This window comes from Prionailurus bengalensis, chromosome A2, assembly GCF_016509475.1.
Source record: "Prionailurus bengalensis isolate Pbe53 chromosome A2, Fcat_Pben_1.1_paternal_pri, whole genome shotgun sequence".
In the NCBI taxonomy this organism is placed as follows: domain Eukaryota; kingdom Metazoa; phylum Chordata; class Mammalia; order Carnivora; family Felidae; genus Prionailurus; species Prionailurus bengalensis.
In genome coordinates this window covers 46,984,594-47,056,682 of record NC_057348.1, presented here as the reverse complement: position 1 = coordinate 47,056,682, position 72,089 = coordinate 46,984,594, and the positions used below count along the sequence as shown (strand labels likewise).

The following is a 72,089-nucleotide window of genomic DNA, read 5'->3' as shown; positions in this document are numbered from 1 at the left end:
TTAAAAAGCTGTTTTTAAAAAGCAGGGAAGAAGAAGAATATTCAACAGTTAATGTATATGTTCAACAAAGTCTAAAATAGTTAGCATCTAGTGCTTTCCAGAAGTTTTCTGACCCCTGGCCTTGTCAACAGGCTACACCCTTGTAGGCTTAGATAATCCCTGGAGGATTTGCTAGCCAATGTTTGTGTTGTGGTGAAAGAAAACCATCTTCCCTTTTGCCTATTTTCAAGTTTTGGATAATTTCCTTGACACTATCTTCTATGCCGACCTACAAGACTGTTATGAGCTCAGCTTAGCTAATGAAGAAAACTCTAGAATGTCATACGTGTATAAAGGGGTGCTGTCCCTTAAGTGAAGGGTTCGTGGTTTTCAGAAGTAAACCTTCAGGGTATGACAAGTTCATAATGGCATCCACCCAAGGTGGCCTCTCCAAAGATATTTGGAAACCCTGAACTAAGATGTGTTTGCCTCCATGAATTCTTCTCCACTGTGTCATCTGCAAAACCACTAGGTTTTATAAGAAAATCTGCACTTTTGTCCTCTAGCATTGACTCCTAAGTCATTAAGAATACTGGGCCTTTTACTGAGTTTGTATTTTTTTTTAACTACTCAACTGCTTTCATAATGACAGCACTGTCCTCTCTCCCCCACAGCCCAGTCACATGCCATCATGACCACCGTGGTATATTAAACTTTTTCCCATGCCAACCAAGGCTTCCTGAAGCTATTAATATGCTTTTTAATAAATGAGGGTGATTAACAAAATCAAGCAACTCTCTCTGCTTGCCCACTCCAAAATAAAACTCCTACTGATAATATATGAAAATCCATTCCAGCTTTACGAAATATACCATTTATCTCCATTAGTTGGTTTACTAGTATCTATTGACCTCCCACTGCATCTGAAACATTCTGTCATATATTTTAGCACATAGAAAAACAGGAAGATCCCATCCATGCCCCTAAGAAGCTCAAGATCTATTTTGAGAAATGCAAAACATAGATCAACAAGGGCAAACCCATGAAATGCAAAATCCAAAGTATGGTGAAGTCAGCAAGGGTGATATCCTACCATTTGGAATCAAATAGTTCATGTACGTAATGCCACGAAATAGTCAAAGAGACGTTTTCCATTTTGTAAGTATCTTTGCAAACATTAGTTGCCACCATGAAAAATCAGGATATTTCAGATCAAACAGAATTACTGTTTTTCTTAAAAAGGTCCAATGAGCTGACAAATCCAGACAGACATGGTCATATGGCAACAATCAACTAGATTCTTTTTTTTCTTTTTTTTTTTAATCAACTAGTTTCTTATTTCTCAGAGGATGGAAGAGGGAATCAGCAGCATAGCATCACCTAGGAGTTTGTTAGAAATACAGAATCTCAGACTGGACAGCTACATTCAAAAGAATGAAACTAGACCACTTTCTTACACCATACACAACAATAAACTCAAAATGGATCAAGGACCTAAATGTGAGACCTGAAAACATAAAAATCCTAGAAGAGAGCACGGGCAGTGATGCCTGTGACATCGGCTGTAGCAACATTTTTTTAGATATCCAAAGGCAAGTGATATGATAGCAAAAATAAAGTATTAGGACTTCATTAAAATTTTAAAAACTTCTGCACAGCAAAAGTAAAAGGAAACCTACAGAATGCTAGACATATCTGATAAAGGGCTAGTATCCAAAATATATAAAGAATTTATACAACTCAACACCCAAAAAACAAATAATGAACATAGAAAATGGGCAGAACAAATGAACAGACATTTCTCCAAAGACATCCAGATGGCCAACAGACACAGGAGAAGATATTCAATATCACTCACCATCAGGGAAATGCAAATCAAAACAATAATGAGATATCACCACACCCTGTCAGAAGGGCTAAAATCAACAACACAAGACACAAGTGTTGGCAAAAATGTGGAGAAAAGGAACCCTCATGCTCTGTTGGTGGGAATGCAAATCCATGCATCCACTGTGGAAAATGGTATGGGGGTTCTTCAAAAGTTAAAAATAGAACTAACCTACAATCCAGTAAGTGCATTACTAGGTATCTACCCAAAAAATACAAAAACACTAATTCAAAGATGTGTGTATGTGTGTGTATATATATATACATATGTATATATATATATATATATATATATATTTAAATAAATGAAATAATCATATATAAATACATATATTATATAATTGAATAAAATATTCCATTATATATACACATATATAGAATGTACATATATGTATATATATAATGGAATATTTTATTCCATACATTATATATATGTATATATATATATGGAATATTTTATTCACCCATAAAAAGAATGAATTCTTGCCATTTACAACAACATGGATGGAGCTAGAGAGTATAATGCTAAGTGAAATAAGTGAATCAGAGGAAGACAAATATCATATGATTTCACTCATGTGGAATTTAAGAAACAAAACAAATAAGCAAAGGAAAAAAGACAGAGAGAGAGAGAGAGAGAGAGAGAGAGAGAGAAAGCAAGAAAGACTCTTGACTATAGAGAACAAGCTGATGGTTACCAGAAGGGATGTAGGTAAGGGGATGGGTGAAATGGGTGAAAAGGATTAAGAGTACACTTATGTTGATGAGCACTGAGTAATGTGTAGAACTGTTGAATCACTATATTATACACCTGAAACTAAATAGAACACTGTACGTTAACTGGAATCAAAATTAATTCCAGCCTCCCTCCTCCAGTGCAAAATTATAGCCCCAAAGACAAGGTGCCCAGGTACATTGTAGGCATTCAATAATGAGAGCATGGATGTAATAACAAGTAAACCAATGAGTGGAGGAATGTCCTATTAAAGCCAGAACTTCAAGTGACAAATATATATTTGCCACCAGGTACTGTGCTAGGCCACGGGGACACAAGGGAAATAAGACATCATTCTTACTCTCAAGGAGTTCCCAATACATCTGGCGACCCTGAGAGATAAGCCATAATTGCAACACAAGAGAATGTGGGCTACAACAGAAGTGTAACTGTTATCTATGGCTTTAATAATGCTGCATACCAAACAACCACAAAACCTCAGTGGCATGCTATAGTTATTACTTATTGATCACGAATCCAGGGTGGTCTGCCAAGGGACTGTTTTTCTTGGCTTGGCTTGATTACATACCTGGGAGCCAATGATCTTAGCTGTACTGACTGGCTCACCTCCATGTGGCTCTCATTCTCCAGCAGACTGGCCTGGGCATTTTCATGGTAATGGCAGATATGCACGTTTTTATAACTACAAAATGCTTAAATTTTATTTTTTCTTTAGACAAGGCAAAAACATTTTCCCAAGAAAATAATGCAATTTTGCACAAAGACCAAAGGAACTATATCTGTCTTGTAATTTTGGTTTGTTTTCCAATATATGAACTGCCAACATTGCTTCTTCACCTGGCAGCGCTTCTCGGTGATGCCCTTGGCTTTGAAGCCCAGAGCAGGCCGCAGGCATGGCATGAGACAATTTGAAAGAAATGACTCACTGCTGTGCCAGACTATGGGAACTGACCAACTGGAACTGACCTTCAAAATCCTACCAGGAATGTGGAGAATACTTGGAGTTTCATTGTGGAATGACTCAGAACCAGCAGAGACACTCAGTGGCTTCGTCAAGTCTTTCTATTATGTCCACTACCATCTCATTGGCCAAAGGAAATGGCATGATACATTCAGAAACAAAGGACAAGCAAACATAGCCCCTTCTCAATGGGAAGGGCTTCAAAGTCACATGGCAGAGGGTGTGGACAGAGGAAGAGAAAGAACTGGCCCATTTTTGTAACCCACCATAAGAGGTATGAAAAAAAGGGCTGCAAACAAAAGCACAGGAAAATAATTTTGGAAGCTTTTCCATTCCACAATTCCAAGATCATTTTTTCTAAATACTATCTAAACCAGAAAGCACACTGCCATTCAGAGCCATAGAAAAATAACAAATAGAACTTACTGAGCCCTTTCAGTGTATCAGGCCCTGTGCTAGGCTCTGCACATGGGCCAACTTATCTCTTCCTCCCCGACGACTCTAAGATGTGTATGATTACTCCAGTTATACATGAAGAAACTAAGGTTCAGCAAAGTTTGATAACTTGCTCAAGGCTGCACACCCAGGATTCAAACACTCTGGAGCCCTGGTTCTCCTCAGCTACCACACAGAAATTAAAGTTATGCCCATCACTTTGTCCTTCTTTTTCTTTCTGAGAGAGGCTATGTAATGGTTTTCAAATATAGATCATTTCTGGCCAAATGTAGAGTCCCAAGAATTAAAATTTCAATAAGTGAACCACCGGGAGTAAATTATAGTACAGGTCAGCCATGAAATTGCAGTGTGTATATTTAGGGCTGTTGTATACAAACAGACAAAGCCTATTTGTTTTCTTTTTCTGCAATATTGAATTTTTAAATTGCTTCCTTGGTTCAAAATGTTCTGATGCCATTTGTGGTGTGTCAGTTGCAAAACAAATTCAAGTAATCCTGAAGAATGTAATGATCATGTGTCAACCAAAGATGAGGGCTGTGGTTTTGCATGGTATGAATAATGCATTTTTAATGAAAACATTTCACTTCTCAAGTTTGAAAACTGGAGCCTAAGTATTCCCTCCTATCAAATTATTTTGTTCTGGGCAGGCATTTGCCTGACTTTGCTTGTAACTTCAAGACACAGGAAAGGAAGAAATCGAGTCCGTAGACATGAGCATTCGGGGTCACTTGGTGTTGAGTTGCCATCAGAGAAAACTTTCTCACTCTAAGGAATTAGATTCTCACATGGTGTGACCCATTTGCTGTCTCTCCTGAAATACACAATTTTCCATCTGTTCCAGAAGTTGGCTTCTATCAATGTCTGGTGTGGAGTAAAAAGCTCAAAAAATCAAATGAAGCCTTGCCTCAGCAATCCTGTCAAATTCCCTAGTGGAACTTCTAAAGTGGCCCACTTTTCAAAGTGACATAACAAGCAATGAGCCATTTAGTGATTCAGCTGGAAATACAAAGGCCAGGCTGTTTATCCTTAAGCATTTTCATAAAGAAAGGAAAAGAAAAAACAAACGGCAAGGAGAGAAGAGAAATACAACTTTTTCGTATGATCTACATCAGGAATGGAAAAGGCTTCATTTCAAATGACAGCTCCGGTCAAGCAGTGGTTCTGCCTCGAGTGCTATGTTGAAAAGAATTTTGAGGTCACATAGGGACCTAACGGGATCTGTGTAGCAATCAATTAGTAATGTCTCTCTCCTTGCGCAAAGAGACATGGCAGCCCGTGTGCCATCTGGGCTTCGTTCCTCCAAAAGTCATAGTTGCTTCAACATTCATTCATCTAGAGTTATCCAGTGTGTTTTATTATATACAGACAACAGAGTAACTATTTTAATGCTCAGCATAACTGATGGCATTAAGGAAATGAGTTGATATCAGCATCTTTCCACAATGGGCCACTGCCTAGAAAAGTGATCTAGGGTTTTTCTCTACATAACAACGTAAGAAACCTATAATATGCTTAAGTTTTTTTAATTCATTTATTTTTAAGAGAGAGAGACAGAGCACGAGTTGGGGAGGGGCAGAGAGAGAAGGACACAGAATCCGAAGCAGACTCCAGGCTCTGAGCTGTCAGCACAGAGAGCAACGCGAGGCTCAAACTCATGAGCCATGAGATCATGACCTGAGCAGAAGTTGGATGCCTAACCGACAGAGCCACCCAGGTGCCCCAATATGCTTACATTTTTATTCTTCACATTCCAGCTCCATAAAGTAGGCTTCACCTAATAGGATTTCTCTTTAGAAATAAAGAGTTGCTCTTTCCTATTCTTTCCCCATAGTTTAGAAATCGAGGGTTAAAAAATGACTATGTGGCTACGTCTTTTCTGCAGTCCCTGAATCAGATCAGCGGCTTTCTGCTGGACACGTGGTCAGACAATACTGAGAGCTTTGTTCAATAAAAGCAATGTAACCCCAGAGCATGACTCCAAGGACCACAACAGATCGTTAAGTAGAAATTAACTGCTTTTTCTTGTCTGGTACCTCATTAAAGTTCAAAAATAATTGTTGTTCGTACTAGTTAGTGCTTATTGTACATCTTTCCTTATCACCTTGTAGTACCTGGGTGAGAGAAACAGCCTTATTGATTGATGTCAGCAGACATGTGGGAACAAATGATACTTTGTTCATTACATAAAGGTTGGCCCACACAATGGTGCGCCTGCCATGGCAGAACAGGGCAGCCCTTGGCTTAGCCCACATCTAAGCAGGAAAGGATAGGAAACGCATTTCTCTTTTCTCTCTTCTTTTCATATCTTTCTTTTCTTTCCATTCTTGTTGTGTGTTCTTCGCTTGCATTTTCATTTTCAACTTTCCTCACCCTTTGTTTCTGTTCAACTTTTCTTTCTGCCTTCTTTTTCTTTACTTTTTGCTTTGACTCTTACCTTCCTCTTCTCCTTTTTCTGTCTACACCATTACTTATTTCTAGCCATTGAGACTGTGAGTTCAACATCCATCGAGAGTGCTTTTTCACATGGTGGCACATTTCATGTGGTCATGGTAAAGCTCCTATCAGGTCCTTTGAAGAGAAGGGATTTGTGGCGTGTTGGGGGGGCAGGGCATGGGGACTAAAGTGGATGCAGCCAACCGCTGAGCTGGTGCTGCTATTGCTTAAAGACAGTAAAAGAAAATTCTGCTCCTAACAGTCCTAAATGTTCATGCAAAATAATGTGATAAACTGTGGCACTGGGAAGATTTAGATGGCAAATAATTTTAATCCATATTCTAGTTCTTTTTTATTATTAGATTCATAGGATTTGGGGGGAAACGTGCCATTCCTTGGTTGCAGCCAATTTTGCCCTGATTCTCAGCTTGCCCCGCACCCTGGGATGCTCACCTCAGATAGGCAGCGGAGGGAAGGCTCAGTGGGTTCCGTGGGCCTGCGGTTTAAATCAGTGGTTGGTCGTGGCTAAGAGCCTCAGAGCTGAAACTTCAGTGGAGCCCTCAAAGTACTTCAGCCCTGCTCTGTGATAGACGCTTCTTTCTTGTTTTCCCACTGAGTCCTCAGTCCCTATATACCCCATCTGACTTTCCTGAGAGAAAGATTTAGTATAAAACCTGGATCTGTGTTTCATTTATTATTTAAAAAGTCGCCTTTCTCAAGGGCTTACAGATATCAAGATTTTTCCATAAACTAATCCTGTTTAACTTTCACAACAACCTTCTGAGGTGAGAACCGTTGTTGTTTCCATTTAACAGATATGGAAACTGAAGCCTGGATATGGAACTTATTTGGCCACGGTCACATAGCCAATCCGTCGTGCAGCCGTGACTGAAATTTCGCACAGCAGTTAGCTGCAAAGCCCTCGTTCTTTGTGTCTACACTCCACTGCCTCCTTCAAAAGACTATTGTACAATGACTAACCTCAAGCCCACAGAACACCACAGACTGGGTACCCAACCTCCAAGGTCCCGCTCAAGTTTCATTTTCTCTATGAAGCCTTTTCTAACGCCCCAGCCTGCCAGGGTCGATCTCCCCACAGACAACTGGTCAGCATGCGTTCACTATTTTGTACTGAAATGTCACTTCCTTTTTCCCATTCTCTCTGTCTCTCCACCTAGACTTTGACCTCCTAGAGGGTCAAAACACTTACTTCCACTTCTTATTTTTGTCCAAAAAGGAGAGAGTTTGGCCAGGCGGGCTCTGCATATCAGTGTCATTTGTAAAAAATACAAATGGCCGACACCTGTCCCCGGCTTCCTGAAGTGGCCTCTCTGGGAAGGGCCCAGCGTCTGTATTCTAACCTCTATCACTAAGTTCTTCTGAGGCACAGTGAAGCATGTAAACAACTTATCTACAATATCTACAACAGGTTTAAGCAATCTCTTCTCAAAAATGGCTGTAGAGTCCAGTCATAAATATTTCTCATGACTGAACTATGTTTCTCTGCCTCCCATAGCTCCTGATAAAACAATAGGTCTGGGGCGGTTCCTTGTGCCCTCAGGTAACCCAGACCCAAACTATACTAGGCCCCTCAAGTTTAAAGGCAGAGTCTGACCCAAGGTTTTTCCATGTTTCCAGGGGAGGTAGAAGGCCAGCCCTGTGCTTACATCCTAGGGAAAGTTAAACACCAAATGCTCTGACAGAGGTGTGTGTAAAATGCTCTCTGAAACCTGCAAAGGATAAAGGGAAGGCTCCTCCAAGGAGGCTGAATTGGTTGATGGATAAATAGATGTTGTCAAGTGGGACTGGGGATAGGTAGTGATTGATTTGGGAGGAGATGCAAGAAGGCAAAGAGGGGGACCCAAAAACATCTGCTGTTCTTTGAAGCAACCCTTAAATTGCCATTAATAGAGAATTGGTTATAGCCAATAATATAGCTGTACAGTGGAATACTAGACAGATGGAAAAAATGAATGCAGAACTACAGGTACTAATTTGGAAACACCTCCAAGGTACATTGCTTAAAAAAAATTTTATTCAAGGTACAGAATCACATGAATCGGATGATTCCATATGGGTCGAAAAAAGAAAAACCATGGGGGGAGACTGTGTACATACACAAACATTTGTGTTAAGGCAAGAATATTCTGGAAATATACATGAAATGCACTGGGAAGAGTGCCAGAAGGATAGATGGCAAAATAAAGGCAATGTTTCAGGATGTGCCCTTTTATACTGATGCAGGTTAATGTGTGTATATTAATTCTCTGTTTAAAAACTCAGGTAAGTGTTTTAAACATATTTTGTTGGTGATCAGATAAAAGGAAAACCAACGTCACTCTACAGAATTGTCTCCTATTCTGGTAAAAAGTGACCCATCACTCAGGTGTTCAAATAGCACCTGGTCAATTGCCAGGCCAGATGGTATAGACAGGGGGAGTGATGGATTCAAGCAAGTTAGTTGGATGAGATGACCTTCTGGGTACCAAACCACCTGAAAACTTGAAGAGCCCATGTGCAAATATCTGGGGGCAGGGCTTGCATCACCAAATTCTACTGAACAAGCCCATCATTGGCACAATAAACGTATTGAATCCAACATCTTATTAAAATGTCTATATTGTGAGAGTCTACTCATCTATAACAAAGCCACATTAATCGAAGATTTAAATGAAGTTAAATTTGTGTTAACAAATACTCTAAAGATCAGAACCATTACTTTCAACACAGGCAGCCAGCACTTACTGCAAATATTTTTCTCGTGTACGTGACTCCTTGGCGTCTGTTGAAAATGGCTTGCCCACTGCCCCTCATTATCTCCCTCCAGCCTGAGAAGCAGTAATCTCCTCATTCCTGCACAACGCCAGGGTGGCATTGCCTTTGTGATGTGATCAGGTAGCTTTCTCAAGAAATTCCCTTTGAGCTCCTCATGGTTAGAAAGAAATTTCCTCTGCTGCCTGAAACCCACTAGTGGGTGTAATTTGTGGCATTTTGCCTCACCACCAGGAGGGTGAATGAAGGCAGGAACATTAATCAAATTTGGAAACAACAAAGAAACAGTGGGCTCCGAGTGGATCAGCATATGATTAGCAGCCCATAGTATCAGAGTTTAGAATGTGAAAACCGGAAAACCTTGGGGCTCAGTTGTGTATGTATGAGATTAAAGTGCCAATCTGCATATCACCCTGAGGGCTTTGACAGCAAGTATCACCTCCAAATGCATAAGGACAATGCCATTAATTTGCTACTTGTTTGTATTTCCTACCTCTCTATCATGAGCTACAATTTTTCAGAAAACTGTAAATTTATCAAATGTATATAAATTTGATATCATCCCAAGCATGGCCCCAATGGCATGGGGGTTTAATAAGTGATTCTAGCCAATGAGATGTTTGTTGAGCATCTACTATATACAAAGGGCACCCTAGGGATGCATTGTTGGATGTTTCACCAAAATAAGTAATCGCTCTGTGTGGTATTTTTTTCAGCTCTGGGCTTTTCATACATTTTACCCTGCCAGAAACATCCTCAATCTTTCAAGATTCTATTCCTCCTTTAAGACACAGTTAAATCCCTTCCCTTCTGTCCCCAATCCCCCAAAATCTTTCTCCTTTGAGACCCAAGAGTGCTTTGAATGTTCTGAGAGTATTCTTTATGAACATGATTATATAACAGTTCCTTGCATATATTTCTAATTCTCCCTCCCAGAGGTAAGGATTTTATTTGCTTGATCAGTATCTTTCTGCATACAGTACCCAGCAGAGAGCCCCATAAACATCATGTTCTTAATATTTTCTTAAATAAAGAATAGGAACTACCATCTGATAATGTACTGGACTGAAAAGTCCCATCCTCTCCCCCAAAAAACATGTCCACCTAGTCCCCATGAATGTGCTTATTTAGGAAAAGGGTCCTCGTAGGTGTGACTAAATTAAGGTTCTTGAGGTGAAAGCACCCTGAATTAAAGGTGGGTCCTAATCCAATGACATGTATTCTTTTTTTTAATGTTTATTTATTTTGAGAGAGAGAGGGAGAGAGCGCACGTGCAAGCATGTATGAGCAGGGGAGGAGTAAAGAGAGAGGGAGAGAGAGAATCCCAAGCAGGCTCCATGCTGTCAGCACAGAGTCTGACTCAGGGCACGAACTCATGAACCATGAGACCATGACCTGAGCCAAAATCAAAAGTCAGTCAGTCTGACTGAGCCACCCAGGTGTCCCATGTACTCTTACAAGAGACAGAAGAGAAGACAGAGACACAGAAAAGGCGAAGGCCCCAGGAAGTCAGAGGGAGAAATCAGAGAGATCCTGCCATAGCCAAAAGCCTGGAGCGCAACAAACCTGGAAAAGGCAAGATTCTCCCCTAGAATTTCTCGAGAGGATATGGCCTTGCCAACACCATGGCTTCAGACTTCTGCCCTACGAAACTGTGTGAGAATAAACTGCTATTGTTTAAGACTTGACATTTTTGGTAATTTGTTACCGCAGTGATAGGAAACAAATACAGATATGGTCTCTGGCTCTAAAGGGATTATTGGGGAGACAGTGACATGCAGAGTTTGTAGAAGGATATTGACACATAAAAAGACAACAGTAAAGTCAGGTGTTATTAGGTGCTAGGTGAGTTGCACAGACTTTAGATACCAGGTGCTTGTTCATTCTGTCAACATTGATTGATCACCTTTGATGCTCCAGGCTCTCAGAATTCAGCAGCAAACAAGGTAGGCAGATTTCTAGCCTCACAGAACTGGGTAGAAACCATCAAACTCAAAAGCCTACAGAGGCCATGCAGGTGATAGAAAGTCATAAGGTAGGGTGAGTATATCTATCATCCACTTTCTCACTTTTGATACAACAGGGATATAGAGAATTATTTCTTTGCTTTAAAAAATATCACCTGGGGCACCTGGGTGGCTCAGTGGGTTGAGCGTCCGACTTTAGCTCAGGTCGTGATCTCATAATTGGTGGGTTTGAGCCCCACATCAGGCTCTGTGCTGACAGCTCGGAGCCTGGAGCCTGCTTCGGATTCTCTGTCTCCCTCTCTCTCTGCCCCTCCCCAGCTTGTGCTCTCTCTGTCTCAAAAATAAATAAATAAACATTTAAAAATAAATAAGTTTAAAATAAATTTAAAATATCAGCCACAAGAATGATGATAAGGAGCAACTAACAGTCAGACCTCATTTGGTGTCAAACAGTAGGGACAAGTAGAGACGGTGGAAAACTGCACACACACGTCCCAGCTCAAAGGAAGGTTTCACTCAAGCCCCAAGTGCCACCACATGGAAATGAGATTTCTCTCCTACAGAAACGGGAGCACAGTCTTGCCCAAGTTTTACTCTTAAGAGAAATGAGAATCCCAGGGTGTTTATTTTCCCCCAGGTTTATTGAGAAATACTTAACATACGTCACTACCTAAGTTCAAGGCACACAACATAATGGTTTGACTTCTACATATTGTAAGAGAGAATTTCAGATTTTTTACTGCAATCTCCTTTACATGAGGCTCAACTGTTTAAAAAATGGCTGTACATGCCAGAAAAGAGACCAATGTACTTGATCCAGCCGTAGTGCCTTCAGGGCCCCTGATTCAGATATTAAATTAGTTCAAAAGAGAAAGATCTCCCTATGAACTGTACCAATCAAAGAATGCCTCAGAGCCTGTGAGGCCTGACCTGGGCCTTTAAAAGTAGGGAATATTGTTGGCAAGGAAAGGGAGACTATTCCAGTTTGTACAAGTCTCTCATTGAATGGGAAGCTACAATCAAACATTCTCACAACATTTCCAAGCCTGAACCGGACATAAAGATGGAAATGTGTAAGGTGAATGCCAGGCAAAGAAGAGACAAATGTGTCAACTGTAAGAAAGACTGATAAATGGAGATAAAGCTTGAGTTCAGTGAGGGAAAAACCCCTTATAGTGATCATTTTATGGGAATTCTAAAACTTAGACACATCTTAGAGGGAGAGAGAAGGAAGAGCTAAAGATTCATTTATGCATTTATTTATTTACATGTGTGGGGCATCTGCTAAGTGCCAGGAGTTGAGGATACAGCCCTGACTAAAGCAGGCAAAGCCCCCATCTTCCAACAGCCTCTGTGCCAGTGAGAGAAGAGAGAGAATAACCAAATAAACATGTAAATACATAATATGTCAGTTGTGCAAGCCATGTGAGTATCTGAGGAGGAGTTCCAGAAAGAGGAAAGAGCCAGTGCAAAGGTCCTGAAGTGAGACTGATCACAGCATGTTGGAGGAACAACATGTGAGGCAGGACTAAGAGGTTCTGTGATCGGGGCACCTGGATGGCTCAGTCGGTTGAGGGTCCAACTTCAGCTCAGGTCACGATCTCACAGCTCGTGAGTTCGAGCCCTGCGTCAGGCTCTGTGCTGACTGCTTGGAGCCTGGAGCCTCCTTCGGATTCTGTGCCTCCCTCTCTCTCTGCCCCAACCCACTCACATTCTGTCTCTGTCTCTCTCAAAAATAAACATCAAAAGAAACCCTTTTTTTAAAAAAGATGTTCTGTGATCATCCCCTCCCGTGTTACTCCCGTGATTATATACATTTAATGAATTTTGCTGCTGCAATTAAGATTTCCTAATTTAGTTAGGAAGATTATCCAGGTGAGCTTAACTTAATCATGAGTGCTTTAAATTTATTTATTTATTTATTTATTTATTTATTTTGAGAGAGAGAGACAGTGAGAGAGAGGGGAGGGGCAGAGAGAGAGAGAGGGAGGGAGAGAATCCCAAGCAGACTCCACGATGTCAGCCCTGAGCCCCATGCAGGCCTCGAACTCATGAACCATGAGATCATGACCTTAGCCGAAATCAAGAGTCAGACACCCAGATGCCCCCATATGAGGACTTTAAAAACAAGAGAGCTTTCTCTGGTCATCTGCAGAAAGGAAAGTCAGAGAGATTCAAAGCAGGAGAAGGATTCAATACAATCGCTGGCTCATAGGATCCCGTGCACGCTTGCTGGCTTAGATGTGGGGGGCACCACATGGCAAAGAATGTGGGTGGCCTCCAGAAGCTGAAAGTGGCCCTCAGCAGACAGCCAGCAAGGAACCAGGGACCTCAGTCCTACAATTGCAAGGAACCAAATTCTGCCAAAACTCTGAATGACTTTGGGAGTACACTTTTCCCAAGAGCCGTGAGATAAGAGCCCATACCAGCAGGTGAGCTGACTTTGGCCTAAGCAGAAAATGTAACTGAGCCTGCCCATACTTTTGACCTTGAGACCGTGAAGCCATAATAAATAGGGGTATGTTTTGAGCTGCTTCTCTTGCGGCAATTTCCCACACAGCAACAGAAAACTAATAGAAACAGCGAGAAGGCCAACGTGGCAGGAGTGTAGTAGCAAAGAGGGCTGAGAAGATGAAATGGGAAAAATAGCCAGAGGCCAGATAACACAGACCTCTATGTGCCTTGGCCAGGCCCCTGGACCTCCACCAAATGAGATGGGATGGCCCTGGAGGGTTTGAGTAAAGGACACATGGCCTTGACCTGCTCCTGAGAGCTCGCCCAGCTAGATGAACGGACATCCATGGAAGGCAAATCTGCTGATGGGGTTCCCAATGACCTCTGGAGGCCCTGGTAAATACTCGATTATAAAATCTTCAGCAGAAGCCAGCAAAACAAATGGAGAACTGCCAGAGAGGTTGAGAGATGGACCATATCAAATACAGCATTAAAGATAGGCCAGCCGGTGAGGAGAGGAATCTATTCGGAGAGATCACACAAGGCAGCCTGAAATGCAACCATGCCTCTCACTGTCTTCAGCTCTTGCATGCCGTTAGACAAAGGCTCTCAGCAGATATGTTTCTCTAACAAACATATCTGTACCGTACAGATCTAGCCTCGGGGAATATCTGAAGCTTGCCCCTATGCCATCTGGCAGATGATTAACGTGTGATTAAACCTGATGATTAGCCATGGCCAGGAATCTGATCGCTAATAGTCAGAGACTCAGGGGGCAACTTTTATTGGCAGTTGAGTGCTTTGCCAGAAACTGCCTCCCAGAGGGGGCTGGGGATTGGAAAGATGACTAAGGAGCCCCATGGTGAGAAAAATTAAACTGTAGACCCATGAGATAATAACAGCAATAGAGACAGAGGCAGAGCCTCCCACACGCACACCAAGTCAGAAATACCTCAGGTATAATTAAACCCTAATCCAGAATTTAGCACCTTTTTGTAATAAGAATCTTTACTTGCAATCCTCAGCATTCTGTTGCCTTGGCAAAAAAAAAAAAAAAAAAAAAAAAAAAAATCTCTAAACATTCGGGAGGTTTCTGTCCCATTTTCAAAGAACAACCCTGGTGAAGATGCCTTTAAAAATGTTTTGTAGGGAGGCCTGGGTGACTCAGTAGGTTAAGAGTCCAACTCTTGATTTTGGCTCAGGTCACCATCTCACGGTTCATGAGTTCGAGCCCCATATCAGGCTCTGTGCTGACAGCATGGAGCGTGCTTGGGATTCTCTCTCTCTGCCCCTCCCCCCATGCACATGCTTTCTCTCTCTCTATTTCTCTCTCAAAATAAAAGAATCTTAAGTAAATAATGTTTTCTATCTTGAGTGACTACCAATGAATCCTCCCTTCTCCAGTAGAATTGGTTCACATCCTCTCTCTGCCTTCCCCCCACCCCATTTTCACTGGCAAATCTGGGGTTGGACCCTCTGTGGGGCCGCAGCTGTAGGAGAGTGCCCCAATAAGAAAGGACCATGATCTCTATGTCATGTGCTGCCTGGGCAGGATGCCTTTGAGTGTCCACTGTCTAGACTGGCAACATTCTGTTTGCCTTTGGTCCTGGTCCCTGGGAAAGGTGGACTCCCACATCAGGTTAACTTCTTGGATTTGGGATTGGTGACTTATGCTTTCTTGACTGATTTCTGATCAGTTTTATCTCAACCACCACTTTATGAGAACTATTTTCTATTTCCATTCTTACCCATATTTGCTTTCTCCTGGCTTCCTGTTCTCTCTTTTCAAGATCCATGGTCAGAGCCCAATGTTGCTAGGAATAAACTACTAGTAACTCTGTTAGCCTAGGAATACTTGTGATTCAATCACAAAATGTGTTTGTTATGATTTGGATGATAACACCTACAAGGCACTGTGCAGTATGGTTGGCACATGATAAATGTTGAACAAACATTAGCCATTTTTAGCAGGAAAACTGGTGGTTGAGTGGAAAAGGGTAAGGATGAAACCCAGAAAGAGTGTGTTCATAGGAGAGGAGACTTAGGTGTGAGAATAGAATTTCAGAATCCTGTTTACACGCAGTGGACCCCCATTTCATGAGGATCAATTCAGCCCTATGTTCAGAGAAACACAGACGTGGCCTTTGAGTTTGCTTAAAGCCATACAAGTTTGAGCATGCTGTATTTGAAAATACTAGTGATGGAAAACCACTTTAGTCCTTCTTTACCTTTCTCCATCACAGTGATGATGATCACGGTATCTTCCTTCAGTAATTATGTATCATCAGGGCACTGGGTCACCCAGTCAGTTAAGCATCTGACTCTTGATTTCGGCTCAGGTCATGATCTCACAGTGTGTGGGATCGAGCCCCATGTCTGTCAGTGCAGAACCTGCTTGAGATTCTCTCTTTCCCTCTCTCTCTCTGCCCCACCCCTGCTCACACTCTCTCTCTTTCAAAATAAATAAATAGGGGCACCTGGATGGCTCAGTTGGGTAAGCATCCAACTTCAGCTCAGGTCATGATCCCGCCGTTCACAAGTTCAAGCCCTGTATCTGGCTCTGTGCTGACAGCTCAGAGCCTGGATCCTGCTTCGGATTCTTTGTCTTCCTCTCTCTCTGCCCCTCCCCCATTCGTGTTCTCTCTCTCTCTCTCTCTCTCTCTGTCAAAAATAAAACATTTAAAAAATTAAAAACAAAACAATACAAAAAACAAAATAAAGAAAGAAACATTAAAAAAGGAAAACAAAAAGCCCTCTTTGAAAAGGTGACATTTGAACTTGGGTTTGAGGCAAATGAGAATAAACAAAGGAAGGAAGGAAAAGGAGTAAAGCAGAAGGGAGGCCTGTGGTAGGGAGAATGACAGTAATCATTGGCTGCTATACACCAGCCCCTTTCCAAGTCATCCCATCTGACCCCACAACTCTGAGAGGAAGGTACAATTTTTCCAGGCAATAACCGAGGCTCAAAGAGCTCAAATAAATCGCCTGAGGCAAGTGACAATGCTGACTAATACCGAGTCGCATCAGCGTCTAGCTGTGGTGCACAGCTTTGTTTTGGAAACCCAAGGTCAAAGCGAGGTGATGGACCAGAACCAGGAAGAACAAAAAAGACAAGCCTTCCGGGCCAGGGGGAAAGGCCAGCAGCCACTAGGACTGATTTCAAAGGGCTCTATAAAAGAGAATTGTAATAATCCTCACTGTGCTCTCAGCGATGAGTGCCAGGCGCTGCTAAGCCCTCCAGGAGCAGCTCTCGTGTCCTCTTCCCATCTCCCCTTAAGGCAATTGGCACTGCACCCCTGCTTTGTGGATGAATAAGGGGATGGAACACCGCCTCCCCCGCACAGACCCAAGTGGAACCCCGATTTCAATCTGGGATGCTGGCTGCCCAGGCGAGTGATGAGGGAGACTTAAAACCATGTCAGAGGAGCACTGACCAGAACACGGTTGACCTGGAGAAAAGAGTGCAACAGAGGCAGGCATAGGACAGTGCAAGTATTTGGAGGGTTATTGCTTAGGGAGGCTGGGTTAGATCTGTTGACCTCAGAAAACAGAACTCAGATCAGTGGTTGCAGTGCAGGCTGCCAGCACCCCACTCAGATACCCCTTCCCAGGCCAGTCCTCTCAAAGCCAAGTTGCTGGGAATGCTAGTGACACGTTCTCACAGGGGCACCCTTTTCTGAAGAATTAGCATGGGGATGTACCCCAAAGCAACGGAATGTTTGCTCTGACTCAGCTACTGCTTCCCAACCGAATTTTGACACATATAATGACTGTCTGAAAATCCAGCGCCCCTCTTCGGACAGCTCGCTTTTAATAATAACTACAGCGCAAAACAGTGATCTGGAAACAAAATGAATTCCACGGTATCCTGATTCTCCCCAGAAAGCAGACACAGGTAATGGAGCACTCAAAAAATACCGTTTGGGAGTTTCTCCCTGCCGGTATTTATTTAATCCTTGGGGCTTTCCCTCCCTTGGATAATTAACAAGTCGGTGATTTCTAGTCTCTTTGCACACCTAATATTTGCCTCCTTGGTTTCACCAAGGAAAGATGGAGGGAAAAAAGCAAGGATGTCTGACTGTAGCAAAAAGCAGTTGAAAAAAACATTAAGCCAAGATCAAATATTTATGCTTCAGCTAGCTAGCTAACTGATTGTAATATCAAAGGATAATAAATCATTTGAAAATGGGGAGAAAAAGCGATCAATGCGAATAGTATAATTTGCCTTTCACCAGGAGCTCTTGATTTTTGTTGGTGTTGTTCATCTAACAGTGATATTTTCTGAATTCTTTTTTTTCTCATTTAAAAATACTTTCCATTTCCCTCCCCCTGACCACTCGGATGTGCAGTGTGATCACAAGAGCTTTTGTGAAGGAGGTATTGGGTTCCATATTCTCTACACTGGGAAAAGGAGCATGTGTAGTTTTCTTTAGCTCTTGTCTTTTTCAGTGACTCGTGCTGTTGTTACATGATTAAGAAATTGATTGAACTTTGAGAGACCGGAGCATTTCAAAGAACGGCCTTGTTCAAATTACAGATTTCAGGAAATGTGGCTTAGGAGAAACATTAACAGCTGCCGACTCACCAGTATTTTTCATCCCCAGCCACCCCTCCCTCCCTCCCAAGCCCAAATGGGCACCAGGTAATAAACTAACTGCAGATAACAGAAGAAACAATTTGATGCTCTTGACCATTAGTGTTTTCTAAAAATCTACCTTTTTAGTATTTGAAACAGTGCCATTCATCTTGCTGTATTTTTTAAATTTGTATTATGTACTTCAATTACAAAACCTTCCTAGGAAAGTCTGCAACAAGGTCATCCTTGGAAGATAAATTGCCCTACGATTCATCACCAGACTGTGAAATGACCTGATCCTTAGCGCTTAAGGAATTTGGTCCTCCTGATGTTTAGAATTTATTTGTAAAAGCTTTATTGAGATAAAATCCACATACCCATACAATTCACCCATTTGAAGTACACAATTCAGTGGTTTTTACTACATTCACAGAGTTGACTTCCTTTTGAGTAACCACAATTCTGTTGTTTTAAAATGGTCTTTATGGAGGAAAAGCCATAGAGAAAATCTGAAAGACCGTCTAAACTCAAGAACTTTGAACTCAAAGAATCAACTGCTACTTTTCTTCCACCCTGTGGCTCCTTTCTTTGTACATGTTTAATTTTATTTTTGGACACACTTATTGGGCCCTTTCCACCACCAAGTCCTCCATACCTAGCGTTAGTACAGAGGTACTTTATTTAGCTGAAAGATGCACATTTGCTCTGGGAAGCATAGTTGGGATTTTGCTGCTAGAAAATAAAACCTCTGCTTCCTTTGGTTTTCCTTACAGACATTTTTGGGCACAGCTCATTGCAGACTGATCTTTATGACTTCATTACTTGCTCAAGGCAAGTGATTTATTATTAGTAGCACCAATATAAATTCATAGAGGAAAAATCTTTATAAAATATCAATGAACCAAGTTTTACTTTTTACACTTTGTGCTGCCTGGGTGCATGTGATGTGCATGCACACACACACACACACACACACATTCAGTTGTTCACAGCATGGCTCATGGGTCTGAATCTGTTGCTTTTTTCCTTTTATAATAGGAGATGATTAAATGTCAACAGTCATCGTCCAGGCAATTCCTGTACACTGTTCCTTCTCACTCCAGGCTTCCTGAAATTCTTGGAGGAGTGAGTCCTGAGAAACTGTACTTTAAGCAAATTTTCAGTGTGCCTGGGTGGCTCAGTTGGTTGGGCAGCCGACTTCAGCTCAGGTCATGATCTCACAGTCCATGAGTTTGAGCCCCACATCGGTCTCTGTTGACAGCTCAGAGCCTGGAGCCTGGTTCCGATTCTGTGCGTCTGTCTCTTTCTGCCCCTCCCCTGCTCACTCTGTCTCTATCTCTTAAAAATAAACATTAAAATTTTAAAAAATAAACAAATTCTCCAGGTGATTCTGATGGCCCAACATTGGGAACCAAGACTACTCTGTCACATACCAAAAACTAGATATTCAATGCAAGCAGTGGATGGCTTAATGGCTGATAGTAAGGGAGACTGATGCACCACAATTAAATCCTCAGCTGCTAGAATCTGAATGTTTGTGTCTTCCCAAAATTCATATGTTGAAATTCTGATTCCCAAGGTGATCGTATTACAAGGTGAGGCCTTTGGATGTTGATTAGGACATGAGAGTGGAGCCCTCATGAATGGGATTAGCGACTTTATAAAAGAAGCCCCACCTTGGAGCCCTTAGGTGCCTCATTTGGTTAAGCAGTTAAGCATTGACTCTTGATTTCAACTCAGGTCACCCTATCATAGTTCATGAGTTCAAGCCTCACACTGGGCTCTGAGCATTGGACAGCTGCAGAGACTGGTTAGAATTCCCTCTCCCTCTCTCTCTGTCCCTCCCAAGCTCACTATCTCTCTCTCTCTCTCTCAAAATAAATAAATAAACATTAAAAAAAAAAAAAGAGGCTCCACCTCTGCCCTTCTCCATACATCCCTCACCTTTCCTAGAATGTAAGGACACAGCGGGAAGGCACCATCTTGGACCAGGAAGTGGGCTTTCACCAAAACCTGACCATGCTCCTACCTCGAGCTTGGAGAAGCAAGTTTCTGTTGTTCCTATGCCACCCAGTCTGTGGTATTTGTTACAGTGGCCCTGACACACTAATATACTAACTCTTCTGAAGTCGGACGACAGCAAAATCGACAGGTATCTGTTCTATGTCTTCTCTATGCCACATTCAGGGATTAAATATAAACAAGACTTGACCCCTGTGTCTCATAGGAATCTTGACATGTAAACCAATAAATTACAATAAAGTATTAAAAGTACAAAACTAAAAATCTGTATGTTACAAAGCCAATGGGGAAAACTTTTAAAAACCACCTTCGGGTTTCCTGTATCTCCTCTTTCTTTCTTCTGACCTCCCATTCCCCACCCAAACAGAAGTCCCACACACATCATACACACACACACACACACACACACACACACACACCACGTATACACATGCACACACACACCCCATATACTCCCCACTCACACATCACACACAAAGGCTGCCAGATTTAGCAGACTAAATATAGGATGCCAATTAAAGTAGACTTTCAGATAAACATATTTGGGACATATTTCCACTAAAAAGAAATTCATTATTTATCTGAAATTCTGATTTAACCGAGGGACCTGTCTTTTACTTGGCAACTCCTCACACCTGTTTCTCTCTCTGTCTCTGTCTCTCTCCCGCTCTTTCTTTGAGACACGCACACACACACACACACACACACCCCCTCTACTCTACTTTCACATAGATCTTCTATACTGCTGAAAATCCCCACAAGAGACTTTGGAGTCACTATCTTTTTTACCTCTCTATATTTTTTGCTTGAATTTTCATAACACATCTATTGCATTTGAAATGAAAAATAAAAGCATTGTTTAGAAATTGCTAAATGCATATGTAGTCCCATTAAGCCACCAACATTCCTAGGAATGTGCCCCTGCTCACCAAGTTCATGGTCCACTACAGAGAATGTCTTGTTTCTGGGAAACTGTGGGAGCTTCAGAAATGGAAGAGCATAGGTCTAGTAAAGAGGGCAGGTAGGAATGGGCACTGGTGAAAGCAACCAGGAGGACCCTTGGCACAGAAACTGCTAAATGCATTGGTTGTGTTTTTAAATGGCAAAACCTACTACAAACCAGGACGGCTACATTTGGCTGTGTGGTTACATGCACTGTAATCGTGGCCATCCCAAGGCCAAAGGGGCTGTGCTTTGCTTGCCCTTCCCCCACATCCAAAAGCTATCTTTTTCTAATTTATATAAAGGCCCCATGGAGGTTAACAACCGCCTCGGCAAGTTAGCATTTAGGAGAAATTGTTACATGCTAGCCAGGGTGCTAACTGGCTTGAGTCACCATTCCCCATGGAGGTATCCCTGTTACAGAAGGAACAGCACTCCAGGAAATTCGGAGCACTGGCAGGAAACATGAGCACTTGCCTAGTGCATACAATGGAAACTGTCACCCTCTCCCTAGCCTGGCTTCCTCACACTGAGCTCCTGAGGGAGGGGGAGGATTGTGTTTGTCAAAGGTGGCCGCACTATGCTCTTCTACAATGTGACTCTCCAACCTGAAATCCTGGTAGGGTTGCATGGGCTTCAACCAATACAGTAGCTCAGAGTTGACGCAGATGGCTTTGGAGGCTAGGTCAACAGGTGAGACAGCTCCATCTCTGAGCCATCCTACTCTGGGCACTAGATGTGCAAGAATGAACCTTCAGGAGACTCCTGCCCCTTTCACTGGCATCACCACAACCTTTGAGTCTTCCCAACTGGGACCCCAACATCCCAGAATATTGACACGCCACTTCCACTGTGCCTTGTGTGATCTCCTGACCCACAGAATCCATGGGTATGAGTCACTCTATGTGCTGCAGTAACTTGTTACATAACTTTAGCACCTAAAACAACAGAACGAAATGCCACCTCACCTACGCACCCGGGGAGGGCCAATAAATTCTGTCAAAGTCTAGAGACAAAGTGGTATAATCAAGGCCACCTGCAATGTCCTGAAATCAATCAGATGGTCTGATTCCCTCCCCGGCCTAAACAGTATTTCAAGCCCATGCAATCACACCAAGACAGAAAGTGCTGGACATAAAGACTCAGCAAAAGTGGCTTTCCTCTCTCATTATTGCCTGCCAGAAGCCATGCTAATCTACATCAAGACTTTCCCACCCTGCTCCTAACCTCTGGGAAAGTTTGGTTCCTTCAATACTGTCAACAGCCCTGGACCACCTCAGCAAAGTGGCAGGACAGAAAACTTTGCAGGTACCATTTTAGGGCAACTGTTCCTGAAGGAGAGGGAGAGTTTGATGCCTTTTAGTGCTCTTCCCTGGAAAGAAATTTTAAAAGCTGTAGTTCTAGTCCATCACAAAACTCTCTTGGGCCTTTTTTGGCATAGAAAGTAAAAGCTTCTCTGTAATATGTATAAGAACATACCTGAGAACAGATATAACAAGCAAGCATGATTTTTAAATGAAGGGGAGTTCAGCAGACGGTTTGCGAACATTAAGAATTTTCTTACTTTGTGTGGGCAGATTTGCAGCCCATATCCAGGAAAAGACACAGAAAGCTTAGGAAACCCCACAAAAAGACTGTTAGAAACTAGCTCCAGTTTGTTAATTCCATTGATCACCCATTAAATAAAAAAGTCACTACATGATGGTGTTAGGAGTCTCAAGGGTAAGGGACTTTCCTGAGGGGCTCCTGGGACATTTGCATATAGTTTAAATAAGCACCTTGGATTATTTAGTAAGGTCCAAGAGGAGGCCCCAAATCCTTTCTGTACCTTCATCGTATTCACAATTTAGGATACTCATTGTGTCCAAGGAGTTGAATAGCCAGGATTCGTGAAAAAGTCTTAGAGCAGTTGAAGAGGTTGTGCACAACTATTTAGAAACAAAAATAATGGTACTCATCTTTCAGCAGGGAAAACAAAGACCTCACACTTGGAGCCTTTGCTAGTAATAAACTGGGGGGTGGGGGGATAGAACTGGTAGCATGTTTCTGACACTTTGCTTCAGCCAGCTCTGTTTATACTATATACTAATAATAGACTTTTGTATAGATGTAATTAATCCGGGATCCCTTCTAAAAGGATGTCATGTGAGGTACTTCCAACTCACCCAGAAGTGACATGATGCAGTGGTCCAAGCACTGGCAGAAAGACAGCCCAGATCTCATCAGTAAGACTTCCGCTATAAAAATATTAATGAATAAGTTCTCTAGGAACAGAAACAGCCCAATGGAAATGCTGAGAAATGTTTTCATCATCATGCCGAGGGTCCCTATAATTCTTTATGATGCTATTACTACCATTGAGTAGGGTTGAGTGGGGTAAGCCATTTCTCCTTAATTACCCCCCAAAACAGCAAAAGTATTCCCCTCTTTCCCAGGAGTAGAAAGCTCTGAACCATTTCCCATTGCTGTTCTGAGAAATGAGTATCTATCCTACTCCAGCTCAGATAAAATGCCTGTTCCTATTCCATGGATAGCAACTAGGTTTCTGACCTATTTTCTCCTTGTGAGGACTGTAGGGAGAGAAGGATTCTAAGGCCATGTCTGGAGTTATGGGTAAGAGTTTCATGATTGATTAATGATGTCTGCAAGGGATCAGGGAGCAAAGACATAGGCTATGGATTTGTCATCCTGGCTCTGACCTAAGGTGAGGGGAAAGCCACTATCCCCAAAAACAACAGGACTGTTCCAAAAATCAGTCATAAGTTAGCAGCAGAAAATGTAAACAAATGCTTGTGTGTGGTGGGGTTTTTTTTGTTTTGTTTTTTGTTTTTTGTTTTTTTTTTAATATTGCTCTTTTTACACCACTAGCACTTGACAGGGGAAGAAAAAACTGTGAAAAATGAGTCCATTTTATTACACTCTCAGATCCTGCTCCTGATTCTAGGGGGATTAGCGTTAATAAACCTGAGATGGAAGATTGAGTTGTAGTTGCCGCAATCCCCATTTTATTTCGTTACAGATAATATGTACTCACCAAAAGTAACTTTATTATTCTTCTGACATCTCTTATCTAATTCAGAAATGGGCAATTCCAGCCATGAAATGTGTGTGCTGCATGCCAATATTCCCGGAAGCTGGGCAAAAGCCGGCAGGCTGATTGCACATAAAGAAGGATTTGGACTTGGCATCCCCACGCCTCCAAGCAGCCCCTGCGGCCCTGTGATCAAGCTCACGGGAGCAAGTTAGTAACAGCCGCTTCCTGCTTCTCAGGTGGGTGTGAAGGGGCAGAAATAATTGAACGGCTTGGGACTCCCCTCCGCTTTAAGGGCTGGGGAACACCTCCAGGTCAAGCACGGCCTAGAGTTGCCAACCTCAGCCCCCAAACATTTAGAGACTCCAAACTGACTAGGGAGGAAATCAGGCTGTGCCTTAGGCAAGGAGCTGCAGTAGACCAGTAGTCCTGAATTCGCATGCGCGCTATCCATCAGCCTGTTCTATAACGGTGGAAATGTTCTGTAAGCTGCCTGCCCAATAAGGTAGCCACATGTGTCTGCTGAGCACCTGTACTATGGCTGATGTGCCTGAGAAAGGTGGAATGCTTGATTTTAGGTCATTTTAATTGATATAAGTTATTTAAGTAGCCTCTGGTGACTTTGGTCAAGCGATTTAACATATCCAGCCCTCAGTTTTGCTTCCTACAGACTGTCAAATCCACCATTTCTTTCCTTCCGCCTGCTAGCACTCTAATCTGTCTCTCCCCGGGATAGCCACCATGGCCACTTAGTTATCATCCCTGCTAATTGTGGGTGATGAGCACTTATAAAAATCAGACTAAAAAAAATCTATAATAGTTTCCCAGTGCTCTTCAGGTAAAAAAAAAAAAAAACACAATCACTGAGGGCGGCTGGGTGGCTCAGTTGCTTAAGCATCTGACTTCAGCTCAAGTCATGATTTCACAGTTTGTGATTTGAGTGCCACTCTGGGTGAGCCCTGCTTCTCTCTCTCTCTCTCTCTCTCTCTGCCCTTCACTCACCTCACTTGTACCCTCTCTCTCTCTCTCTCTCTCTCAAAACACACCCACAATCACTAATGTGGTGAATTTATAATACCCTGTGTGGCCTGCTCTCACCTACTTCCCCAGCATGAACCCTCACTACAATATCCTTGACCCTGGGCTCCAGCCACTCTGGCCTTTCACTGTCTCTTCAAGGTCCACACTCTTTTCTGCTCCAGGGCCTTTGCACATTCTTCCTTTCTCATTCCTTGCCCTCCCTCATTCCCCTCTTTCCCTCTGCATTATTTACTCTTATACATCCTTTAGAACTCAGCTCAAGCATTACACTTCTGGGGAAGCCTCTAGATTGGTTCCCAGTTCTTTGTGGTAAAAGATTACAGTCCACCCTTTCAGAACACCATTACCTGTCAACTTCAAGTTCATTGCTTTCATTATAAGGGAGAACACAGTCTCACCAGAAATATAGTCACATCTTAGAGGGGGAGGGAACAAATGGAATATCTAGGAGATTTGGGGGGACTGGTTTAAGGCAGCTTTTTCAATGCAGGGACTGACTGGGCGTTTACAAGTTTCACAACAGAATCACTTAGGACTGGTGAGCATAGCAGGGCAAGGGTTTTGAAACAGTCCTGAAGAGTCATTTGATGAGCCTTGTTAAACAACCTACTGCCCTGAGAAAGGGACACTTACCCTAATGACAGCTAGTTGGGAAGACCCAAGTTGGATAAATAGATTTTCCCAAACAAACAACACAGCTATTTGTGATTTTGGCTTCTGGCATCGTGTGTGCTGTTACACACAGTCAACAGTAAAGTTTTCTTAATGAAGATGGTGACCGGAGTAGTGGCAAGGGTCGGTGGCTCAGCTTGTGTGGGAATTTGTTAAGTATGCATCTCAGTGGTTATTTGGTTGATGTCTCTCTCTTCCTCTCGGCTGTCAACCCCATGACAGCAGGAATTGTATCTGCTTCTTGAATCACCACTGGACCCTAACACTTGATGTTGTGTGATTTCTGGCAATAAATATTTGTTTAACAAATGAACAAACAAACATAAGGAAGAAGTGGACCAGTGAGATTCTGTACAGGGTGAGGGAGTTAGGAGAAGAGTCCCAGGAGGAGCAAGAGGGAGTTATTCAGAGGGAAGGATAACAGCACAGAATGGAGACCATGCCACTTGATCAACAAACATGTGTTTCCCTGCCGACGCGCTCTCAAGACTCAAAATTGTTCCGCCTTCTGTCTTCAGTATCTATAGCTGCCTATTCCTTTTTTTTTCTTTTTAACTTTTTTCTCTAAAGTGTATTTATTTATTTTGAGAGACAGAGTAAGTGCATGCATGGGAGAGGGGCAGAGAGAAAGGGAGAGAGAGAATCACAAGCAGGTTCCGTACTGTCAGCACAGAGCTCAACACAGGGCTCACAAACCATGAAACCATGACCTGTATAGCTGCCTATCTCTAATTCCTGCTGCTTCTGCCAAGGTATCTAGGCCCCCTCGACACCACCTTTCCACTTCACCATTCCTCTACCAAACCGTTAGATCAATCGCATACCATCCATTGCTGCAGTTAAAGTCAGGCATGCAGCCTTTCTCCCAGAAGCTTCTTCAGCAGGAGCTTTGTTTCTTGTTGTAGAACCAAAGGTGTTTCCACTATGAAGGGAACTTGAGCAGTCTCCTTCCCCCACTGCAAGTAAGCAGAGGGTCATCTCACAAACCTTCTGTGAACCTCTTCTCTCTACACAGGTACTTCCTGAGCAGGCCTGATGCAGACAAGAGGGCTGACAGCACTGGTGACCATCGTCAGAGATCTCTGCCGGCAGGAGTTCATCCTGCAAAAGTTCTTGCAGGCAGTGTCACTGTCCCTCCTCAGTGCAGAGTGGACTTAGGACTCCTGTGTAACAAGGACTCCCTCCTTGACCAAACTTTACTCAGGTTCTTCTGAGCCCTCTTGTCAACTAGGTCCTGATTTTGACCTTCATGTCCTTGGCACCCCACCCAGATCCCCCTTCCTGCGAGGATCACTCATCCCTCCATCCCCCATAGCACCCAGTGGGAAGGTTGGCCACTCATGGTACAGTTCCCCCTTCTCTAGAAGTCTCATCTCCCAGAAAGCTGCAGGCTTTTGCCACTCACAGGTGGCCGACTGCCTGGCAAGGAGACAGCACTGTGGTGCCAGGACCAGATTCCCTGTATCTCCAAACTTGCCCTGTTCTTTCCTCTTAACTATCCTCCCTCCCCCACTCCCTTCCATACATTTTTATCCCCCACTCAGGGAATCCAAATTCCTGTCTCAAGTTCTGCTTTAGGGAACTGACCTAAAAGAGTGATAAAAGGTACAAGATGCAGGGCTGGTCCCCCAGGGCATATGCCAAGTGCTGGCACACTATTGCAAATGGTAAAGACCAAATATCCAAGCAACAGGAGTTGGTGTGGAAGAAGTAAAAACAATGGTCCTATACAGAGTATTTGCTGTGTTGGAGTTGGCATTACAAACTCAGGTATTTTAAAAAAAGAAAGAAAAAAAAAAAAAAGGAAGAGAATGTAGCTGATAGTCTCCTTAAGACTCTCAAGGAGGTAGGTCAAGGTATTGATCCCAGTCCATCTTTAGACCATGGCCACCAAAAGCATCATGTTGATAAGGGTTCTGCTCTTCACCCCCAGATCAAGAGAAGAGAATTATAATCAATTAGCAATAGCCAGTCTCAACACAGGAGTGAGGCAGCAACACAGAATGCCTTGAACAAGCCATCTCTGGATTGCAGAAGTGAGAACAGGCTTTGGAGTCAGGGAGGCCCATGTTAAAACTCTCAAACAGCTGCTTCTTAGCCCCAGAGCCTTTAGCAACATTCAACTCCTCAGTCTCAATGCATTCCTATGGCTGCTGTAACCAATCACTACCAACTTGGCAGCTTAACACAACACACATACTCTTACTGTTGTGAAGGCCACCAGTCCAGAATCAGTTACACAGAGCTAACAACAAGGTGTAGGCAGGACTGGTTCCTCTGGAGGAACCCCCTGGCCCCTTCCTCCATCTTCAAAGCTCATCACTCTTACCTCTGCTCACATCACCTTCTCTTCTGAGCCAACTCACCCCCTGCCTCCCTCTTATACAGACACTTGTGATTACATTCAGGAATGACCTGGTCAATCCAGGATATTCTCCCCCTTCAAGGGTCTAAATCACATCTGCAAAGTCCACTTTGCCATGTAAGGTAACATTCACAGGTTCCAGATATTAGGACCTAGATTTGGAGGAGCCATTATTCAGCCTACCATACTCAGTTTACTCAGTTCCTGTGCAGTGTGAATACGCCTGTCTCCTCACGATATTGTTCCAGTGATTATAAAACTCAAATATAAGGCCCGTTTCTCTTCCACAAGGATCCAAATTGTCTTTAAATCCCAGCCCCAGCCCTGTGCAATGAAGAATTTGGCCTTCCCCTGAGACAGCTCTGGACTTCATCCTCAGCTTCTGAGAGGTAATCCATGTCATAGGAGTGTCTTTGTTTAGGGCAGAGACTGGCCATATTGGATCTTGGAGTGGGGCTGTCCATTCTTGATAGTCATGGGGTGAGGGATGGCCATGCCCAGAGAGACCAACCCTGATTTAGAGTGGGGGCTTTGGTCTAGCTCTATCAATTGACCTGGAGACTGAGCTGAACCACAGAAGCAATCAATCAGTCAATCAATCATGCCTGTGTAATGAAGGCCCAATAAAAACTGAACACCAAATCCTGGGTAAGGATTCCCTGGTTGGCAATACTCCATGAATATTGTCACACATTGATGCCGAGAGGGTAACGCATCCTGAGGACAATAGATACTTCCCATCTGAAGCCCTTCTAGACTGTGCCTTATGCCTTTCTTCCTTTGGCTGATTCACCTGTATCCATTTACTGTAATAAATTCTAACCAGGAGTAGGTATACTAGCTGTGAGGTCTGTGAGCACTTCAAGCAAATTAGCAAACCCAAGGATGGTTTGGGAAGGGCATTGCTCCCTTTAACTTCGTAGGGGCCCAGAATTCCTTCCCTTTGGTATCAGAGGTGAGGGAAGCCTTGTGTGGAAACTGTTCCCTTAACCTTTGTAGTTTGCTTAATGCAAAACAAACACCTATTAGTTCTGTGACTTTAGGCATTTCTCTGTGCCTCAGCGCCCCAACTTCAAAATGGCGATACCTGCTAGGGTCACTGTGAGGACTGAATTAGTTGATGTAAGTAAGCACTCAGAAGAGAGCCTGATGCATACAAACACTGGGTCATGTGTCCTTAATGGGGACAATATCACCAAGAGGGCAAAAACAGTTCTTAGAAGCAAGAAAAAAAAAATACAGACTTACTATTTTTATGTATAAGCATAGATTTATATCCAGTGCATAAACAGGTAAATAGTGTATCTTTGGTATTAAAATTTCATAATGGGAAGAGGAGTTGAGAAGGATTAGGAAAACTCTACACGTCTCCTTAGGAGGGGGCAACAATGCAAAAAATAAATAAATAAAAAGCTGAGGAACACTGCCCAAGATGGATACCACCTGCAGTGATGGTGGTGACCGAGCCCCAGCATTCCAAACGGCTCAAACACAGAAACGGGTTCTTTCTGTGACTTGGGTAGTTTCCCAGTCTAGGACTGGTCAGTCCAGATGGTTTTTACAGAACCTCCACCCCCTTCCCAGGCTGTCAGTACTGGGATCTTGTGAGAGCTATTCTCAGCCATGGAACCGTGGAAACGCTTCTGGCCTCCTTCAGCTGCCAGTGCGCTTAAGCCTGGCCAGCCCTCCCTCACCCCCATCCCTGTTTTGCATATTATTAAAACCAAGTCATTCGGAAGTCTGAGCTGAGAGAACTTTACTTTTTTCCTCTTTGAAGTCTATTTTGAAATTGATGGATGTGTGAAAAACACATGCAATGTAAATGAGCTTCAGAATGACTGATTTTTCAGTAATTTTGAAAACACACACACACACAAGAAAGTGTCCTAAGGAGGTGTCATCTATCTGCATACAATTTGGGTTAGAAAGAGAAAATCCTTATCAGTACCTTATTATACAGCTCTCAGCCCAGCACCAGGAAACAGTGTAATCTGAGACAATGAATATCATCAATGCTATGAATTCAATGTAATTGCATTTCATTGAGAAAAGGAAAAAAGTGTCTCTACTGGCACACGTGTGTCTTTGAGTGGGGAGAAAGGGAAAGACAAGGAGCAAGAGCCCTTACCATCTGGGCTGTCGGAATAAGATGAAAAATAGAACAGCCAGTCACCCCGTCATTGGGAATTCAGTCACATGTCTCTGAAACACAAAATGTGAATACCACTAAGCTAAGGTAAAAAGAAATTGGCCTGAGGCTGGTTTTTCTCTACAGTCCAGCCACCCCTTACTCAACACCTCCCAGCCTGAAAGTGGCAGAATCTGGAGTTGAAGCCACCTTCCCTGAGTTTCATATTATAACCCTTTGCGTTTCAACAGACTGAAGGAGGTGAGGCACCTGGGTGGTTCAGTTGGTTTGGTCAGCTGACTCTTGATTTCTGCTCAGGTCATGATCTCATGGTTCATGAGTTTGAGCCCTGAGCTGGGCTCTGTGCTGACAGCTCAGAGCCTGGAGCCTGCTTTGGATTCTGTGTCTCCCTCTCTCTCTGCCCCTCCCCTGCAGTCTCTCTCTCTCAATAGATAAACTTAAAAATAAAATAAAATAAAATAAAATAAAATTAAATTAAATTAAATTAAATTAAAAAAGACTGAAGAAGGTTCCACGTGAAAAACTCAAGGATTGGTTCACCACGCTAAAAAGTCCAGGAGTAAAGGCTTTAGGCATGGCTGGATTTAGTGGTTCAAACAAGGTGATCAGTTCTCTCTCCTGCCCTCAGTTCTACCTCAAATAGCCTCTCTGTTTTGGAGGCAGGGAGATGAATGCTGATTGGCTGGGCCTGCATCACGTGACTCCACCAAAAGGGTAAGTTAAGTTCTTGAAACCTTTTGGACTGAGGGGGGTGGAGAGAAGATGGAGACGGTCTCCCCAGAACAAGGATTAAAGGGCAAAATACAGGCCTCCGTATCATCCCAGAGAAACAGAAGAGCCCCATGTCCCCTCCTCCACCCAGCATGCCAGCCCTTCACCCTGCTTTGCCTTCAAGCTGTTGCCGTGCTCTGACATTATAGCTTAAATTGATTTGTTTCTGTGCTGGCACAATCCTATCACCATACCCTAGTACCCAGAAGAGTACTGGCACATAGTGGCTGTGGAGTATTTGTTCAATAAAAAGAGTGAATGAATCAGAAACACCAAACCTGCCTCTCTACTAGAAATAACATGGTTTAAGGTGACGAGGCATAGCAGAGGGGAGGATAAAAGATCAGCACTCTTAGGAGGTGCTTCCTAAATACTCAGCGCTTGCACACTGGGAACAGTGGAGAACAACCCCACCTCCCACCTCTACCAGCCCAAGAATGGCAGGAAGTGGATAGGTTCTGGAATCTGCTACACCCGATTGGGAGGAAGACCAACCCTCCCTTGTGCAAGGTCACCCACCTTTCAAATGTAGAATCCTTGGGGCACCTGGGTGGCACATTGGTTAAGCATCTGATTCTTGATTTTGGCTCAGATCATGGTCTCATGGTTCGAGGGTTTGAACCCCATGTTGGGCTTTGTGCTGACAGTGTGGGGCTTGCTTGGGATCCTCTCGCTTCTCCCTCTCCCTCTCTGTCCCTTCCCGGCTCATGCTGTCTCTGTGTCTCTCTAAATAAATAAATAAACTTAAAAAAAATTTTTTTTAAGTGCAGAATCCTTGTTTGAAACAAATTGCCAAATTCCCACCCCCAGACTTTCCCCTTCTGTACATCTTGGGTAGGACCCAGGAATTTGCATTTCAAACAAGCTCTCAGGTGCTGCCGCTGCTGCTTTAGGAACCACATTTTGAGAAGGAGCTTTCCCACAAAGACTGCATTTTCTAACTGTATTCCAGGGTTGGCGGGCAGCTAATGGATGGCAGGAGGCCATAGAAGGGTAGGACAGGAAGCGGCCTAAATGAGCTGCATTTGCAAATTTCATGAAATCAGTCCCAAAAGTAAGCCTGGAAATGCAGGATGTGGTGCAGGTTTCCCCCAGCAAACTCCCAAGGCAGTTTTCAAACTGTGATCCTCTGACCACAAGCCTCAGACTCCTCCGGAGAGTCTGTTACAAGGCAGACTCTGGCTCGGGGCCATCAGGAATTGTTGAGCCATTACACTGGGGATGTTTTTTTTTTTAGATCTGTAGAAAGATTTATTATGAAGGATTGGCCTTACCTGAGTATGGAGGCTAACTTCCCCCAATCAGCCGGCTGCAAGCTGGAGGCGAGGGAAAGCTGATGGTACAGTTTCAGTCCCCTCCCCAAAGCCTGAGAACTAGCGGAGCCATGGAGGGAGCTCCCAGGCAGATGCCTGAGAGCCAAGAGTCCTAAAGTCTGAGGGCAGGAGGGCATGGACATCCCAGCTCAGCAGACAGCAAATTTGCCCTCTCTCTGCCTTTTTGTTCCATCCAGGCCTTCAACAGACTGGATGCCTGCCGGCATGGGTAGGATGATCTTGTTTGCTCAGCCACTCACCACAGGTGGAGGTGGCAGAGAGCCCAGACCTGGCCACGTTTCCAGGAGGGAGATCACCATAGAGACCCAGCCTGGCCAGCCGTATTAGAATTGAACAGGAGATTCTCATTTAAACGTTAGAACCACTGCTTCAAGGACTACAGAACATAGTTAGGTTAGTAGCGAACATTCTGTGAATCTTCTCTGAACCAGGGCTCACAACCACAGAGGCAGCTGATCTGAGGGCAGCGGGAGGAAGAAAGGGAAGGATATCCCCATGAAACCCTGTGAGATGGGTATAATTTGCTCCATTTTACAGATGAGTAAACTGAGATTCACGGAGGCTTAATAACTCACCCGGCTAATAAGGAGCAGAGTCCAGATTCAAACCTACAAAGTTGACTTTCTTTGCCACTTTCTGTCTGCCAGATTGGACAACCAAAACCTAAGGCAGGACAGTAACTAGTAGAAGGGAAGGCTCAACAGGACCCAGAAGTGCCTCACATCCAGAGTACAAGCTCAAGGTGAAAAACCATAAAGGAGAGCCTACGGAAGCTGTCATCTGGGAATCTCCCAGTTGTGGGTGCCAAGACACAACCTCCCAAGTTTTTTCTAGAAACTGTATCTACCCAAATTCACAGCAAGCCAAAAACAACCTTACAAGATGAAAATTAAACCATCCACCTGGCTGCCGAGGCAGGCCTGGGGCACGTCCCAAAGAAAAACTCTACATTTCCCCTTTTCTTACTTACCTACCCCTGGTTCTGAAATATCACCATCTAACTAAGCAGCTTGTGGTATTTACCTGGTCTCGCTCTCAGAAAACGAGAACCCCAAGACATATGGCATTGTGAGTCTTCCCTGAATAATACATACAAAAGAGTTTGTTCTCTGGAGGAAGACCCCATAGAGACATCTGATGCCATCACTGCCATCGTCACTATTACTCGTGTTTCAATTAGCAAGCACACACCAAGAGTTCGATGCAAGATTCCAAAAGACCATGAAATTACATTTTTGCACGCTGAGTTTAAAACATGCCAATGGTGTTTTTTGTTTTTTTTTTCTGTACCACTGGTTGCTAAAACTATTTTTCAAAGGCCCCCTTTGAAAAAGTGAAACAAGAGTGGCCTCTTGTGGAAGTCATGGTGTCTACAACAGTTAATAGAGCTTGAATGACACAGGATCTTTGGAAGCCCACCGGAGGGACATGGCCTGTTTTCAGTGTGGATGGGTTTTGAAACTGCATGCCTAAAACCCAAGGCCATGCTTGCCAGCCTTTCCGCAAGGTCATGAATACTTGTGTCTCTCCCGTCCACTGCCAGCCTTCCTAGTCTGTGCTCCTCAATCACCCAGGTGGGTCAACAGCAGGTATTCTAGAAATACTCTCTGAAATTGGGCGTTCCGGTAGTCTTACTGGACACGTGGTGTATACTACTGTGTTTTCTTCAAATAGTGCTTTTTTTTTTTTAAGTTTATTTTCATAGAGAGAGGGAAAGAGAGTAAGAGAGGCAGGGAGAGGCAGAAAGACAAAGAAACAGGGAGACAATCCCAAACAGGCTCCATACAGTCAGCACAGAGCCCAAAGCGGGGCTTGAACTCACAAACCGTGATATCATGACCTGAGCCAAACCAAGAGTCGGACGCCCAACCAACCAAGCCACCTAGGCACCCCCAAATACCACTTCCGAAGAAAGACCTTCCCCCCTGGACTGCTCTTCAAAACTCAGCTGCTAACTCACTGACAAGCCCTGGTCTACATTTGTGTCCATGAAAGGTAAAAAAAAGACTAAGGCTAGGATAGGTGTACCTAAAAGGTCTGAGGGGGCACAAAATCCTTGATAGATTTCTCCACTGGATGAAGCACATGATTTTATTTTTTCCTATTTTGAAGAACATTTTGCCATTTTTCACACTGTATCAGGACAAACTGAATTATGACTTCTTTTTCACAATTTGAAAAACCAGTTTCATATACAATGTTAAAATTCATTTATCTTGAAATTTGACATGCACACCGAAGAGCATCTAAAACATGTGAACCATATAAAGAAGAAAATTGGGGGCGCCTGGGTGGCTCAGTTGGTTGAGTGCCCAACTTCAGCTTAGGTCATAATCTCACGGTTTGTGAGTTGGCGCCCTGAAACAGGCTCTGTGCTGGCCTCAGATTCTGTGTCTCCCTCTCTTTCTGTCCCTCGCCCACTCACACTCTATCTCTCTCTCTCTGTCTCAAAAATAAATTTAAAAAAATTTTTTAATAACAAAATAATAAAATTAATTATAAAAAAAGAAAAATAGGGGCGCCTGGGTGGCGCAGTCGGTTAAGCGTCTGACTTCAGCCAGGTCACGATCTCACAGTCCGTGAGTTCGAGCCCCGCGTCAGGCTCTGGGCTGATGGCTCAGAGCCTGGAGCCTGTTTCCGATTCTGTGTCTCCTTCTCTCTCTGCCCCTCCCCCGTTCATGCTCTGTCTCTCTCTGTCCCAAAAATAAATAAACGTTGAAAAAAAAAAATTTAAAAAAAAAAAAGAAAGAAAAAGAAAGTAAGCAGTCATACCACTAAAAATGGACTCAGGATGAGAATGAGCATTGCCAGTACCCCTCTCTGTGCCTCTCCACCATCACATCCACACCAGGATGACCCCTAGGCTAACTTCTATGATAATCAATTCCTTGTTTTTCTTTATAATTTTCCACATGTGTTTACACATCTAAGCAATAAATTCAGTTTGGGTTGCTTTTCAAGTGTGTATAAATGGACCATTGTGAAGTGTGTCTCTGCTCTATAATATTTCCATTGAACAAGTCACTGCTTTTGATGAACATTTGGATAGTGTCTCCCATTTTTGCCTTTGGCAAACCATGCTGCTATGAATGGTCTCACAAGTGTCACCAGTTTCTCACATACAAGAGATCATCTAGACTAGATACCAGCAAACGTTTTCTGCAAATGGCCAGTGAATTCGGGGGTTTTTGTGAACAAGATGGCCTCTAGCAACTATTCAACCCTGCCGTTGTATAGGAAAAGCAAATGCTGACCCTATGTAAACAAATGAGCATGAATGTGTTCCAATAAAACTTTATTCAAAAATACAAAACCAAACAAAAACAGGAGGCAGCTCGGATTTGGACCATGGTCCGATAGTCTGCTGACTCCTGCTAAAGATGACTCTTAGGAGTGACAATGCCGGGGCCAGCCCATAGCGTGACTCCATGGCAGCCCCAGTTGGTGCAGTGCACAGCCTGGCCATACAGGGCATGTTCCCATTCACTGGTGCTGGGGAATACCAAGCTCTTCCCCCCCGAGTGGAGGCATGAATTTGCATTCCCACCAGCAGTGTGGAAATGTCCCCATCTCTCACATCCTTACCAGGGGCTGGTCTCATTAATTTTGCCAAATGCATGGGTATGCAATAGTTTTGCTATGCAATTCGCTGAAGAGTAGACAAGTCTTGAGTTCATGTATTTCTGATGAAAATACTACTTTCCCTACCCAAATTATGGAAAGAGCCTAAATGTCCATCAACTGATGAATGGATAAAGAAATTGTGGTTTATATACACAATGGAGTACTACATGGCAATGAGAAAGAATGAAATATGGCCCTTTGTAGCAACGTGGATGGAACTGGAGAGTGTGATGTTAAGTGAAATGAGCCATACAGAGAAAGACAGATACCATATGTTTTCACTCTTATGTGGATCCTGAGAAACTTAACAGGAACCCATGGGGGAGGGGAAGGAGAAAAAAAAAAAAAAGAGGTTAGAGTGGGAGAGAGCCAAAACATAAGAGAATTTTAAAAACTGTGAACAAACTGAGGGTTGATGGGGGGTGGGAGAAAGGGGAGGGTGGGTGATGGGTATTGAGGAGGGCACCTTTTGGGATGAGCACTGGGTGTTGTATGGAAACCAATTTGACAATAAATTTCATATATTGAAAAAAAAAAAAAAAAGAAATACTACTTTCCTGTAAAGTGAAGATCATGCATTTCTCCTTGGGCACTTAAATGGCAAGAAGCCTGTGTTTTTTGAACTCGCTCTTGCCCCTTCCCACAAATCCATGCTTATACACTGCTGAGAGGACTGTTGGGTAATTCAAATCATACCCTTAAACTTAGAAAGATCCTCCTACTAATAAAAGACAGTCAACCAAGACTGTTGGTCGAGGCTGATTCAGGACTCGAACCCGCAAATGGGTGAAAGACCACAGACAATATTAAAACCGGAAAAACAAAAACCCTACTAGTGAAGAAAGCAGTGTGAGTGGCTTCTGTTTGTTTCTGTTTGTACAGAAACCCTAGTTCTTGTAAAACAGACCTGGTTGGAGGAGATGGGAGGTTCAGGGTCCCCATTCCCACCCATACTTAACAAAAGCTACAAGTTCGCGGTGGTGGTGTTGTTTTCATCTGTTTTATAAGTTCAGTCACTACATATTTTATTTGAAGACTTTTATAAGCTCTTTAAAAAGACTATAAACCACTGTCCAATGTTAATCACCTTACAGAGACCCAACACAAACTACCCCAGGTGGAGCATATATAATGCTGCTAGTGGTTAAGATTTAGGTGCTACAGTCAGATGTTCAAATCCTGGGCTCAGATTCTGACCCTATCACTCACTGGCTGAGAGAACTTGCGCTGATGCTACACTTCTCGGAATGTTTGACTGAAGCCCCCTCATTGATTTAGTCAAGTGTTAAATGAGATAATACATGGGAAAAGCTTGCCATGTTACAAACATGAAATTTAAGAAATGAATGCTAGCGGGGCACCAGGGTGACTCGGTCAGTTAAGCGTCCGACTTCAGCCCAGGTCATGATCTCACGGTGGGTGGGTTCCAGCCCCGCATCAGGCTCTGGGCTGACCGCGTGGAGGCTGCTTTGGATTGTGTGTCTCCCTCACTTTCTGCCCCTCTTCCACTCGTGCTCTGTCTCTGTCTCTCAAAATTAAATAAGTGTTAAAAAAAAATGTTTGTCACAAAGACATGAATGCTAGCTGTTGCCATCTTAGTTTTTTAAGAACATAATCAGGAAAGTAGTGGAATGGCCCTTCTACAACTCTACATAAACTCTTCTGGCTCAGAACCACTTGTCTTCTACTGAAGACGTAGGTTTGGCATGGCTAGACAATGAAAGGCCAACAACCCAATTACATTCCTTCTTTGCTGGAAGGAATGGAAGGAAGCTGAGGTTCTAGAACCAGACGGTTGAGGGTATATGTTGGGGAAAGGGCATACAAATGTGAGGCACAAAATCTATACAGATTAGTATAAGTATAGAGAATAATCAAAGAGTACATAACCCAAAAACATTAGGAAAAGAAGTAAATCAGGTCATTTTAATGAAACCATTGTCATTTTTATGAAATGCGTGCTATTATGGTATTTGTCAGCTTTTCAAAATTTGTTGTGATTTTTTTTTATCCTGCATACATATTTACTTCTGCATGTCTAGTTTTGCGTTTGTAATTTTATCTTATTTTTCTCAAAGACATCCCTCCAAAACCTGGATTGCCCCCTACAAAACATGGGAAAGTTAAGAGTGTCTTTTGCACTGGAAGACTCTCCAAGGGGTACACGTGTCTTCAGGAAAAACGGTAAGCGAGATTCTCAAACTGTGGTCCCCACACTGGCAGCGATCAGGCTCACCCAGGAACTGGTTGGCACATGCAAATTCTCAGCCCGCCCCACACCTACTGAGTCAGAAACTCTGGGGGGTAGCCCAGCAATCTGTGTTTCTATAAACACTCCAAGGAACTCTAACGTCTAACAACCACCGCCTTTAAGGGACATTTCCAAATCCTCACCATACACAACATCAAAGTACACATTTGTAGTCGCACCGGAAAATGGCTCGGCTACGGCTTGACCTGTGACCTACCAGTTCTCAGTCCCCACAATCCCTGTCGGACTTGATCGGAGGGCACACCTCTCAAAGACCTGGAATCTCACTGCTCTGCGTGCACAGCCCTGGTGTGTAGAAATCTCTGGAGCACCAAAGGGACCCTGGGAAATATCTGTCAGGAAACACTCTGCCTCTTCCCTTCCTGGCTTGTCGGCAGAGCCCCAAGTGCCTCGTTCTGTTCCTGCAGCAAACTCAGCAAAACTTCAGGCCGCCTTGCTCTGTGCTAGAATGCAGACACGAGAGGGCTCTCGTGTTAATTAACATGTTCATTAGGACAGAAAAATAAAGTTGGACTTTTCCCATCAGCAAATAAGCCTGTTAAGGGCAGAAGAGTGTGAAAACCAGGACCTGCTTAGCCAATTAAGTTACAGGGTGGATATTTCCTCCAAATTGAGGGGGTGAGTCTACAGCTCCGGAGTTTTGACGTAAATATATTTAAAGGAGGCAACAAGACAAAGACACTTTCTTTTAATGTATGATCAGAGATGTGTTGAAGTTAATATTTTTTAATTTCCTCGCACTTTGTGAGTATTTCAGTTCTGTAAGGTGCCTCTAAATTTAAAAATAACAGGTACAATGAGGGACACCTGGGTGGCTCATTTGGCTAAGTGTCCAACTCTTGGCTTCAGGAGCTCAGAACTCTTGGCTTCATGATCTCACCGTTCATGAGTTCAAGCCCCACATCAGGCTCTGCGTTGACAGCACAGAGCCTGCCTGAGATTCTCTCTCTCCCTCTCTCTCTGCCCCTCCTCCACTCTATCTCTCAAAATAAATAAAGTTAAAAAAAAATTGTTTTTTTTAAATAACAGGTACAGTGAATTTGATAAATTGTGGAAGGCTTTTATGGGGTATATTTTATCTAAGAGAATGACAGTAATAACTGAGTAACAAATCTTTTTTGCAGAGGGGCTTTCTATTGGTTGGAGGGCGGGCAGGCTCATTGCCTCCTTCACACATGCCCACCAGTACAGAGAACATTCTGATCTGTGCAATGCAGAGCAGCCTCAGAGGTCTTGATTACCAGAAGCTGGGAGGGCCTGGGTGCCTCAGGCTGGGGTCCTCGGAATCCAGAAGCATGTTTACTGCCCTGTCCCAACCTCCTCCCTTCTACCCTGTGGAAGGGGCCACTGGGTTCTCAGACCAAGGATTGAGCAACATCCCTCTGGAAATGGCCCAGGCTATTCCCTGTCGCAAAGACCCCCCTCTCTCCATCCTGGGGCTACAGCCAAGCTATTCATTCTGCTACTTAAGAGAGCTTGAAGTCACGGGTTCAGAGTGTTTCAACTGTGACCTAGGGTAGGGTTCTTACCGCCTAGTGTCCTCAACTGTAGAAATAGAATAATAGAATTTCTCTCCCAGGATTCGGGTGATGCTTGAATATGGTAGGTTTTAAGCCGCATGTGCACAGACACACATGCACAAACACACACGTGAAGGACTGTATGATGTGCCAGAATGTGCCAGGTACTTGCCCACAATGCTCCAGGGAGTGTGGGGCACAGGCATCTCTCTTAACCACCCTGCACCTTGCATTCTGGCGTCCTACGATGGACAGAACAGCAGCACATTTCCCTGATTACACTTTGAGAGAAGTTGGGGCCCCTGGGTGGCTCAGTTGGTTGAGCGTCTGATTGTTGATTTCAGCTCAGGTCACTATCCCAGGGTCGTGGGATCCAGCCCCACATTGGCCTCTGCACTGAGTGTGGAATCTGCTTAAGATTCTCTCTCTCCCTCTGCCTCTCTCTCCCGCTCACACTCTCTAAAATGAAATTAAAAAAAAAAAATTTTAACTTGGAGAGAAGTCACATATATAATAAGTATGTTAGCAGCTGGCACCTAACAGGCTTTGCTAAAACGTAGCTCATTCTGCTCTCACAAGAACACCAGGAGTTAAGGTGCTAGAATCTGGGGTTTTTTGTTGTTTTTTTTAAAAATGTTTATTTGTATTTGAGAGAGAGACAGAGAGAGGGAGAAACAGAGAGCGACAGAGCGTGAGTGGGGGAGGGGCAGAGAGCGACAGAATCCAAAGCAGGCTCCAGGCTTCAAGCTGTGAGCACAGAGCCCGACGCAGGACTCCCAACTCATGAACCTTGAGATCGCGACCTGAGCTGAAGTTGGACACTCAACCGACTGAGCCACCCAGGCGCCCCTGGTTTTACAAACAAGTAAACAGTGTGAGACCCTGACTCAAGCTGCTAATCCAGAAGGACAGGCCAAGGCTCCGGCCCAGTCCTCTTCATGCCAGTCCAAGTTCTTATCCCTCCTTAGGGTTGGGGTAAAAATCCTACAACTGCTCCTGGGTATCAAATCCAACCCGACCATAACCTTAGGAAATGCACAGGCAGGGCGTCCTGGGTACCAGGTGCCATCTTAAGCATGCTACACATACGAATCCACTCAATCCACCCTGTACATATGGACTGTTGTTGTCATTCCATATAACGGATGGGCACACTGAGGCCCAGCAAGATTGTGGACCTTGTACAACCGGGCACAAGGCTCATCGGCAGAGTCAGGTCCGCACCTCCCGCAGCGTGGGTCCAGAGTCCACTCTCAGCCCTGATGCTCCCCGGCAGTGTCTAGACAGGATGCTCCCACGTGCCACCGCTGACCAAGGGCACGGGTGCTTCCACCATCAAGGCCATTCAGCTGCACCTTTGGCATAGGGGCCCCACCTGGCCTTGTCAAGAGGGTGACAAACCCAAGAGACTTCAAAGACACAACCACCACCAACGCGTACGAAGGCGGTGTGCTTTAATATCAGCAAGGTGCTTCTTCTCCTTGTTACAACGCAGAGGTTTTTAAAAGCACCGTCAGAATTGCCCAGCCACAAAGGCGGGACACCAAGGTAGCACAGGGCAGAACCAGCGCATCGCGACTCAGGTAGCTGCAGGGATGGGGGCCGTCCTGCTGAAACCCTCCTGGCTCATGCCTCCCACAGACCGCTGCCCCCACATTGACCGCATGTGCCATTACCCCACCTTAACCTGTAGGAGGCCAGCAGGAATGAATTGCCTTAAGATAACAGAGACTTGGTTCCAGAAGGTAGAAAGACTCAGATAAATGGCAATGAGAACTGAGAACAGGTCAGTGGCTGGGACAAAGGAGGCTAATGCAGAGAGGAGGGCAGAGACAGGACAAAAATCATTACGTGTGGCTCTCGCCCACATGGGAAGGACAGGTAAATGGAACATGTGACAGACAAAAACAGAGTGGTATTAGTCAGGGCTCAGCTGTGAAAAACAAAAAACACACAGAATAAAGTTTTTATCATCTGGCTTTATGGTTTCCTTTTAAAGGGTTTTCCCCCTGGTTTGTCCTGCATGTAATGTGTACATGTGAGTTTATAAAGGAGAAACAAAAAGACAATTCAAAAAAAAAAAGAATCTTTTAATAAAAATTATTCATAAAAATCCTAATAAATTTCTAAGAACAAGATATTTCTTAGTACATTTATAAAAGAACATTTGGTCCTTTTACAAAAAGCTCCCTCTTAATTTAAATACATTTCTTATTTACAGATTAAACATAAAATATCATCTATAGTTGCAGAGCATATTGCACATTACAGAGAGAGAAGCATGTGTATGTTTTAATTGGTTTTCCCAGAGTTTCCAACTCCAGATTTTTTTGTAAAAACAGATTTACCTTTCTTGTGCATAATAAATAAAAATGCAGCTTGTGTTTTGCTATTTAAACCTAAAACAAAATACCTTTTAAAAAATAGTATTTCTCTGCCTCTCAGAAAGAAGGAAAGGGGGTAAGGAATCAGGAAGGTCCACAGGTACATTTTCCCGGAGTCACGTCCAAACTCAAGCAGGAACAGAACCCTGAGCCCTGCAAAACCTGGGGACACACAACCCAGCCAGCCCACCCTCTCTCTTTCACAAGGGTCCCTGCCCTGCAGGGAACAGGCACTAGAGAAGGAGCTGGATGTCTGGCAACGGAAAAGGAAAGACCAAGATTTTCTTCAGAAGTCCCTGCTCAGGCACTCTGGTTAGAGCAATCATGCACCCTACCTTTTCACCATTCAGTTTGAAAGTGTCAAAAGAGAAAGACCCCGGAGCCCTCCAGAAAGAAGAAAAGGATGTCTGATGCTAATTCCACAAGATCCAAAGCAAAGGATGACTGTCTGCAATCATTCAGTAAACTGAGCTAAGAAAATAGCTAAGAGGCTTTCTTTGGTCGGGGAGGGGACAGAAGGTGAGGGAAACAGGTTCAGGCCCTCAGATTGTATACAGACCCTCCTCTAAAATTCACCTGCACAGACACCACCTTGGTGCATGAACAGCAACAATCCGGGACGGCCTGAGAACCTGGGATTCAATGGCACAGACCAAGTTCCGGTGGAACTAACGGCAGGACGGATGTGCAAATGGAAGCTGGTTCTTCACAAAAGCCAGCGCAACTGTAAGCCAGACTTCCTTCGTCACCTACTCCTCAGGAAATGAGAGTTCCCTGTCACACTGAGCCTGCCCTGTACCGATTTAGAACTTTGTGGGAGGCGATTCAGACTCCACCCAGCCTAACTACAAGGCAGCTTTCTACAGCAGTTCTGTTAAGACCATCTTCCTCACGTCGACCAGAGCAGACTCTAGACCCTGGCTACACAGGGGAACTTGAGGTTGATGCAGGCCCACGGCCGTTCCAAAGGATGGCATCCATTCAGAATCAGGGCAGTCCTGGGGCAAAGCACTCCCCCCTCCGCCTTTCCCTACCCCATATCCTGCGACACAGAATAAAAGACACAGCAAAAGCCCTGCAAGATGTAACAAAGCTGTGGACATTCTGATCTCCAACCAGAACACGAGCAAGTTTTGAAGTTGGCTAAAAGAACCTTCGTTTCGTGGCTGGCACTAGGCGCTCATCTCCATGTAGCCCCACAGAGCACGGACTAGGCAGCATCACTCTGGACCGGGCAGTCTCTGAGCTCAACCACCAGGATGAGTCCACAGTATGTCGCTCACCCTCAGGCTCGCCAACTGGTACAAGGCAGTGCCCAAAAGGCAAGAGGGTCTTGACTCCGTGCAAGACACCTCCCGGGCTGCCTCCAGCCCCTGGGGTACATCAGCAGCACTCAGGCACACATCCCCACTCCTGAGCACGAGGGGGCTGCAACACCAGAGCAGGTGACAGGTTAAGGGCCTGGAGGAGAGGGTGATGTCAGAATGCCACACATCAATGTTGTCACAGAAGCTGGAGAGGGAACCCAGCAAGGCCACGAGAGAGGGCAGATGCATGGAGGACCCACTTTCCTCCCTGATGTGCCCCATCCTCCCAAATGGGCCATTTATAGTCCCACGTCAATGTGCCTGGAGAAGAGCTACAGGGACGCTCGGGCCTGTGTGCACATGTGTCTGTAAATGTGGCATTTTGATTTGACTAAGTCAAAGAAAACAATTAAAATATATTCTCAAAGAAAATTTTCTATTCAGTAGATAAGACAAGGTCGATAAAGAGAATGCCTCTGAAAAGAAGAAAAATGGTAAGACAGAAGCATTTGATTGTGTTTACTTTAAAACAATTTGCATAGTAAATATTTAAAAGGTAGAGGTGACACATTTATTACTGAAAAATCCTTTTTTTAAAAATCTCCAAGAACTGAATTCTGTCTTAAAAAAAAAAAAAAACAGTAACACTTAAATTTTCAAGAAGGAATAAAATCTTTCCCTTTGATTGATATGCAATGGCTTAGAGTACACTTCTAGTTTTAAAAAGATGAACGAGAAATCGTTGGAAGTGTGCAAGCAGGGACAGGTGCACAACATGACAGGTGAGGGTGGAGGTGTTCAAGAGACTTCCCAGCCTTTCTACTGGGGTTCATTTCAACCTCAGATGTTACACGAAGCCAGGCTGAGGGTTCAAATCCACCTCTGCTTCGTATGAGTATTCAGTGTAAGTTCAAAGACAGATACTTCTGTTCTGGCTAAGAAAACAACAACAAAGAAGGCGTTTGAGCACAACTTCCTCCTAATGTAGGTTTGCTTAAAAATATCAGGCTGAAAGTCAAGGACCGGCCAAGAATTTTCCAGTCTTCGTAATACTCATCCCATCCCCCTTTCACTGTGGTCCCACCATGTGGCAATACAAAACAAGCCTGTTACAAGCGTGCCAGCAGCTGTGACGACCAGCAGCCCCCACCAAAATCGAATAAGGCACTAATCTAACACCTGTGTTACACAGAGAAACGGCTCAAGGGGGCCAGAGAGTCATCTGATCATTTCTTCCTCCCTGACTTAGCTAATTGGCACTAGACACAGAAAACAAAAACAAAACACAATTCTAACCCAAACACGGTCAGAACTGAGAATCCTTGGTTAGTATATACAACACAGAGGGAAGCTCAGACATTCTTAGGTATTTCTCTCCCCCTAAAAGGCACCTGGTTATAGAACTACAGGAGCTCCTCAGGTAAGTTCAAAATAAATGTAATACACCATCCAAAAGATCTAGCCTTGTGACAACTTAAGAGACTGCCTTTTGAAATTCAGGTCAAAGTTATTCATAAGCAATTAACTCGTAACACTGTGAAGATTACTGGGGATGCAAATGAATAACTTGGGGGTTTTCCCCCATGTGATCCCAAATCATAGGTGGAGGGAGAGTCCAATTATCTAGTGAGAGACAGAAAGGATAACAAAATGCAATAAATAGGGATGAACCTCAGGCCCTTTGCACGGAAATTTCGTTCACAGTCCTCTAACAGAGAGGTAGCAATACTGCAGTCACAAGTGCCGGAGACGGGAACACACTCGTTGGATTCCAAAGTGTGAGGCTAGGAAGATCCATCCAAAGATGCCCCATCCACACTGTGCTTAGGAAATTAGCATGTCATAGGAAGCCAACTTCTGTGTACCTTCTTACTTCCAATTATATCCTTAAGAAAAACAGGGCGTTTTATTGAACAGAAGAGAAACATAGCGTATGCACGATTCTGCTAGACGTGTGTGCGGAGCCATCCGGAAATGCCAACACCGTCATGGACGGCCAGACTGCCACCCACTTCCACTTCAGAACATATCTCGGCATGGCCTGGGTTCAGCTGTTTATGTCCGGTTTCCGATGCGGCCACACGGAGGAGAGCACCTCAAATCAGGCCAACCATCTGGTCAATCTGTCTCATGTAGATGCTCTTTAAGGGCAGGGAGTATCTCCTCTCGTCAGGAACACGATTGCACTAGGAAGAAAACAGAAGAGGAAAACTGTCAACTTGGAATTAAAAATCCAGGTATTAATTGCCCAGGAAACGCAGGTGGATGACCTAAACCAGGGTTTGTCAATCTGCACACCGTTGTCATGGGGGCCATCTTGTGCGCCGCAGGATGGTTAGCAGCGTCCCTGCTGTCTCCCGCTAGACGCCCCCGAGCCCCTGCTCCCCTAGTGTGAAAACCAAGATTGTCTCCAGACTCTGTTCCATTGAACAGAGGAGAAAACCTCCTCTGTGAGGAGAAAACCACGCCAGGTGAGGACCACTGATATAATTTAATGTCTTCCCGAGTGAAGAAATGGAGACTCAGGGCAGCTAAAGGACATGTGCCCAAGGGCAGAGTGACTGGGACGAAAAGTTCATCCCCTTGGGGCCTTCATTTAATCCACCCAGAATTTCAGAAAACACCTCGGCTATTTGAAAACACAACTGGCCCTTGAACATTGCAGGGCTTGGGGCACGGCCCCCAGAGCGGTCAAAAACCCACATGTAACTTCTGCTTCCCTACTAACCGACAGCCCACGGTTGACTGGAAGCCTTACCGGTAACAACAGTCAATGAACACGAATTTTGCATGTTGTGTGTATTACATACTCCATTCTTACATTAAAATAAGCTACAGGATAGAAAATGTTACTAGGAAAACCATAAGGAAGAGAAAATACACTTGCAGGACTGCACCGTATTTATCAAAAAACACCTGAATGCAGTTCAGACCTGCGTTGTTCAAGAGTCAGCTGTGGGTGGTTTTTCTGAGTTTATGGTTCTCGGATCCACAGCTAAAACCTAAATGCTTGAGAGAGCTTTTTACCCCCTCAAATGAGGTGCGAGTCTGTAAACCAAACACATTTGTCTGCAAACATCCATTCATTACACACTTGTCCCCAAAGACACACACTCCCACTCACTGCTCTGAACTTGACTCCCCCATGCCCTACTCCCCATCCTCGTGAGATCAAGGCCGGCAGGCCCTTCAGTGGGTCCCAAACCTCCCCAGCCAGGCATCTGTAGGTGATATTCCTGCTGCCTGAACACCCCTTCCTGGGAAGCTTCTCCTCACCCTTCTAGGAACTTCTGAAAAGCAGCCTCCATGATGAAGCCTATTTTTATCTTCCCTGGGAGATTAGCTCCTCTGTTTCACCAGCACTTCACGCACGCGGTGCCTTAGTGACAAACACCCGGGGCGGGGAGCCCACTGGGGCCCCTGGGATGCGCCAACAGATGAGTATCCTTCCAGTCCATCTCCTGCCTCCACCTCGCAACCTGAATCTCTCTGTGCCTCCCTTTCTCCACTTGTCGAGTGGGGATACCAAGCACCTAACCTCACAAGGCTGCTGTGAGAAATTCACCCACACGACCACCTGGAAAAGGGGCCTGGGCAACGGTATGCATTACATGCAAAAGGTGACTTATTAATATCTCTGTCCTCCTAACTCTCCTGCTCCCCTTTCCTTCTCAATTAGGCCCATATTCACCTAATCTACACTCCACAGCCTTATGGAGATTTGGGGGCCTCACTTCTGTGCTGGTCTGTCCACATAGTTCACAGACTGATGGTAAAGACCTTCAGCAGGACCATTAAGGAGCCTGGGATGAAGGGGTGTCCCTCACCAAGGCAGTGTGGGGCTGGGTGGTAGGAATCTTGACAATAGAGGCTGTTTCTGGGAAGACAGGTGGCATCCACTGCACCGTGGGGTAACGTGGTTTGGTATTTCGACTGATGCCTCTTTCCGCATCCTCGCTTACAAACCATCCTATTTGCTTCAAACCAACACAACTAACCTAGGACTCCTACCAGAAACTCCAGGACTCATTTCCAAATCTTTCCCAGTACTTACCAGGATGATGGAGGGAGGCATGCTTAGTGAAACCCTGCTTTAAACGAAACTGGGTTCTTCTGCACCTCAAAGAGCATTTCACTAAAAATCAGGATGACTGATGACTGCGTTTTTTCCCTCCCCTGCTGCTCAGTGATTTGGCTGGATCTCTTCCTTTTGTCCTTCCAAATCACTCTCCTTCCCCATCCTGCTCTGGTGCCAGAGGCCAAGCTGGCAGATTATACCCAGAGGTCGAAAGGTTGCAGTGGCCTCTGCCTTCTGGTGCGCGCAGCCAACGAGGGGCTCCAGCAGATTAGAAGGAAGCACAATGGTCAGTGTTTACTCCGCTGGCTCCCTTCCTGCAAGGTCACTGAGGCCAGCTCGGAATATGGCTTCTGCCAGGAGACTGCCCCCTCCAGCACGCCTCTCCCCACCCCGGTTCCTGGAGCCACGAGCCCCTGCAGCTAGGACAATGAGGCAGTGCTCCCATGGTTCCCTGCGCCCTGATGCTATCTACACTATCTACGTTAAGGGTCTTTCGTGAAACTCTTCTCAGACGACCCAGTCTCAGTGTGCCACCAATCTTCTGTCCGGGACTCTAAATGACCAATTTGTATTATTTTCTCCTCTTCCGCACAGAAACCACCGCTGGAGAAAGCCACTTACATTGGAGCTGGAATTGATGACTTTTAACTCAGGAGATTTAGGCCTGTGCACAGACTTTCCCTCTTGGTCCTGCCCTCCGTCTTCAGAAAAGAATTCCTTCCAGGGTGATTCCCGAAGATGTTTGTCCACAGATACAATGTGTCCCTCAGTTGTAAACATGTATTTGGTTCCAGATTTGTGGACTGGATTCTCCTCATCAAATAGCTGGTGGGAAAGGAAAAAAAAGAAAAGAAAAGAAATGTAACTGTAGCACTTTGGGAACTAACTCCAGAGACAGTGTCCCAGACTATTCAGGGAGCAGAATTTGCTGGGTCCTCAGGCTTTTCAGCAACAAATGGGTGAAAAGGTGGTTCCCAATTCTGGCTGCAAACAGAATCACCAGTTTTGTTTAAACCCAAATGCCTGAATGTCTCCCATCCCATCCCACCCTGCTCAGACCTAAAGACTGAGAAATCTGAGGGCTGAGACCCAAACTTGCATAGTCTATAAAAGCTCTCAGGATGATCTCCCCTCCAAGGCTCCCCTGAGAGTTCTGACACTGGAATTCTAGAACCACCACCCACCTCACACACACCTAGGCCCTAACTGGAAAATGCTGGAAGGGAGGACGCACACGCCTTCACCCTATCCCAGGGTCTGGCACAGAGCCTGACCCTGTACCACCATCCCATTGCTTCCTGTCCGAACACGGGCCAGACCCTGAGGACAGAGGCACACAGGGCAGTGCCCTCCTTCAACAGGAGGCGTGCAGCAGGAGTGTCCAGAAAGAACACCTAACCGAAGAGGGGACAGGTCGGTGGGTGGAGAAGGCAGGTGTCCACTAAATGCTAAATGAGCCAATGCTCAGAACAGGAATCTCGGTGACGTAAGAAACCTTACAGTCACCTGAAGTATTCTACAGATAAGGAAAGACTCAGCATGGCTGGTCTGTTTCCACAGCTAAGGAAGAATGCGGTAGGCCTAGGTTTTCTGGCCCCAGACCCTGAGCTCTTTCCTCTAGAATGGCCTAGGGGATCTCCCTCACTCACTCTGGTGCACACCCCATGCACCAATGGATGCTGGACAGGGATGCGTGCAGGGCTCCCATCAGCCTGCAGCGGCCAGCCTGGCTCCAAGTCCAAGGCGTGCTCTGACAGGGAGACCTAGGCCCCCACGGGGGTCTGACAGCAGGACAGCCATCATGCCATGGGCCATGTGGCCTGCTGGTGGACACGCCCCTTCTGCAGTCTTCTGTGAAGTCACACCAGATTAGACTGGAAGTTCCAAACCCTGGCTTTGTGCAGAATCACAAGCTACTTGTCAAAATTACAGATTCTTGAGCCGCTTCTGAATCTAAAATGTAAAGATTCTGATTCAACAGGGCTGTAATTTTAACAAGGGCCCCAGGGTGATTCTGATCCAGCTGGCCCCAAGGCCTGGGAACCAGCGGCCTCAATAACACAGCCTATCACCACTGCTCGATTACCTTTGAATCTCAGCCCCCTCACTGTTTCCCCAACGGGGACCCTGACACTCTGTGCCCTGAGGAAGCAGCCTTTGGTATGCAGCCACAGTGAGTAGAGTGGCAGACAAGGCAGGACAGTAGGTAGGTACCCACACACACCACCACCATGCGTGTGAGCAGAAGGAGAGCAGGGAAGGGGGAAGAGCACTGAAGAAGGAGTCAGGACCGGGCCTGAAGCCTCTGCTCCGCCATGCAGTCACCCCGAAAATCCAGGCAAGTCACACCTGCCTCTCCATGAAGACAGCAGCTCCCGTGAGGGGAAGAATGAACGCTGACAAGATGACCCCTTCAAGGTTTCTTCCAGGGCCCATGATTCTGTCGCTCTCCACACACACGAGAGTATGTGTGTGTGGACAGACAGCCAGCCGGGCTGGGGGTCTCAGCCAAACTCACACACATCGAGAGACGTTAAGAGCTACAGACACTGCTCTCGTCCTCGTGGGAACCTATCCCAAGCACCACAGCGTTAGAAACCAGGGTGGAGGACGGCAATATGCTCTTGTGTGCACAGTACTGTGTCGCCAGGCCAGCACATGTGCAGCCCGAAGCAGTGCCCAGGGAGTATGTGCTTGGACAGAACTCTGAATGAATGCTTGCTCCAAGCAGTGATCAACATTTCCTGGCTTGGGGCACCTAGGGTTAAGCCCCAGACTCTTGATTTCGGGCTCTGCACTGGCAGCACGGGGCTTGTTTGGGATTCTCTCTCTCCTGCTCTCTCTGCCCCTCCCCTGCTCTCTCTCTCTCTTTCAAAATAAATAAATAAACATTAAAAAAAAAAAAAAACATTTCTTGGTTATAACCCTGTAACACACATACCAAGTACAAGTATTTACAGGTCTCGCTGAGAAAGAAGCTCTCCATCCGGTCCTCTTTGGATTTATCTATGACGTGATGCAACGTAGCATACCCACACCTACAAAACAATTTTCCAGTTAGTCCTGCCTCTGCTCCTTCCTACTTGCTTATTGATTTGAAAACCAAAAATAGTAATTTGGAGTAATCAACCAAATTATCAAATGCCATACGAAAAGCAAATTAGGTTAGGTTGAAGAGGTATCCTTTTTTTAGCCCAGAAATTATTTGCAAATTCATTAAAATGTGGCTTGGCTGCTAAATCATCAGGTTAGGTGTAGGGGGAAGAGAGAGTGGGGGTGGTGGATGGGACATGCCAAGTGCTTAATGTGACACCAAGAAAATGACAGGCAGCAAATTTAGGACTGAACGAAATTTTTTTGTCCCAGTACCTGTAGAACTGACTTATCATTGGACAGTCTAAAATACTATTTTGTAAGAAAATACTTATACTGCTAGGTGAAAAGGCAGGTCACAAAACTGAAATATAGAGATTTTTTATATACACACACATAAACACATTATGCATATAAATATATAAAAAAGTATATACACTTAAATGTGGACTGTGGTTATCTGCACGTGGAGAATACAGTGATAATATTCTACCTCCATGTTTTCTGTACTCCCTAAACTTTTTAGCACATGTATTTGTATAACTAGGGAAAATAAATTACTAAAAAGAACATACATAGTCTGCTGGAACCTTACGGGGGAAAAAAAAAGGTAATAAAAAGTAATTCCCATTATAATGGACCAGTCCTGCCACACAAACAGTAGGCAATTTCCCTACAGAATTAACAGTACTGACCTGTTTTATAAATTAAAGTGCAAAGTGGAATATTTCCCCAAAACGACTGAAAATAAATCAAAAGGGCCAGAAAAAAGGAAGGAACTTAGAAAACTAACTTGACTTTTGTGTACTTTTCCAGACTCTGCAGGATATCCATTCCTACATGGAGGTAGAAGGGATTCTTGGTTGCCTAGAGAGAACATGAGAGAATGTGATCCAGCAAGGGCCTGGAAAACATGCCATCAACAAACATCACAGCGACTGCAGGAATCTCCCGAGCAGGTGAGTCACTGGCCGAAAGCAGGTGCAGCGCCCAGCTCACTTTATCTGGAAGGGTCGCAAATGTAACAGGACTAAGGTGTTCCATTGCTCACGTCAAAGTGCATCTACAATGTGTTTCACCTTAACCAGGGCTAAGACAATCTGTCTGAGGGCAGACCAATACCCTGCTTGGGCGCCCCTGATCCCCGTCGTGATCAGAAATAATGCCTCACGGACAGTACCACATGGGAGAACCAATCTAATTCTATCTTGCCTCAGAACTCTCTAGCAACTTAAGATGCAGGCCCAGGGAAGCAGGATCTTGCCCCCAATCCACTTAGGGCCTTCCCGGGAAAAGCTAACAGGAACAAGAAGGCTTTCACACAGGAGGCCCCCACACTTTGCTCTCCAGCTGCCCTGAGAACCTAGTCCCTGGGGGTCCTTACTCTGCTGTCACATGCTTGCAGATGGTTTCTTTAGGAAAACAATTCTCTGAGAAGATGAGACCTGTACCCCACAGACAGTTTAAAAGTTAGGGATCGCCTTTAAGTCGTGCCCAGTGCCAACCTGCAGCAGCAAATGCAAACCGCTAGTAAGGTAGCAGGCTGCGCGTAAGGGGAGGACAGGGAGATGGCTCAGAAGGCAGGGACACGAAGCCGGACATTTCTGTGGATTCTGAGAGAACAGGCAATGCAAGGAAGAAGCTGAAAACAGGAAAGACGCAAGGACAGAAATCAAGAGGTGTAAACCCAGAGGCAACAGACCTAAGCTTAGGGGGAGGACTCAGGCAGCTTAGGAGGAGGACTCGAGCCGTTCGAGGCATGACTTCCTCACAGCACGTGCAGCCTGACCGCCCACCCAGCTCAGAGAAGCCAGCTCAGAGGCTATCTCTTCCTTGTCTGAGAGGTCATCTAAAACTCACGAGGGCTCTCTTTACACTCAAGGACTATGACCAGGTTCATAGCATTTCTCCCTTTTTTCATCTAGAAGCAAAGGGCAAGCCTTTAGCATTATTATTATTATTATTTTAATAAATCTAAACCAGAGTCTTAATCCTACTCTCAGAAGTCATGAAACTAAGTATCTTCTTGTGAGGGCTTGCCCACCGTGGGCATGTATTACAGGTCTACTGAAGTGCACTGAAGGCCGTCTCTGTAGAAAGCTGCAGGACCTGTGAACACGTGCAGATGCTCCGTGTGCACAGACAGACAAATACCTGCCTCAGCCTGCAGGGCAGACCTCACAGTTAAAGTGACATTCCCTCTGGCACTGAATTGCATGGAAAAATGAATGCTATACTTTTTTTTAAGCGTTAAACAAAAATAGGCATTCAGATGAATCCCAGAGGATTCCCTTTACCAAGAAAAAGAATTCCTTTTGTCTGAATAATTATTACACAGACCAGGGTTCCACCGTGCATGAGTACAGAACTGTAGCCCAAAAAAGAGTTATCTGGCCAAACAGATCCGGTAAACACCGAGTACTAAATCCTCTCTAATGTTTGAGGGCGTGAGAGAAAAGTCCCACGGTACGGGCATGCTCAGCTTTGCAGAAGGTTAGACTCAACGACACGTGTGGCCGCAGATGCCTTCTCTGTCCTGTGGGACCATGACCACGTGGAACACTGACAAGCCCACGGTCAGGCAGTAGCTGTATCAGAGTCACTATGAAGAGCACAATTCTCCACCAATAAGTAAATGTGTGCTAAAACCCAACTGCTACGAGTCCTGCTAGCATTTAAACACAAACTACTGGTCAACAAAGCCTAGTACCTGGTACAGTAGATATGTAGATTCCACTAACTCCGGTCTCAGCGGGTAGAAGAGCACGTCAGGGGCCTGTAGCTGCCAGTTATACCTCTCAGGGAGGGCCCCGTAGCGTTTCCATATGGCGTAGTAAAAGGCATGGAGGCAGATGGCATCTTCCACGTCTCCTATCAGAACCTGAGGAGCAGACACAGGTCACTAGGCTAAGACGCTTTTCTCAGCGTGGCAAGGCAGAACACAGAGGCCCTGCCTGGGCTCTCCCTCTGCCCACCAGTTCTCATCTGTCCTACAAACACAGGTGGAGACTAAACCAACCCGAAAGTAGCAGCCCAGAGAAAAGGATGCCCTCCCTATGTGACCATCAACACCAAACTGATGTGAACTGCACAGGACAGCAGGTTAACTGTACCAATGAACAAAGAATAAACAATTAAGAGACAGATGATCCAAAAATCACATACGGTTACTTTTTTACCATGGTTTGTGCTTGCTTCCTGTGGCTCTGTTCAACATTCTGGGGACTAATCTCACAAACAGAATAATCAAGACATATTGTGCTAATAAGCTCCCAAATCCGGAGGAGCCAGAGAATGCTCTGGTATCATAAAAAGAACAGAATAAAAAGAAAAGAATAAAAGAAAGAAAGAAAAAATGATTGCTTTTTCCTCGCAACACACCTGCAAGCCGGGGAAGAAAGCCTGTAGCGAGTCGATCCAAGTGTTCATCAGCTGCCCACTGAACATGTTCACATTGACGTAGAGCGGGGGGTCTCCTTCTCCTTCGTTACAGGCTTCCCGACTGGTGACCCAAGCAGAGCGGTCAAAGGTGAAAAGAGAGATTGCTGACAGAGCTCCAGCCCTACTCCAGCAGCCTTTACCTCAAATGGAATCAACGTTAACATGTTCCCCTACCTCATTCTTTAAACCTTTGGGAATCAACTGCCTCTACCTGTCCATACCAGGATCTAGCAGAAAGTAACAGGTGCCATAGAAAAGAAGTTCCAAAGTCAGCCAGTGTAACTTACCAGGGATTTCACTCTATATTGCAGAAAGCACTTGATATTCAGGCTTAAGAATACCACCACGTAATGTGGCATACGGCATGGGTCTTTGTTGGATTTGACCTGAGTGGGAGGCCTAGTTACTTCTACACACACACGAAGAGTCTCTTCTCTAATGAGGTCCTACACCAGCGGCCTGGAAGATCACATCAGAGCAAGATACTCACGGATTATTTCTCAATTTGGTTTGGGACTTCAAAAAGCAAAAAGGACTGAACCCTGGCAAAGTGGCCTCTTACTAAAACACAGCACTCACGTAATGCATTCCTACAACAGCTTATGCATTCCTACAACAGCTTTCTTATGGGTCTAAGAAAATCCTAGCATGCACAAACCCAGTAGCTATCACTTGCACTGGACACTTAATATACAAAAGCATACAAAGAAAGACCTAAGGGAGTGAGGTGACATCGGGGTAGAAGCCCGGGGTAGAAGCTTCAAACAGCACTTCTCTTCCGCCCTCCTGATTGTACAACTGGATAGTAGCAAATAATGGTGTTTGAAACAAACAGGGGTGGGGGAAGGGGGGCTCATAATTGTCCTTTCTCTCGTTAGGGATAAAGACCAATCCTAACAATTCTTTGGAAAGTAAAAGAACCAAAATAACTCAGTAATTGTCCTGTATTACAGCTCTATCTGCAATTAGAGCCACAGTGAAACACAGGCATAATGTCACTCCCTGTGGCAGCCAGTTTCCACAATGGCCCCAAAGATCCCCAACCCCTGGCAGTCACAAAGGTTCCCTCCCACACTGTATGAGAGTTGGTCTATAGGACCTACAGAGCTGGATGGAAGTGTTGGTTTGTCATTCCAAAATTAGGTCATGAAAGCACACTTTGGGTCTTTCTCTCTCAGATCACTCACTCTGGGGGAAGCCAGCTGCCATAGACCTGTCTACAAAGAGGTCCATGTGGCAAGGAGCTGTGAGCCAACAGCCAGTGAGGAATGGAAGCCTGCTAACCACCAGAGTGAGCCCAGAAGTGGGTCCTCCAGCCCCGACGAATCCTTGACATGGCTACAGTCCCTGCCAATAGCCAGATGACAATCTTGTGAGACCCCGGATCCGCCCCGTGGCTCTTGGCTTCCAGACCCTCAGAAACTGTGTGGGCTAATGTTTATTGTTCTAAGCCACTAAGTTCCGGGGTAATTATTATGGCACAGTAGAAAGCCAACACAGGTCTTCACCCTCGAATGTCTGACCAACAGCCAGGAAGTGCATGACTGAGGCAGAGACCAAAAGACCCCGTAAATTCATGCTGAGAAAAGTAGGGGAGTTTCTGAATGCATTCTATTTGTTTCATAGAGCAAGAGAACAGATGTCAGGGACACACACCCTCTTCTTAAGTAGTTCTGAATACTCCGATATGCAGCATTAAACATTTCTAGGTCTTCTTTTTCTCCAAAGAGAATGTAAGACTTCAAGAGGTATTCATAGAAGGAGTCCAGTCCAGCACCCAAGCCGCTCTGCTTTCCGACCCAGTGGCCCGTCTGAATGTTCACCACGTTGCCTGCAAAAACAAACGAAGCCCACGGGGCCTAATTATCCTGGGGCAGCTCCCTCTCCAGGGTGCCCTTTTCCTCCAGCCCCATGTGCTTCAACACCCTCGTCCTTGGCAGAAAAGGGAAGGGATGAACATGTGGCCCTCACAGTTTTATTGGTCCCAGCAGCGGCACAGGCAGCCAGGAGATCTTTCTGAAAATACAGTGTTTAAACACTGGCACAAAAATGGGGAAAACACTGAAGGCAAAAGAAAAATAAGTTTGTCATTTTGCCTTTCCAGATTAACAGTGCATTTCAAATACCAAATGAGTGTTCAAAGCCTTTGACTCAGTACTGCCATTCCTGGGAATTTATCCTTAATGAAAAAAAAATGTTTTTAAATAAAAGTATTATGTTGTTTTCAAGAATTATGAATTGTATGATTTACATTATCTGTAAAATGGGGGAAAATAAAGAAAAAACAGAAAGAATCCAAGTGTCCAACACAGGAAGAGTTAATGAACTAGATGTAGATTTTAAAGACAGTAGCTATAAACACAAGGCAACAATTTGAAAACACCTGAACTGCCAAATGTGACAGAATAAAATGTTTATTTATATTTTAAGTTGAAGGTATATAAACCTTACAAATGCCAGGCTGAAAGAACCTATGGGAAATTTAAAAGGTGACAATTTGTGCTGACACCGGCCAATCATCTGGTGGTGGGGTGACAATTTGGGCAACTTTATTTCTACCATTGTTGTTAAATACAACAAATTCATAAATACATTTCAGAACTTAAGGAATAATCAAAAATCACTTTTAGGGCACCTCGCTGGCTCAGTCAGTGAAGCGTGCAACTCTTGACCTCGGGATCATGAGTTCAATCCCCAAGCTAGGCATAGAGATTATTTTTAAAAAATCATTATAAAAAGGAGTGCTCTTATTAGGTATTTACCCAAAGGATACAAAAATGCTCCTTCAAAGGGATACATGCACCCCGATGTTTATAGGAGCACTATCAGCAATAGCCAAATTATGGAGAGAGACCAAATGTCCACTGACTGATAAATGGATAAAGAAGATGTGGTATGTGTATGTGTATATATATATACACATACACATATACATATATACAGAGAGAGAGAGAGAGAGAGAGAGAGGGAGACTATATTATGCTAAGTGAAATAAATCAGTCAGAGAAAGACAAATACCATATGATTTCACTCATAGTGGAATTCAAGAAACAAAACAGATGAACATATGGCAAGGGCAGGGAGAAAAGAGAGGGAGACAAACCACAAGAGACTCTTAAATACAGAGAACCAACTGAGGATTGCTGCACGGAAGTAGGTAAGGGATGGGCTAATTGGGCGATGGACACTAAGGAGGGCACTTAAGATGAGCACAGGGTGTTCTATGTAAGTGATGACTCACTGAATTCTACTCCTAAAAGCAATATTGCACTGCATGTTAACTAACTAAAATTTTAAAAAGGTTGGGGGAATAAATAAAAATAAAAAGTAGTGCTCTTGGAATGACATTGCATGGCTCTAGGAGAAGCAATCAAGTTACTTCTCAATGACACAAAAAAATTTTCTCAGTATAAGACAGTTTAAAATAAAATATTGAATTAGCAAGAACTATTACTTACTGAGAATGAATGATGAGTCCATAGGTAATTATAATTCATTACACTTTCTCCCTATGACTGCATGTTTGAAACGTTCCATAATAATTTTTTTAAAGATTTTATTGTTAAATAATCTCTACACCAAACGTGGGGCTCAAACCTACAACCTTGAGATCGAGTCACACACTCTACTAAGTCAGCCAGGCACCCCGATAATAATTTTTTTTTAAGTTTATTTACTTATTTTGAGAGTGTGTGCATGCACAAATGCGAGCATGAGTGGGGGAAGGGAGGGGGGAAGGAGAAGGGGAGAGAGAGAAAGAGAACGAACCCCGAGCAGGCTCCACACTGTCAGCAAGGAACCCAAAGTGGAACTCAAACTCCCCAGCCTTTAAGATCATGACCTGAGCCAAAATCAAGGGTCAGATGCTCAACAAACTGAGCCAGCCAGGCGGCCCCATAATTTTTCAAATAACATCTTGACCAAACATTCACAAAGGAGGAAAAAAAAACCCAAAACACCTAATATAAGTTTAATCTGGCCTTTCAACCTCCTACCATGTGCCTACATTTTTTTTAAAGGAGAAAGCCACTCTACCAGTAACTCTAAATCCCTCTATTTAGATTGAAACAATACAATCTGCCTTAGAGGCAGTTCTTACAGCATTTCCATTAACAATTATCTTCAAGTGGAATTGCTAAAGGATTCAAATCAGAAGGGAACCCTCAAACAGCAAAAGCATGATTCTTTCCCATTGAATGTTACAGCCTCCCTCTAAGCAGAAATCCCCACAGAGAAACCGATACAGCAGACACAGAAGTCCGGTCTTTCTGAGGAGTCATTTGTCAGATTCGTGGTGCAAGACAGAAGGAGTGGAGAGGGGAGAGAGCCCCAGAGAAGAGGGAAGGAAAGGGGGTCGTAGGTACACAGTCCCAATGGCCTGAGAAAGTGCCACCACACCTAATAATCCTGTATCATTGCTCCGCAGGTTCCAAAGGGCTTTCACAGCACGTCTGGCCACCCACTCAAATGTAGAATCCCCCAGGAGTCGGCTCAGAATCCCAAATTCCACCAGGAGGGAACCAGCTCCTGCTGTGCAGGTCTCATTATTGCTGTCGGGAGGAACGCCAGTCTTCAGGTTCACCTGGGGACAGGAAGAGACAAAGGATTTGTGGCAAAACTTGAGGAACCCTCCAGGGCCAAAAGGCCATGTCCCAGCCACCAGACTCCACCAATGACCCAAACTTGTTGCAGTGTGACTCAGCTCACCACTTTCCAGGTCACACCTACAAGACCATAAGAACACCACCACCTTATTTTAGTAAGTCTTAGGGGCATCGTCACAATGCTATTCACTAACCCGTCTCTTTCCAGTGGGTTCTCTTCATGGTTACAGGGCACCAGGCTTTGGCATTAGAAACAGAGCTCTGCTGTGGAACCCCTTACAAAGTTTAAGTGACCTACTAGGAACTCACCCCTGCTCAGCAAACATAAACAAATTGCAGACTGGGAGAGAAAGGAGACACAGGGAGAATGTGACAGCCTGTTTCATCCCTGAGGCTCTGTGGTCTGGCAATTCTCTGCTGGTTACGTCAAAGGCTGACTCAATTCCCAAGGGAGTTCTGGGCTCAGCAAATCGGGTGCCACAAGCATATAATCTCATTCCAGATCTTGCATGTAAATCAGCAGCTAACTTGTTGGGCTGTGCAGGCTTTTATTTGAAAGATCCATGTGAAGCACTCCAAAGAACATTCACCAGGATCCTTACAATATACACATCAGAGTCTTTGGGGACATGTACTCAAGTCAGAAAGAAAGACAAATTCCCCATGCTATTCTGTAGCAGGGGATATAAACCTCACATGCAGAAGAATTTAAGAACCCTGAGCACAGGAACATTAAGTTCTTTAAGAGAAAGATCAGGTATGTCACTGTGTGCCTGGGACACGGTAGGTGCTCAGTAAATGCTGAACAAACTAGAAAACATTTACATCGCATTTAGGGCCAAATTGTCTCTAGGACACAGCTTTCCTCTTCCACATCACCTCCCTCCTTTCTCCAAATAAAATAATCAAAAGAGAGTTTTAGGGGCACCTGGGTGGCTCAGTCGGCTGAGTGTCCGACTTTGGCTCAGGTCATGATCTCGCGGTCTATGAGTTCGAGCGCCGCATCGGCCTCTGTGCTGACAGCTCGGAGCCGGAAGCCTGTTTCAGATTCTGTGTCTTCCTCTCCCTCGGCCCCTCCCCTGCTCATGTTCTGTCTCTCCCTCTCTCTCAAAAATAAATAAATATAATTTTTTTTTTTTTTTTTTAAAGAGTTTCAATTCAGGAAGATGCTGAAACATCAAACTAGTCTACCTACCCGAGGATAGGGGATTCCTGTCTTGGTGTTTTCAAAAGCAGGGAGGAGCCGCACAGCCAGGTCATGAGCCATGTGCAACAATTCATTATCATAATCCTTAATTGTCATGTCACCAAAGGGCTGCTTGGAGTCAGTTATTATTCTGTGGGCAGAAAGGAGGCTTCCTAGGACCCTAGAAGACAAGATGACAAGAACACAAAAATAGTAAAATCATATTGCTCGTCAATGCACACAATCCAGTTCCAAGGGACAGAAGCAGCCTCAAATCCCTCGTGAATTCAGAGCGGCCGAGAATCAGAGAGACTGAATTTAATGGTTTCTTGAAGTTCTTTTCAGCCCTAATAATAAATAACCGATTCTTAGTTAACCACACTACTGCCCGGGAGAAAGAGAACCGTTCATCTGGGGCTTCCAAGAATAATCTCACATAAAGTAAAAACTAATGGCTGGCAGTCTCAGCCATCTCATCAGAAGAGAGTATACTAGCTGTCCTCAGAATAAACATTACCTTTCAATATGAATAAATTACTCTTGATTTCTCTCACATGGGGAACACAATTAACCATCTAAGAAACAGGAAAGGGCAAAACAACAAATACTAAGTCACTTTCCCTGTTTGGGCTGCCAAACAGCTCAGAAATCACCCAACTTCTGGTGAGGATGTGAGGTGAGGAAGAGAAGAAGGTGAGGAGGAGAAAATGACCTGCTCAGAGGCAGACGGCCACCAGCTGAGATCTACGTCCCTAAGAGCCAGGAATTCATGTACCACTCCGATGATCTCAAGTACATCGTGACGTGTTTCGGCACAAACGGTTTTATAACTTTAACTTGAAATAAATGATACATCTAGAATGGTGTGCAGTAATATAATTTTCCAAAAGTTTAAATGAAATAGTAAAATAGTCACAACATATCAACTTAAAAGAGACAAGAAGCAAATTGGAGTGTGGAACACGGAGCGGGGGAGGGAGAGAGAAGAGGGAGTTGCATTAAGAGGGAAAAGGGGGAAATACACTCGAATGGTAAGCAGCGGTCCTCTGTGGGTGGTAGGTAAAATGGGAAACTTTCATTTCCGTCAGAAATATGTAGGGGTTTTCCTAGGACACGGCGAAGGAAGGAAACGAAAACAGACATGAAGTGCAACAGTGAAAATCTACATTAAAAGCACACCTAACTCCCACCTTCATTAAAGCTTAGGTGAGTCTTTCTCTTCAGCCCCAAACGTAATTACTTTGAAATGTCAAGGGTCCCACTGTTGATAAAGCCCAAAAGGAAGAGGAAAGATGGACACAGGGCTCATAAGGTCTCCAACGACTCTCTACCTGGATCTCACAGGGAAATCCTCGCAGGAATTTCTCTCCTTCCACACTTACAAAAGAAGTCTTCAATCCATCTTATATACTATTTTACCTTATTGTGGCCTCGAAGACTTGCACGGTGGAATCTTTGTCAAATGAAACTGTGTTGATCACCAACTTGACTGCTTTCTGGAACTCGGATGAATTTCCCATTATCTTTAAAAAGAGGAACACAAACCATTACCATAGCTTGTAATGGAACGAGGCTCCGAGAGGGCAGGAGCTGGGCCACTTCACCTAAAAGTCCTCCACGGGAGGAGCGGAAACACAAAAGGCAGAAAAAGCACAGTTGTCTCCTAGAACATATTCCATGACAGATGGCAACTCAAGAATCCGATCTCCGAATGGTAAAACTGTGAAGTAATTCCTCATGAACCATGAGTAGCCCTCACTTTCCCACTCCACTCTCCCTCAAACTTCGGTCTGATCCGATTTAGCAAGCAAGGCGCCAGAGTTCCTAAAACTCTTAACATGAGTAAAAATAAATTCCAAAACTGAAGAAACAAAAATATAACTCTCCCAGTGCTCCTCAAATAAATCGGCAGCTTGGGGCTTGGCTCCCGGGAGACCAAAACATTGGGGAAAATGGACTTGTTGCCTGCTGTCCAGATGTCTAAACGCTTTGAGAACATGAAGCATTATCTTTTGGAGCACAGCATAAAACCAGTGGCATCCAAAACACACAAACAAACAAATAATCAGCTCCATGTCCTTTTTAAAGAGTGATCTAAAATTACGATTTCTATTTTGGGTGCATCAATATGATCTCATGCTAAGCTGCTCTCTCCTATAGGAAGTGCAAATTGGGCATAAAATGTTACAGATTCACTAAACCAAAATGGTTTCATCCTGTTCAAAAATTCAGGACAATCCTGGTACTACAAGGACATCATCAGGACACATACACACAAAGGGAAAACAAAAAATTTCATCCAGATACTACTTCTTCCAAGTGTCCCTTACTTCCCAGTATTTATTGGTCCAGCTCATCTTTTTGTCCCTTCTTCGTTGTTATTTCACTGTAAACAGGCAGATCGAGTACAGGCGTTTCTTTCCTGACTTTTAGTTCTTTCTTTTTAAAAGATTATGCAATAATGCCACAAGTTGCAGTCAGTGGTCAGGGGATTGCTATCATCTGAATGTTTCCACAGCACATCTGTTAGAGCCTATTTAAAATGTTAGCAAGAGATCAAGAAACCCTCAACTGAAGTAACACCTGAAAAATAAGCCTAAAGTGCTAGCACACTCAACACCGGATATTCTACAATGAAAACCACAGAAGTGGCTTTGTTTCCTTACAGATGTTCGCCAGCAACAATATCTGTTAGCACCTGCAGAGGCTGATACAATCTCAGATCAAGTGGAGCATGGTGAAGAAAGCCAGTGACTTTCAATTACATACTCTAATTTACCCTTTTAGGCAGCTACAGAACAGAGTAAGCAGGCTATGAAATCATTCACTCAGGCTTAAGAAAATGTGGGCTGGAAAGAAAGAGTTAAAACAGTTTCTTTACTGAAGAACTTCTCAGAGCCTCTGAAAGGCTGGTGTATGTTGTGGTTCTCCAATAGTAGGACAGGCATGAAGAATTTCTCAAGTTCGTTTGAGAAAGCAACTCTTCCTTCAGGGAGAACACCCTTGAAAATGGTGTTGCGAAATGCTGGCTTTGTAGGAATTCATTCTTTGAACACATATTTGCACTCCTACTATGTATCAGACACATGAAGTGTGGAGAGGACAATGAGTAATAGAGATGAGGTCTCTGTACTTAATGAGCACAGCAGGAGGATAAAAAGACACAACAGGCCAAAAAAGAGGGGTCAGGGAGAAGAGATGTTATGCCTTTCATAACATATCTGAGTTTTGGGACTCTGTTTTAACCAACACCTATGGTCTGAGTCAGCCTCTGGTATATGCAGCAAGTTAATTCCAATTAGGCTGAGCATACTTGTCTGGGCACGTTGTGATCATGGATGACGGATGACTGAAGTGCAGCAGCAAGAACCCCAGAGAGACTGGGAAACCAAAAGTGCTATGCAATCACAGCCTGGCAGAATGAAAGCCCACAGTCCCCGCAGACCCCGGGCCTGTGAGGATGCAGAGCAATCACTCAAGCTCTTCCCATGTTCTGGTGATTCTTCTGCCAGCAAGACACTGGGCAGCTGTAACGCAAACTTAGCTAGCATGACCCACTTCTAACCCCTGACGGCTTTAAATTCTTCTCAGGGACGTCCAAACAGACAAGAGTACGTTGTTAAATGCAGTATTTGGGCTTGACTATGGTAAGAATTCTCTAGTGGTAAAGCCGTGCAGGACAATGACGAGGAGCAAAGAGGTTGTGAAATCACCTTGATCAAGGAGGTTTTAACATACTGTTCTGGAAGACAGCCTCTTGGAAGCAAAGAACCAAGAAGCAGACCAGGCACACGACACAGCCCAATGGTTAAGTACCATGCCACAGTGCCATCCTGCTTTCAGTGTGTTTCTGCAGATCCACTCAAAAAGCTCCAGTTCCCCAGACTCCTTGAAGGAAACAGGGGATGGGGGGGTGAAGGCGGCACCCAAGTTGGCAGCCCAAATGTGGAGTAGGGAGTGTCTACAAACTACGGAGTCCCACATAGGAGAGGAGCATTTCTAGGGGTCTCACACAGGGGCTGGGACCAGGGCCCAGGACACACACAAGGGGACCAAGTAGCTGAATGCTATCTCAGGGGCCCTACCCACCCTGAGCTTATCTTTTACTTCTGAAATCTTAACTACAGTAACTGTCAACTTTAATGGAATGCTCCATTGCTCCTTTATGGAATAAAACAGTGGGAAACTGGGAGAAAAACATGTTCCCTCAAAATAATCATACTTTCTTCTCCATTTTTTTTAGGGGAATCACATTTCCGTCCCTTTAACCCTGAATGCTTTTCTTGCTCTCAGCATTAAGGTCATTAAAATAAACAATGGCTATCAAAGCTATGAATACATTTTGAATATCAGGTTTCCTGGAATTCCCTCGATGGTGGAAACTAGGGGTATGCAACTCCAAAATGCCTTAATTAATTACAAAAATAATAACAAGCCCACACACTTACTGCAAGCGTATCCAATGCATCAACAAGAGTCAATGAATAATTCCCTAGGACATCATTGATGTTCAGATTTGAACTGAAAAAGAAACAAAATTAAAATTAAACAAAGGTACTTTATTTTAAAAGAGAAAAAGGGCAATAAAACTAAACATCCATTAGAAACTAAAACTGCTAGAAACTCTCATTTATTCAGGGCCAATTACAGGTGGATCAGTATGGCAACAGTCTTTCCATCTCATAAGTGACCCTTTCTATGGTGTCTGTAAGTAGACTCAACTCACAGAATAGATGCACCCTTAATGCTACTGAGGAAACATGCAACAGGAAGTCAGGAGACGGTGAACCAGAATCGTGTGCCCTGAGACACAGTTTTATCACCACAAATCATCTCTCTGACCAGCTTCAAAAAGCTCTGATTTCAAAATCATTGTTAACGAAACTAGGAAGACCCTGTCATGTGACCTTAAATATAGAAATCAGACACTCCAGCAGGTTACACACAAAGAGAAGTAAATACCTTCAGTTATATTCCCATTATCACCACGGTGCTTTGGTTGGGGGAATAAATTAACCTCTTGATCTCATTTTCTCATTATCATTCATTCAACCAATGAATCCCCATCACCTCCACCCATTCTGAGGAGATGAGCCACGGTGAGACTTGTCTGCCGCACTCCTCCTGCCCCCATAGTCAACACTGATTTCCCTTCCTGGAGCAATCTTAAGACACTGCCTTCAGGCCTGCAGGGAAAGTAAAGCTCCCCAGTCACTCAGACTGCTCCTTGTAACACTGAAAACGATGACAAGGACAACGAAAACATCCGGGAAGGGCAAGGACGGAGAAATAGTGCAGCTTGACAAATTCCAGGGACTTCAGTCATTCTCCTCTCTCCTTCCCACCAGCCCCGAGAGTAACTGCAGAAGCCTGAAAAGGCTGGAGTAAGGAGAAATGGGACAGCTGTTTAAAGGTTACTTTTATTGGGGCACCTGGGTGGCTCAGTCAGTTAAGCATCCCACTTCAGCTCAGGTCGTCATCTCATGGTTTGTGGGTTCAAGCCCCACATCAGGTTCTGTGCTGACAGCTCGAAACCTGGAGCCTACTTCAGATTCTGTGTCTCCCTTGCTCTCTGCCCCTCGCCCACACTCACTCTAGCACGCTCTCAAAAAATGAACATTAAAAAAATTTTTTAATAAAAATTTTAAAAAGGTTACATTTATTAAAGACCAAAGTGAAAAGCCCGAGTTTCATCTTCGACAACAGATTCACCAAAACTCAAACATCTTGCAGCACGTCCCAGGCCACCGTAGCTACTCCCTCAGTCACACCTACGGGACCTGGTCTCACTTCCCCTGTCCTGGATGGCTTGCTACGCTCTCTGAAAATGTACCCTCCAGCGTGCCCTGGTCGGGGTCAGTGGCCTTACATGAAGCAGGCACACACAGCTTCGACACTTCACATCTGATCTCACGTGAGCCTTCCACTTGCTTTGTTATATGCTGTTACCCCACTAAATCTAGGACAAAGAATTTAGAGCTAACTTTTAGATACACTTTTGAAAACAAGCCATACAGAACAGGCTATCTAGGAACCAGGGTTATTTTGCCCCTTACAAGCCATGAGGCCCGCACACCGCATGGCTGAAAAACTGCACCTGCTTCTTCTATTTGTAGATTCTTTCTAAGTATGTTCATATAATTCCAAAAGGTGCTCTAAAGACGAGAGCCGTGGGGTAAAAATAAGCACTTCAAGGGCAGTGCCAGCAAGAAAACATACAGGAAATGTCGAAAGTTGGAGGAGAAGGTCAAAGTAGACAGGAAGATCCTTGTGCTTAATTCTGCCAATTCAAGAACATCCTGTTGGGTTTAAATATTTAACTGCATTGCTCTATTGCTCAGAAACAAAGAGTGGGTTGCAACACCCACCTCATTAGAAAATAGTTCCTTCGCCACTTAGCATTCAAACTACATGTGAAACACATGCTCTCCTGAGCTATACCCTCATCTGGGGCCAACACCACTCTTTCCACCTACACAGGTCGGTGGAAGGTGTTACTAACTTCGATCACTGCACTCCTTCATGTGTTTTGTAGCACTTTTCCTTTTAGGCTAATAACTAAAATGGACCCAATTTTAACCTACTTCTCAATACAGTGCCCAAGCAGTCACTAACAATTAACAGTTATAAGAAATGCCATAGTAAAAGAAAATAAATATTTGGAATAATGGAGTTGGTTCCTTCTCTCCACTCAGACAAATCCCCCTAAAGGATTTGACTGAAAAATCTAAGGTGTTCATTAAAACACTTTTAATTATTTTCTACCGAGTAATTGCTATACAGTCTTTAAAATATGCCAAAATAGAAAAGGAAGAGGAGTGAGAAGGGAAATGTAGACTCCATAGAACGCTCTTGGCCTAGCAGCACCATATTACTGTGATTCCACTTAGGCCAGCCCAGTATGTAAGACTGTGGTCTTGCTCTTTGTAGGTATTCTTGACCAATGGCCAGCCTGACTTCATATCTGCTAAGTGTCTCAAGCCAAGAACTCAATCTTCTAGTACAAGACTAGGCTCACAAGTACACATCTTTCCACATAACCAGCTGGCTGAACCATGATGACCCAGAATTAAACTCTCCACTTAATTTACCATGTGTGACTGTTCATGACATTTGCCCCACTGTGAACTTTTTTAATATTTATTTATTTTTGAGAGACAGAGAGAGACAGAGTGTGAGTGGGAGAGTAGCAAGGAGACTGATACAGAATCTGAAGCAGGCTCCAGGCTCTGAGCTGTCAGCACAGAGCCCGACACAGGGCTTGAACCCATGAACCATGAGAGCATGACCTGAGCCAAAGTCGGGCGCTTAACTGACTGAGCCACCCAGGCGATCCCACTCTACTGTGAATTCTTAAGGTTCTTATCACCCCAAAACAGAGATAGAGGAGAAAACTACACCTTTGACAGAAAATTTTTGATGACGTAACTGACAAAATCAAACATATGTTTAAAAAAAAAATTCCCACATACACTTAACCTGTACCAGCTGTTCAGAAATATACCTGGTGCTGGGTAGACACAGAGGTAATACAAGAAACAGTCTCTGTGTCGAGGGATTGATAATCTGGGAAGACAAGACAAAGGGAAAGGAAGGTGAATACATAATTCTCAAGTGATGTTAAAATGTGGAACAGCAGCTTAAAGAAAAGGAACTGAAAGGAGAACCGAGTAAATCAAAGAAACTTGTCTTCAAAAGTTCAATGGCATCATAGAAAAAGTCTTAGGCCCGAGTTGTGTAGTGGGACAGGATTTTAGAAAGAAAGAAGAATGCAGAGGAGGCCATCTTAAGCTTGGTTGCTGAGGAATGGGTTGGTTTGGGGGCCAATACTGGTTAGGGTGATTCAAAGGCGATTTGCTTTTTTACTTGAACAGCAACTTGGCTGGGGAGGACGCAAAGAAGGGTCACGTGCCCAGGGCCAGAACTATCGTTATTATTCACAAGGTTACAAAAAATAGAACATTCAAATTCACTTGAGGAAACTTTTGAATTTGGATCCTCCAACCCAAATTGGGGATATGAGAGTGACTGACTTTGCACAGTCATCTGTAGCTGAACAGAAAGATTTTCTATTTTAAAGCGTTCGGGTTTCATTTACTTCATGTTAAACCCTCACCCTATTTATAGTTAAACATGACGGGCAAGATATGCCTCAGGTAAATGTGACTAGAAAGAAAAGATACACATATTGAGCACCCATATTTTGTTTCTGTACTTTTTGCATAACATTCTAATGGCTTTGTCACTCTATATTTTAAATGTATCATTAGAATACGCTTGAAAACAATTATTAGAATACATTTGATTTTTTAAAATCTGAAAATTTTTTATTGCAGGTTATTTACTTGGGGGATATAAACTATCCTATTGTTTCAGAGCCAGAATGCCAAAACTCTGGTTCTAAACTTTCTTCGAAAATACTAGTCTGGTGGTGCCTGGCTGGCTCAGTAGGTACAGCATGTGACCCTTGATCTCAAGGTTGTGAGTTTGCAACCCATGATGGGTGCAGAGGTTACTTAAAAAAAAAAAAAAAATCTCGGAGTGCCTGGGTGGCTCAGTTGGTTGAGCATCCAACTCTTGATTTCGGCTCAGTTCATGATATCAGGGTTCATGGGTTTGAGCCCCATATTGGGCTCCGCACTGACAGCATGGAGCCTGCTTGGGATTCCCTCCCTCCCTCCCTCCCTACCTACCCTTCCCCTGCTCACGCTCTCACTCTCTCAAAAATAAATAAGCTATAAAAAGCATAGAATAAAATCTTTTTTAAAAAAAATATATGATTTAAAAAAGAAGAAAAGCAAATACTAGTCTGAAAGGAGTTAAGTTAAAGAAAGGGGAGTAAAAAACTTAACCTTTCCACTCCTTGGAAGCAGCCAATGTGAGGATCTACTCAAGATCACCATAACACCAGAATTCTTTCATCTCCTCAAAGACATCAAAAGTTTATCAACCAAAAGGTTTACTAACCTCTGGGCATGACCCTTCCCAAATGCTACCCCCTCGACATTTCAAACTCCATCTTTCCAACAGCAATATAACTGTCTCAAAGCAATCTGACCTCAGTTTACCCACACCGCCACTACACAATCAAACCAAGACACTCATCAGCAGACTTAGTCTGAAACAAAGGCCTACGCCACCCGGAACTACCACAGGGCCCAGTAGGGTAATCAACCGACACATCACGTTGCTGGAGAGGGGCTCCAACTCCCCAAAGGGTTCCTAAGATTCATTAAGAAAAGCATCCAAATGTCATCAGCTAACTCTCCAGACCACCATATTCCCAACTGAAAGTGTGATCACAAGCACTCATTAAACCGTTTCCTTAGGTCCTTGCCATAAAAGAAAATCTGAGGAAAAAGTCTTCGAGAGAGAATAAGGGCACTTACTGAAAGTATTCTCTCCCTTCCTGTAATACCATGAGCATTAGCGAGAAAATACAATCAAGATCCAAAATGTGTACACACACTTTGATTTCAACTATGTAAAAAATGTGTAGGCATATGAGCAGGAGCTGGCAAGGAAAAATAAATTAAATGTCTGGTGGGGTTTTAGGCTTTTTCATTTTTTCAAATTTTAATTTTTTTTTCCTCCAACAATAAAAAATGAAATTAACAGAAAATACACAGGCATAAAGCCTGGTACAGTTAAATACCAACAAACGACTCATTACTTTCCAAACATCTGGAAAGGCCCGGCAATTTTTTTTCAAAACTTAAGAAAACTTTTTCTCAAAAAAAAATTAAGATAGAAGATATTTATATGCACAAAGCCTGATCTAGTGAAGCAAGAAAAATAACTCATCAGTTTCCTGCAATTTTAGAAAGGCACAGTCCCTTGAAAGTAGCCTGGAATGTGCCCTTACATCACTGAAACTCATGCTCCTCAAACTGTCATTTAAAATATGACTTTGGGATAACCAAACCATTTTTTAAAACCCTTCAAATCCCTTTAGTATACAGCCTTCCTTTTCAGAACTTAAGGATCGGACTCGTTTTCCCCAGGTGAAGGAAAGTACATCCCCCAGAAGTACAAAGCCACCCCCAGGATGTGGGGACAGGACACTGAGCAGCTCCTCTGGTCCACCCTCACCACACAGAGGAAGGTAGTCACCAATGTGGTCTAACAGGGTCAGTGACAAAGCACACCCATTCCCTCCAGGTGGAAGGTCCTCAGCTGAGTGTGCTGTCCTCTTGGACTCTGATGTCAACAGCAGTGACCCTGGAAGCTTGGCCTCCACAGACAAGGCTGGTGGAAAGGAACACTGGCTGAACTTCCGTGACAACCTTGCCACCAGAGGGGAGGAATTTATGGGACAGATAAAGGTGGCAGTCAATTCTGCGGCCAGGGAATCACAGCCTGAGTATCAGGACTCCAAATCTCAGCTAGTTAGCCTCTCTGCCTCCCTCCCTCTCCCTCTTTCCCTTTCATGTAAGTATCCTCAGCCTAAGAAGCAGCCCCTGTAAATGAAGGAGAAAGGTTGTAACCCCGCTCTGCCTCGCACTCATTACTTGGCTTTAGGCAAGTCCTTTCCCAGAATCAACTCTCGAATTTTTACACAGAAAAGCCAGGGATGCGAGCAGGTGCGGGGAAATAAGGGCTTGTTTCGAAACTGCGTTTTTACAAGGGATTTCATTTTAATTATATATTCATCTGGAGAAGGAGTTGGAGATGAGAGTCAAAAGCCCCCGAAGCTACCCCTTGGTACTGCCACTGTCCCTTCCGGTCTCTGAGCCTCAATTTCCCCATCTGTAAAAGAGACTGAGCTAGACAGCTGTGCTGTAACTGACATTCCGGGAGAATCGAGGAAGAGGACAGCCATGGACCCATCCACACCCCCACCAAGCCCAGGGGGACCTCCGGGGGGTCGGGCCAAGGCCCCAGGTGGGCGGGTGTGGCCCGCTGGACCCTAAACGCTATGGCATCCCTTGGGGAACCCGGAGGACGCAAGGAAGCGCGTGGTGCACGCGGCCCGGGGCGTCGGGCCAGCGCCGGCTACTCACGGGTCCCCGCGGTCCGGCCCTCGGCCGCGGCAGTGGATGGGGTTGAGCTCGTCCTGGGGAAAGGCGTGCGCCATGTAGTTGTCGTAGCCGAAGACGAACATGCCCCGCGCCAGGTCGCGCATCTGGGCGCGCAGCTGGGGCGGGAAGGCGCCGCTGTAGCGCTTCTCGTACTCGTCCGGGCCGCGGCCCCGGCCACCCAGCACGTAGCCCCAGTGGGCCGGGCCGCACATGCCTGGCCCGGGCCGCCGCGGAGCCCGCCGCCGCCCCGCCGCCGCCCCGGGGACCGGCGGCTGCAGCCACGACGGCCCCGACGGGCCCGCGGGCCCTAAGGCAGGAGAGACGGGGCCGTCGGGGGCCCTCAGGCGCTGGAAGCCGAAGCTGAGCGGAAAACGCTGGTAGAAGCCCATGCTGGGCCCCAGCCCGAAGACGAGCCACAGCACTCCATGGAGGCCAAGCCGGAGGAGCACCAGCCCCAGGACGAGCGCTCGCCATTGCATGGTCGCGCGGGCGCCGCGGGCATTATTTTAAAGCGCGGGGGGGCCTCCCCCGCGGACCACCGCACCCCGCACCCGCCCGTAGCCCCGCTCACTTCCCCTTTAAGGAACTCCCCCGTGACGCACCAGGAACCGGCCCATTGTCCCCCACCCCCAGTCCCTCGGGCCGGCCGGCCGGGCCCCGCGTTCGCCCGCCCAGTCGCCCGGGATTGGCCCGGCCCGGCCCGGCCTCGTGGGGCGCGGCCGGGGACTCCCTCCCGCGCCATAGGCCGCCCAGACTTCCGCAGCGCCGCGAGGCCCCGCCCCATCTTCCTGCCCCGCCCTCTGGGCCCCGCCCCTGCCTCCGCCCCGCCCCCTGGGCGGTCGGAGCCCAGAAGGGCTGGCGTGGCGAGTAGGGGCCGCTCGGGCTACTGGCGAGGAAACTTCCAGCCAATGGGAGAGCGGCACGGCTGCACCAGCCGGACGCCGGACGGAGACGGGGCTCCCCGACCGCCCGGCTTAGGGTAGTGTGTGTCTCCCGCCTAGCTGGGCCTGG

General features: G+C 44.7%; 1 protein-coding gene across 1 annotated transcript; it reads right to left on the bottom strand.

Moving 5' to 3' along the window:
• Nucleotides 1–42,033: 42,033 nt before the first annotated feature.
• On the bottom strand, nt 42,034–71,656 carry EDEM1 (ER degradation enhancing alpha-mannosidase like protein 1). Its single transcript, XM_043587989.1, has 12 exons — nt 71,061–71,656; nt 64,506–64,578; nt 61,477–61,580; nt 60,067–60,238; nt 58,666–58,849; nt 55,924–56,098; nt 54,208–54,328; nt 53,537–53,707; nt 51,620–51,693; nt 50,675–50,771; nt 48,355–48,558; nt 42,034–45,841 (listed from the first exon to the last, which is right to left on the bottom strand). Exons 1-12 carry the CDS (start codon nt 71,555–71,557, stop codon nt 45,752–45,754), a joined length of 1,962 nt encoding a protein of 653 aa, XP_043443924.1. The 5' UTR covers nt 71,558–71,656; the 3' UTR covers nt 42,034–45,751.
• Nucleotides 71,657–72,089: the final 433 nt, after the last annotated feature.

Excerpts from the sequence above, each read along its gene's own strand:
- EDEM1 (XM_043587989.1), bottom strand. The coding sequence starts at position 71,557 with ATGCAATGGCGAGCGCTCGTCCTGGGGCTGGTGCTCCTCCGGCTTGGC. Across the intron at positions 60,239-61,476 it reads GTCTTCGAGGCCACAATAAG|GGTCCTAGGAAGCCTCCTTT; the intron begins GTAAAATAGTAT and ends CTTGTCTTCTAG. Across the intron at positions 50,772-51,619 it reads GAAAAGTACACAAAAGTCAA|GTGTGGGTATGCTACGTTGC; the intron begins GTTAGTTTTCTA and ends ATTGTTTTGTAG.